Source organism: Homarus americanus, unplaced genomic scaffold, assembly GCF_018991925.1.
Source record: "Homarus americanus isolate GMGI-L3 unplaced genomic scaffold, GMGI_Hamer_2.0 scaffold25013, whole genome shotgun sequence".
Taxonomy (NCBI): domain Eukaryota; kingdom Metazoa; phylum Arthropoda; class Malacostraca; order Decapoda; family Nephropidae; genus Homarus; species Homarus americanus.
The window spans coordinates 9523049-9595137 of record NW_024722158.1 but is presented as its reverse complement, the minus strand read 5'-3'; the positions used below and the strand labels follow the sequence as shown (position 1 = coordinate 9595137).

Genomic DNA, 72089 nt, shown 5'->3' with positions numbered 1-72089 from the left:
AGTCAGTGATACACCAGGTCAGTGATACACCAGGTCAGTGATACACCAGGTCAGTGATACACCAGGTCAGTGATACACCAGGTCAGTGATACACCAAGTCAGTGATACACCAGGTCAATGATACACCAGGTCAGTGATACACCAGGTTAGTGATACACCAAGTTATTGACCCCAAGTCAGTGATACACCAAGTGATACACCAGGTTAGTGATACACCAGGTCAGTGATACACCAGGTCAGTGATACCAGGTCAGTGACCCAAGTCAGTGATACACCAAGTCGGTGATACACCAGGTCATTGATACCAGGTCGATACACCAGGTCAGTGATGCACCAAGTCAGTGATACACCAGGTCAGTGATACACCAGGTCGATCAGTGATACACCAAGTCAGTGATACACCGTCGTGATGCTCAAACACCAGTCAGTGATACACCAGAGTCAGTGATGCCCAATTCGGTGATACCAGGTCAGTGATACACCAGGTCAGTGATACACCAGGTCAGTGATACACCAGGTCAGTGATACACCAGGTCAGTGATACACCAGGTCAGTGATACACCAAGTCAGTGGTACACCAGGTCAGTGATGCACCAAGTCGGTGATACACCAGGTCAGTGATACACCAGGTCAGTGATACACCAGGTCAGTGATACACCAGGTCGGTGATACACCAGAGTCAGTGATACAGTCAGTGATACACCAGGTCAGTGATACACCAGGTCAGTGATACCAGGTCAGTGATACACCAGGTCAGTGATACACCAGGTCAGTGATACACCAGGTCGGTGATACACCAGGTCAGTGATACACCAAGTCAGTGATACACCAGGTCAGTGATACACCAGGTCAGTGATACACCAGGTCAGTGATACACCAAGTCAGTGATACACCAGAGTCAGTGATACACCAGGTCAGTGATACACCAGGTCAGTGATACACCAGTCAGTGATACACCAGGTCAGTGATACACCAGGTCAGTGATACACCAGGTCAGTGATACACCAGGTCAGTGATACACCAGGTCAGTGATACACAAGTCAGTGATACCAACGTGAACCAGGTCAGTGATACACCAGGTCAGTGATACACCAGAGTCAGTGATACACCAGGTCAGTGATACACCAGGTCAGTGATACACCAGGTCAGTGATACACCAGGTCAGTGATACACCAAGTCAGTGATACACCAAGTCAGTGATACACCAGGTCAGTGATACACCAGGTCAGTGATACACCAGGTCAGTGATACACCAGGTCAGTGATACACCAGGTCGATACACCAGGTCGGTGATACACCAAGTCAGTGATACACCAAGTCAGTGATACACCAGGTCAGTGATACACCAGGTCAGTGATACACCAGGTCAGTGATACAAGTCAGTGATACCAAGTCAGTGATACACCAGGTCAGTGATACACCAGGTCAGTGATACACCAAGTCAGTGATACCAGTCAGTGATGCACCAATTCAGTGATACACCAGGTCAGTGATACACCAAGTCAGTGATGCACAAGTGAAGTGATACACCAGGTCGGTGATACACCAGGTCGGTGATACACCAGGTCAGTGATACACCAGGTCAGTGATACCCAGGTCAGTGATACACCAGGTCAGTGATACTCCAGGTCAGTGATACTGTAATGGCCCTTGTTTCATAAACAGAAGAATTATATAAATGGGTTAATTACATTTGATATATACTGATTCATCCCTGTAACTTTCCACTAGCTTCAGTGATGTTCAGTGCACGTGATAAGTGTGCCACAAGCTCCGTCATACTATGCTGAGTTAAGGCATTATAGAGACGCTCTCTGGCCACCCAAAGCGGGCAGTAGTTTGATATCCTTGACTAGAGGAAGACGTTATTTGAGAGCTGCTGATGGTTCGTCTTCCTCGAGGGAGGACGATGTGCCTATTCCGTTCTCCTCGATAGGTCACTACTCTAAAGTCTCACTCATAATCTCACATCGAAGGACGTGAATAAACGGACTATTTACATACCGCCGTCCTCTCTTCCACTCATAAATATGGAATACGGCTGATCGACACTCGAATTATATAAACGATAGTTTTCAATAAAGAAAAACAGACAATTGGTTTGCTACTAAAACCCAATATAATATAAATGTACCAGCACTGGCTAACTATGAATTAACCAGCTAGTTCAATACACCAAGTCAGTGATACACCAGGTCAGTGATACACCAAGTTAGTGATACGCCAAGTTAGTGATATACCAGGTTAGTGATACACCAAGTTAGTGATACACAGGTCAGTAATACACCAAGTCAGTGATACACCAGGTCAATGATACACCAAGTCAGTGATACACCAAGTTAGTGATACAAGGTCAGTGATACACCAAGTCAGTGATACACCAGGTCAGTGATACACCAGGTCAGTGATACACCAGGTCAGTGATACACCAGGTCAGTGATACACCAGGTCAGTGATACACCAGGTCAATGATACACCAAGTCAGTGATACACCAGGTCAGTGATACACCAGGTCAGTGATACACCAAGTTAGTGATACACAAGGTCAGTGATACACCAGTCAGTGATACCAGGTCAGTGATACACCAGGTCAGTGATACACCAAGTCAGTGATACAGGTCAGTGATACACCAGGTCAGTGATACACCGGTCAGTGATACCAAGTCAGTGATACCAGGTCAGTGATACACCAGGTCAGTGCCAGGTCGATACAAGTCAGTGATACACCAGGTCAGTGATACACCAAGTCAGTGATACACCAGGTCAATGATACCAAGTCAGTGATACACCAGGTCAGTGATACCAGGTCAGTGATACACCAGGTCAGTGATACACCAGGTCAGTGATACACCAAGCTAGTGAATGAGAAAATGAAGTGAAAATTTTAAGATTATAATCAACTGAGTAAAAGATGATGTTTTCTTAAAATTTTCTGGCATTTGTATGTGAAAATATAGAGGTGTGTGTGTGTGTGTGTGTGTGTGTGTGTGTGTGTGTGTGTGTGTAACCATTTATCTGTGCGGTATGTGAGGTCAGAGCCGGTATATACCAATATACAGGTGAACTTTAACACTGAGTACCGGCCGGTGGGAGGCACAGGCTGAATATTACTCACTCTGGCCCTCACTGAGACACACTGTCACCTCAAGCCTCACCATGAATTAATGGCGATGCAGATTACATAAGACTGGATGGTATTGGAGGAGAGGCGGTACATTACGGGATCAGGAGGAGGGAGACTGAGGTGTCATGTCATACTTACCTAAGATTTGGACAGACTATTGTATTGTACATTACCTGTGTTGAGATATAGAGAGACAGATACGAGTATATGTGTTTGTTGTTAGTTTGTTTGTTTGTTTCGTTATATCAGTCCATTAAGGGCGTCATATTAGGCCACTAGGATGTCATCTTAACTGTAATATACCGCTTGTGGTGCAACACAGAGACACTTTAGGTACACAGGCGCCGTGATTATTGTTGAGGAAACCCATCCAGGGCACTCCTGAGGCTGAGAAGGACCTCATGAACACTTCTGCCCCAGTTTGAGGTGTATCAGTTGTGAAACCTTTGAATTTTCGAACAATTCGCAACTGGAATTCACATATTAATGCTTGTGTACGGGGTTCCATCTGTTGTGATTAAAAGTGGTGTCCAGTAGTGAAGTGGTTAAGAGTAACAAGAATTAAGTTTCAAGGTCTTTCATATTACAGTGGTGAAAATCGAGTGTGGGGGTCCAGACTGTGACAGCTTAACGTACTAATGCAACTGTCGTGGAAGAAATGTTGTTCGACTTATTTTTATCATAGAGCTGTTTGGATTTTTCTCGCAATTTTGCTGATTATCGTAAAAATCATCGTCTAATACAGTTAAAATAAACCAACCAAATTTAAGATAACCTAACCTAACCTAACCTAAGCTAACCTAACTTAACTATCTTAGGAATATGTTGGAGCTAAGTTAGGTTGAGTTTGTGGGATTGGTTAGTTTTGTAATAAATGGACACCGTTATTGATACTTCCCTGTATGAACAACGACCGTAACCAGACAAATACGATCTATACAGCATTAGGTCTCCCCAGGGACACGTTTTACGCAGGCAACAACTCGACAATTTTGCGCCTGGCCTCCACTGGGATGGTGAGTGAGGTTATCATCCGGACAACCTTGGAATGGATCCTTTGAATATTGTGTATTTATTTGCTCATAATATTTGTAAAGAATAATAGAACATTCGCTGTGTTCATAAACCGTGTGTGCTTTTATTATGTAATACAATTGTTTAGTTTGAACTCCAAGAGGGTTTTAACCACGTTATTCCACAAACGACGACAAGGTGCCAACCACGACAGTAGTTGACAGTGACGCAGACTTTAGATCATGGATTATTTCCCTCGCCGACAGAATGATACCGTTCCTGTTCGTCATATCTCAGTAGTATTTACCCGAGTTCCGCCTTACATCCCAGTGACATTTACGAAATTTCCGGATTACATGATTAGACTCCTAGTTTATTTCACTTGATTATTTACATAACCTTCATATTTTCCAGAGACACTACAACAGAGGGCGAGCAAGATTATTCTCCATCCTTCCAACACCTCATATCAGATCATACTCAGTACATTTAATCTCTCATCATCATCCTCGCCACCGCCATTTGGGAGACAGAATGGGCTCCTATATGTATTTTTCACCCGAGGTCCTCTGGTATATACGTGGGTGTAAAACTAAATACGCTATCCTTGGTGATATGGTTAATGTTGCTGTACTTAATGATGGAGTCTAGATTATTTTCTTGGGTCAGCAGTGATAGGGTCAAATTCGTTTGTTCTTGTTATTGTTGGTAATACTGTCGCTTGCCATCACAGTAGTGAAGGTTTGACTCAAACTCGGTTACTAGTGTTGGCTGTCCATTACACTAGTGTCATTGTGGTTTTCTGTGTACACTCAAGACTGATGGTCCCTCTGCCTTACTGTACTAAAAGTCATCAATTGTGTCCAGTTATCAACCTATCAAGTAAGTAGCTGTGTCTGGTGGCTTCTTTGTTACTTCAGGAAATTTATCGAGTCTCTTGATTTGTGGGTCATAATTTTTGTACGTGATCGTTTTCTTGTTTACTTATTTTACCGTATATATGTTTAGTCTCTTCTTTGCAGCTCTAATTCCCGTATCCCTCCAGGATAATCCCAGGAATTTACATCATTTGATCTAATTCTGTCAAGGTGTTTGTATAGAGAATTAGTCTTGGAGCAAATAAAGGCATTTAGCTGCTACCCTATCTAACAGTTGGGCAGAAGTTAGGACGATTGAATCCCTTATAAACTTGAAGCAACTTTAGTAATGTTGTGGAGATGTGTGGCTTCCATGACATGTTAGAGGAAATGGTGAGACTTAAATATTGTAAAACGTTTCTTGTACTTCATAAAAATCATTCTTAGACCAAAGTCACAGGCTGTTAAGTAATTCAGGTGGTATTAAGTAGTTGCCTTCATAGTTCGGCTTAATGTGAAGAATCATTAGACGATTTAAATGATATTCGTGAAATGTAGTATTAGAAACGCTTTAATTATCTGTATTCTGTCAACAATTACCTCGTAAGTATTCACATTAAACGATTTATGGAGGATCAATATATATAATAAGTAAGTTTTTCTTCTTTTTGTCAATACTTCACAAAGCTTCTCGCCACAAGGTTTCTGACATACGAGGCTCCATGTTGTAAATGTTGAGCCATCTATCCCCGACTCCTCCTCTGTAGCAGCCAAGAAGTCTTCACAGTCCCTCTTGTTATATCCTTTATTGAATTCCTTTCTTAGTTTCGTACCCCAGAGACATATCTTCACTGTGCTATCAAGGAGGTGATATATTAGGTCTGTGTGTGTGTGTGTGTGTGTGTGTGTGTGTGTGTGTGTGTGTGTGTGTGTGTGTGTGTGTGTGTGTGTGTGTGTGTGTGTGTGTGTGTGTGTGTGTGTGTGTGTGTGTGTGTGTGTGTGTGTGTGTGTGTGTGTGTGTGTGTGTGTGTGTGTGTGTGTGTGTGTGTCGTAAGGAAGTGTATATTATAGTATAGTCCACTGAAATTATGTGTTTATACTCTACAGTTCCTTGCTGGGAGATTTGTATCGTCTTATTATACTTCCGTGTACAGTACATGCTATTTATTACTGTACTGTATACACTGTAATCAGAAAGCTATGTAATATGTGGCATTACAGTTAAATGTGTGTGTGTGTGTGTGTGTGTGTGTGTGTGTGTGTGTGTGTGTGTGTGTGTGTGTGTGTGTGTGTGTGTGTGTGTGTGTGTGTGTGTGTGTGTGTCTCTTTAGCCCTTCTACAACTTGGCCACAATATATTATGTTTTATTCCTAGGGCTTCACATAACCTAACTTCACCCATCTAATGAAGATGATGATGATGATGATATGTTGATGATGATGATGATGATGATGATGATGATGATGATGATGATGATGATGCATCCTTCTAGAGTCACTGACAAGACAAATAATGTCAGTTTATTACATCAGCCTTACAACTATGCCTCATTAGGAGTCAATGCGCTAAAGTTCTGATAATGGCGACGATTTCAGTAATGTGGCCATTTTTCTGGATATCGACAATGTTCACATGTTAGGTGATTATCGTGCTAGAACCTGTGTCGTGGAAACTCTGTATTTATTAGTGAAATAAACATATCGTAGTGTTATTAAGTCTGTGGTTAATGTCTTTTTGTTTATTGACTGTTTCTTAATGAGCGGTGGCCGAGTAGATACATTGCTCCCTTCAATGTCCTAAGCGTCAATAGTTTGCTCAAGGGGGCATTCCTAAGTCCACCCAGCTGTTAATGAGGAAATGAAAGCGGTCGGGTGCAGTGCTGGCCACATTACTTTTGGGAACCACTTTCTTTCTTTTTTTTAATCTCTGAAGCTATTTGGTCGGCAGCATCCAAGACAGTGGTCCTATGTACATGACTAATTGCTCAGTGTTACGTGACTGACTGTAGCTTCAGTGTCCTATTCACTTAGATACTTTTCATGTCTATTTTCCTTATTGTATATCATGACAGATCAGTTAGTTGTTGTAATGGGCTGGGTTTTAGGTGGTGGTGGTTGGAAAAGTGATAGGTTTGGTGGTGATAGATGTAGTGATGGTGAGAGGAAGGAAGGGGAGGTAACAAGCCTGTTGGTAGTGGTGTTGGGGTTGGGATGGGATGTGGCGGGCCTGTTGTGATGATAGTCGCGGTGGTGATTGTTGTCGTGGTTAGGGATGGTGGTAATGGTGGCGGCAGAGGCGTAAAGGTGGCGATGATGATGATGGTGGCGGCAGGAAATGGTGGTGATAATGGTAGTGGCAGTAGGAAATTGTGGTAGTAATGGTAGTGGCAGTAAGGAATGGTGGTGGTTGCTGTAGTGGCGTTAGTGGTATAAGCAGGGAGGACTTTTAACTCAGGTTCTCAGCTCATCCTGAAGGAGGAATTTTAAATGTCAGGAAAAAAATATTCCTTACTATATATTATGCAGGTCTTTTGGTGATTTTTTTTTCAAGATAAATATATTAGAGAACTGAAGTGGGTTTTTTTTGTGTGTGTACTATGTGTTCTCTCCCTCACCCAGCCTCCGGTCGTCGTCTGAAATCTGAAATAAAATTAAGTTTAGGCAATATAAAATCACTTACCAGAGTTTTGACTTATGTGAAAGAAGAAATAAAAGTTAACTTTTCCCATCCTCAACATTACGTTAGAAATATGTTTATTAAATCATTCACAATCGCCTTTCGTATTTCATGGTGGTTAGAGCAGACATATCTGACGTACAGTAATTTATATATTTTGGATCACCTGAAGCTCAGACACTTCAGCTTATTTTACCTGAAGATTAATCACCCTAATGCTAACCTAAACCTAATCTAACCAAATTTGACGTAATGTACCTGAACCTAACCTAACTTATCCTTATAAAAGCTGGGAATGTTGTATAGATTCCGTAGCTACGTCACACCTGAGCAGTTGTTTCATGTTTATAAGGGATTAATTCGTCCTAACTTAGAGTACTGCTCTCTTATCTGGGGTGGTTCACTCACTCTCTTTTACAGGTACTTTAACGGGCAATGATCGGTGGCCTTGGCATCCTCTGTACCGCCGGCAAGGCAATGGGCTCGTAACACTCGTTTTGCCCGTTGTGCCCACTGTTTAAGTGTGCATGTCTGTCACACTAGAATAACCTGTTATAGCAGTTCTTTCTTTCCTCACACAGTTTAACTGTGGAATGCTTTGCCTTCGTCTGTGTTTCCATACTCTCACAATCTGTCTCGCTTTAAAAAGCTGTAGGTCGATGAACTGTGCCCGGGTGGACTTCCCCCCCCCCAAAAAAATCCTTAATTACATCCTATCGTAACTTAACGTAATCAAACTAACCCACCCTCCCCAGTCGCGTTCGGTGATTAATCTTCATGTGAAATAAGCTCGGTTGCCTAAACTCCAGGTGATCTGCCAAACATTTTTTTAACAAACGGTAAGCTAATGACAAATGACTGTTAAAAGCTTGTTGTGTCCTGCCCCTCATATACGGTACCAGACATGTCGCATCGTTCACACTCAATTTCCATTTTTCTCCAGTTGCTTGTTTGCGTCATTAAAACCCCACAATCCTGCATTCCCTCTACTGCAACATTCACCATTGCTCCTTAAATACAGTAGAGTAAGAAACAACTCATAAGATAGTAAGTTATAATGACCAATTTGTATCTTAACAAGTAACAGTTCATCTTAATTTAGTGAAGTAAGAAACAACAATGTTAATAATAAACTATACTCTGGAGGGTTAGTAGTTGATGTTGTGTTATCTATGAAGTGAACAATTCCCTTGGAGGACGATAGTGTCAAGGGATAGACATAGTTTCTCTCACGTGTCTTTGTGGAGGTAACATAATGACAGTCTTTTAAAAACACAATGGTTGGCTAGTTTGTTTTTTCGGCTTCTGTTTTATATGTTTGTCAGAACGATGGATCAAGATCAAGTTGGAGAAGAATTTTTTTTTTTTAATCTGATTTTCCTTCAATAATCACAAGTTAAAGTCAAGTCATAAACATAAAAAATCTTCAAAGTTCTTTTAACATCCTGTTATAACCCAGGTAGTGACGGAAACTTTCACGGATTGAATTTTGTGTCGTTACATTCGTCAAGTTGTGACTGATCGCTCTACTGGTCTCTTGTTTCAACTCCGAGGCAGATTTTGGCAGGATGGATGTTGTTGTAACTTATGATGCTCTTGTTGTTGTTGTTGTTGTTGTTGTTGTTGTCGTTATTGTTATCCATGTTTTTGTTTGTGTTCTTGTCATTGTTGTTGTCGTTGTTGTTGTCATTGTTGTCCTTTGTAAATTTTTTTTACGGGGATTAGCCCACCCGGGCACAGGTCATTGACCCACATCAGGGCCTGGGAGGCGAAAATGTAATAATAATAATAATAATAATAATAATAATAATAATAATTCATAAATTTAAAAAAAATACAAAATTAAAAACAAAAATAATAATATACTACTACTACTACTAATAATAATAATAATAATAATAACTAATAATAATAATAATAATAATAATTATTATTATTATTATTGTTATTATTAATGTTAATATTTGTTATATATTATTTATTATTTATTATTATTATTAAAGGACCATAAAGAAATACAAAAATGAAAAAAAAGATCAATAGTGAGAAACTTATGTAAGTTGTGTTGTCAATAGTAAGAGCAACAATTGAGACCCTGCAATTGTGTGTAGATGAGGCAGAAAGTCAGATCAGCAACCTGGGACTTGGTCACAATTTTCGTGATGCCATATGGCAGCAGGGTCTACCATTAGACAATACATTGTCCAATATCTTCCCAGGCGGGAGTACCTCCCTGTTTGGCAGCTGCCTACTACCTACAACGTGTTGTTGTTAGTGTTCTTGTCACCTGTTCTTGCTATTGTTGTTGTCGTTGTTGTCCATGTTAGTGGTAGTGTTCTTGCTATTGTTGTTGTCGTTGTTGTCCATGTTATTGGTAGTGTTCTTGCCATTGTTGTTGTTGTCGTCGTCATTGTTGTTAATGTTATTAGTAGTGTTCTTGCTATTATTGTTGTTGCTGTCATTGTTGTGCATGTTATTGGTAGTGTTCTTGCTATTGTTGTTGTTGTTGTCCATGTTATTGGTAGTGTTGTTGTTGTTGTCCATGTTATTGGTAGTGTTCTTGTTATTGTTGTTGCTCGTGTCGTTGTTTTCGTTATTGTTTGATCTGATGTAATGTTAAGTTGTCATCATCGAAGACCGTGTTGTAGCATACAGTAAATACCTTGGCCGGAAGGGAGCCACAGTGATACTGGTGAAGGTCACTCTGGTCTGCTGGTAGAGGCGGGATTTTTTCCTTCGCCTCGTTCATAGTTTATTTTCATATTATCCAACTCCTCTGTAATGTCCATCCCATTACCTGCTCATTGACGTTTATAATTGGTAACTAAGCCTCATGTCTGAAGCGGTAGACGGACAATTCGTCGTGGGTCTATTGAATACTGTGTTATATTAAATTTAAATCATAATGTCTTAATTTTGGAGGCGATGAAGCCATGGTTAGGTTAGGTTTATACTGCACCTGTGAACAGGTATCCTAGAACCGTCTAAAGCGTCTTAAGTAGTATAGTGATTCCTCTGTGGTTTCATTGTCAAGATGTTTCCTTTGTTCTGGAAGACAGTCGCCAAAGCTGCTCCGTTCTCTGTCAATGTGGTGTATGTATTCGTGTATTCATTTGTCTTAATACTAACGTTCTTCCTTTTTAATTCATGGGAAGGATGCTGTGCCTAAAAGCTCTTCTGGATATTTTCGTAAAAGCTTTATCGTTGAGCCTTAAATACAAATAAGAAATTCTAGCCTGGGTTCTTCACCACCCACAGGCAGACGTACAGCGGCAGATCATTTGAAAATTGAAGAATGAAAAGAACGCATGGAGGAAGGAGCCCCGAGGGGAGGGTTACAGGAAGAGTTCTGAACAAAAAGCAAAAATGATGAGGACTTCCCCTGTTACCCGCTTATAACACACTGGGAATATTATTGAGCCGTGAACCAAATTACTCTACCTCCTGGGCCACACGGAGGTACCCGTCGTCATCTGCATAATTTACACCAATCTGCGTTGTTGAAGGCAGCTTCTCGCCTCCCTCCCTTACTGAATGATAGACCAGACAGAGTTATATAGGAACGCCAGCGACAATCATTTCTTGAATTACGCACCGCACATGTCTCTATAAATGGATTATTGAAAATCTGGCTTCGTATTCAATAACATCACCATGTACGGTAGATCACAAGGGATATATACGGCACTGTACTCTACCTTTGACAACAGTAGTATAAGTCAATATGATCTTCCTCGGTGTGTGGTGTGAGAAGGATGTAAATGTACCGGGAGATATATGACACCTTTCTCTTGTTCTTCAAGGAGTAGAGGAATATTGTGAGGAATGTTCAGTGCAGTCTCGTGTCAGTTCTGTACGTGACACACAGTACCCGACCTTAAGAATACGGTAGACAGAGGTTAAATTAGAAGCAGAGTGTAACCTAAATTATCTTAAGAAATTTTATCTTTTATTACCATGTTTTTTCGTAATCAGCTTTTTATTTTCACTTATTTATTAGTTGTTTTTTTTTATTGATTTTTTTGTGTTTTTCTCCTTCATGCAGTGTCAGTATGTCATGCAGCAGTGTCAGTATGTCATGCAGCAGTTTCAGTGTGTCATGCAGCAGTGTCAGTGTCTAGAAAAATTCCCTAAATTTGTTTTAATCTAACTATATCCACAAATTTTAATAAAAGACAAATTTATGAGCATTCTACTTTTGTTTTTGTTTTTTGTTGTTGTTACCTTCATGAGCTTCCAATGCTCATACACACGCTTAACGTTGTATAGAGATGAGTAAACACAGAATATTGATCAAACGTTCCTCACTGTTTACACACTTGTTCAGCCTCCCGCCAGTAATAGGAACTGTGATTTAATTTACACATAAAATATTTACTATTTCATAAACATAATTACTGGGTTAATATAAATCTCCAAACGCCTGTTAGTAAAGCGTTAATTCATGATGAAAAGCCTCTCTCTCTCTCTGTAGCCATTCTGATTACTGTAATATATGTGTGTGTGTGTGTGTGTGTGTGTGTGTGTGTGTGTGTGTGTGTGTGTAGTGTGTTTGTTTGTGTTTTTGTTTGTGTTGTGTGTATGTGTTAAAGTTCGTGCAGTATGTATTAGCTCTTAGCCCTCCGGTTACGTAAGCCAAAAATCGAGCAGCACTCAGACTCTTTGAAAACAAAAATCATTAAAAATTCCCTCAATAGCTGTGTAGTGATATCTGAAGAGCTTAAATATGTCATACATGTCATTAACAAGGTATAAACAGCATCACATTACAATACATAAACTTGTCTTCTTTTATATCATTGAAAATTTATTATTACTCTCCCTTACTGACACAACATTCTATCCTTAACACCTGAAAATACTTACGCTCTCATGATAATTGAAATAATACATTACAGAATTATTTTCATATATCCGGATTATTTTTTTTTTAATTTCCGGTATCTTGTGTGATTTTTTTTTCAGATATCCGATATTTTCGTAATTAATCGACACATATCAGATATTTGACACCAATAGTTATGTGTGATGAGTGTTGATATGACATCAGCACAATGTATACTGGACACTATACTTACTGCATGCATGATTATGGGTTGGTTTATGCACTGTAAGTGTGATTCAGCTGAGTAAACTGCCACATTATAACACAACTCACTATAACTGACACAACTCTCTCTATGACACAATTCACTATAACTGACACAACTCATTATAACTATGACAACTCATTATAACTATGACAACTCACTATAACTATGACACAACTCATTCTAACTATGACAACTAACTATAACTATGACACAACTCATTCTACCTATGACAACTCACTATAACTATGACACAGCTCATTCTAACTATGACAACTCACTATAACTATGACACAACTCATTCTAACGATGACAACTCACTATAACTATGAAACAGCTGACTATGACACAACTTACTCTAACCATGACGCTATGAAATATTTCAACTTTAATACAATTCATTTCAATTGTGACAAAATTCACTATACTTTACTGACTTTTGAAGGAACTTTTACTAGTGGGCCATATTTTCATTGGGCATACAGTATATTTACAGAGCATACAGCATATTTCCATTGGGCATACAGTTTATTTACAGGGCATACAGTATATTTACAGGACATACAGTATATTCACAGGGTATACAGTATATTTACAGGGCATACAGTATATTTACAGGGCATACAGTATATTTACATGGGGCATACATAATATTTACATGGGGCATACAGTATATTTAAAATGATCTACCAGTAAAAAACTTGACACAGCATACTTAACATTATCTTCATACAGCAATACAATATATCGTATGACAAATCACACTATACTTATGACACAATGCACAGTCGGGGACAACAGTTTGCTCCTCGTGGTGAAACCGAGTCACGGGAATGAGTCTACGAACTAACTTACCCTAACTGTTGTATCTCGATTGGGGTCGATACTGCTTCATTTTTGGGCGAGTTCGAACTTTTGACCCGGCTATATAGTTCCCCCCAAAAAATATCATTAGATTTCCGTCGCTAAAATTTGAAACGCTGGACGAAATGCTTTGATATGATCCCCAGTGCATCATCATAAGATGTGGTACGACCGCTCTCCATATCAGCAACAGCTATAGATGGAGGGAAGGAGTCGTCCTTGTAAGGCGTACTAGATACTTCAATATAAACAAGGAATCCATTAAGCTGTGTCTCGTGCTGGGTAGAAGCAATGCATATATAAACAAACCACTGACTGGTGTCTACAATAACACTGAAATGTACATTAAATGAAGTGTTTCGGAACATCATAACTGAGACTGAGACAGACCTCAGAACGGACATTTCATCATTTCGTCGTTATACTAACGGAGTTTCATTCATACTGTTCCACAATATTCCTGCTCACGATATGTTTGATTTATGAAGAGTAGCTAAGTAAATATTACTTGATATTAGTGTGAACAGCTACAGCAATATACATTATATCGGTCTACATGGGATCTGCCATGTTAATGATATGTAAATTGCATTGGTTTAACACCGAAATAAGGTTTCAAATCAAGGGATTTGCAACCAACCTAGAGTAAGACATTTGTGGTTGTAAGTTTCAGTGTGGCTGAAGTTGTTTCATGACGCCTGACCCATCGTGATACTGTGGGTTCACGTCGTGCTATCTCAGTGTTACGTATACCCCCGTTGTGAAGGGCAATAACAGCACCTCTCACAACTTGCGATGTCTCCCTGATAATTCCTCGCTTCATTAGATGTAAAATCCCGTTGATGACTGGCATGGTGTTGGTGTCCATTTACGACATCCACTCCGAGTCCTGTAATATATGATCTGAAGCCGTTCAGAAACAGGTCGAGAAACATTGCTCGGAAGCCTCAAATCACATTACGCTTCCCTACGTGTTCCTCTTGTCTGGTAAAATGATGCATGGACACCTCAGACTCGCCTCCACGTATAAACTTGACAATAAAATGATACATGGAGACATCACTCGTGACCTGGTCTGACGAGGCGGCTTCAGCTGAGGAAGTGAACCCTGGGGAAATCAACACATGACACACTGTTGGCCCTTGACGTTCACCCCAAGAGTCGCTCCTCCACACTCTTACCTCTTTGGGTCAGATTTATCGGTCCGGGCCCCTCTGTCGATGTAATGCCTACTGGGATGTGCCGGTAAAAGTGTTTGCCACTGGGAAAGGAGTATATTTAAATGTCCCATGCTCAAAATTACTAGGACTGGGGTAAGATAGAGTATATGTTAGTGCCTTGAGTGCAGGGTTACCAGTAAAAGCCTTAGAGAGGAGTTGGGGAAGGAATGTGCCACCGGGTATGTAAGTCACCTGTTGGGGGTAAGAGCCTGTTTTGTTGGCCATCATCCTCACCACTCTTAAATTTCATCCCACTATTGATAATATTTAGTGCCAAAGTAAAAATTTTGCCCACCATGCTGCAATATTCATAAAAATTAGTGATATTTGAGGCCTTTATTACACTGTAAATCCCCTATGTTAAGAGGTTGAAGAAAACGAACGATAATATATTATAACGTAGGTATGGTTACGGAGTGGTTATCGTATTGGACTATCACTCCATTAGCCACGGGTTTGAATCCCCAATGAGGATGCAGTGTGTGATTGATGTCCAGCTTGTTCACTAGATCTACACAGACCATAGGAGGATATACACCTCTTATATCTTACTCTATACCCGAGGGCCAGAGCTTCCTTGGGTATAATGAAGGCTGGGATGGTCGTTGAATACCAGCTGATACAGGAGTTATTGCAAGGTATTGTCTATATTGGTGGTGCTCAATACTTGACACTTCATGCAGGAGAGTGGGAGCGGGGCGGGGATAAGCACTGCCACTATAGTGAATAGGTGTTTCCGTATGGCATTTTGTCTGAAGGATAATAACCATATGACAACACTGATTAATTGCTCGATGATTTAGCTATGAACCTGGACACAGTTTCTGAATAAGTGGTTTGAAAATCTCTTGACCTGAGACTTGAGACTGAAGGAAGGTGGTGCTGGGGTAAAATAGGAAAGATATTTAATTCGATTTTAGTCGAGTATAAACCCATCAGAACTTTAATCCAAAATACATAACCTAACTCAACCAAGCCTTCTTAATCATATCAGACCTAATCTTGGCTACTTAGTCCAGCTAATCTAACCTAACCTTACCTAATCTAAGCTACCTAACTTAACCCACTTAATCTAATCAAACCTTTCTAACCTAACTTAACCTTTATATTAATGGGGTTCTGTGGTCTCAAGGTCATGTGTTCTTGGGATCCATATTCTGGGGTACCATGTTCCACGGTTCCATGCTCTGAGGGTTCTATAATCTGATGGTTCTGTGTTCTGGGGGTTCCTTTTTTGGGGGGTTCTGTGAGCTGAGGGTTTCATGTTACGTCAATCTCTGGAGCCTAAGGATTATAGCATGTAACCCACCAGAAACCACTCATAATAACATCATAAGATAAACTTCATTATTAAATTAATAGGCAACATAAACGTTCTGTCTCAGCTAAAGATAAAATCATATTTCTATTTGTTATCTTGAAATCAGTAACCTAATTTAATGAGGTATTTTTAATAGATATTTTCCACAACTACCAGACACAGCTACCACCAGTCTTTGTTTAACTTTCTCATAACATAATGCGTGTAAAACATCTCGAGTAGAAGTTGTAAGTGATGGAACCAACAGTGACTTAAGGACAGTCAGGCGGTTGCATTTATGAAAAAAAAACCCCACCTTACCCTAAAAAAATTCCTACAAAAGGTTTCTCAACTGTTTATTGTAGTATCAGGTGTGCTTAATAACATATCACACGTCTACCACAGTCTGACCACGAGAAAGGTCTAATTTTTAAGATGGCGTCGAATAGCCACCAAATCCTAAAAATGCCTGGTTCACAGCCCTGATAGTGGACATTTATGTATCGTTGAGCAGTCAATGGGCCCTGGATTTCAGTCTCACTTCGATGTTTGGACAGACTTGGTGTGGTGTTATTTTAGTATGTCTTTATTTTCGACTGGGAAGCATCATCAATTGGTCTCTCTAGCAATGAGAGTTGATGAGGAATAATGTTGAGAGGTGAGGTTCGTGGCCTGGCACTATAAACCTTGTTGTTATAGCTAGTTTACACAGTCTTAATGGTACATATATGTTTATTTACTGATATTATGTTAAACTTGTATTTTACTCTAATTATCAAGTCTTGCTTAATAACTGACAACCTACCAAACTGTTTGACTGAACTGACTTTTGCACCATCACAAGTTATACCTGGCATTATATCTTTAATAATACGATTATAGAAAATATATTAACCAAACTGTAGTTAATCTTAAGCCCAGTTTTGTCATTTTCATCACTCGCTGTAGTTTCACTTTTTCATAAATAACTTAATGTAATTAGCATCAAACCCTTTGACCTGCACCCTCTTTGTGTCCTCCTCCTGAATATTTTGTGAGCACCTTACATACACAGGCAGTTCGCAACGCTGAACTTGTGGAGGATTGAAAAGGGACTGTGTAAAAATTAAACGAGAAGGAAAGGGTCCAAGGGGTAAGAATAGAGGGAATGAGAGAGTATAAAAGGGGGTGCAAGTTATAATGAGAAGGTAAGGTGTACGGTCCCTGGTGCATGGGTTCACCTTCTGTCCAGTAAGAGACGGCGGACAGGGGAGGAACAACGTGGATTATTATCGCGTTGGGTATAAAGATATTTTTTGTGGGGGTTAATATTGTATTCATTACTTATGCTTCCGTTAGCACCCTCACTTATATGATGATTAAATTACTTCAACAATGGTATTAGTATTCATGTTTCATATTTAAACTCAAGTATAAGTGTATTTTGAACCTTAATGCGTCAGTCTTGTTAACTCCTTCGCTACGGGGACGCTACTTTTATTTAGCAACGGCAGACGATTTTATTCAGTAGAGAGAGAGAGGACCCCGTACACAAGGGGTTAGTAGATTATCTCCCCTCTTAGTTTATAAATGGTTGATGGTCACTCCTTCTACCTCTCTGTCGTATACATGTCACCAAATGGTAGTTCTGGAAGTCTTACAACTCCTGTCAAAAGGAATGTCTATATTGCATTTCCCTGTCTATGTATAGGAGAGTGTAACATTTAACTCATTGTAGCTGAAGTTCACCTACCCTAACCTAACCTACCCCAACCTAACCTAACCTAACCTAACATAACATAAACCCACGGAAGATGTTTTTGGCTCAGTGGGAACCATTTAGCTGTTTCGCTTTTCATTTCACCAAACTGTAAATCATCCAAGTGACGTTTATCCTGCGCCGAGATTTCTCCTGAGAATGTTGCAAATTTGTACAGTATTTTCCCCATTCAGGAGCTTACACGGTGCAACATCTTCTGATATAACTTAGGTACTTGGCTTAGGTAGACTTGTTGCCTTGTGTTTCAAAGGTGTTATGTGCTGAACAGATTATCTAATTATAATACAATTTTGTTTACACCTGATCGCGGAGGACTGGAGATTCACCATCATTATTCCATACCTGAACATTAAAGCTGTTAGACTCGTAACCTCCTGACCTTAACCTCTCGACCTTGACCTCCTGACCGTCACAGAGAATAAGTCTTACTACAAGAAACCAAGTTACATACCTCTACCTTGCTATTAGAATTAATGAAAAACGATAAGACATACATAATAATAATAGTGGTTGTTCCCTCGTGTAACGAGGATGGCCGGCCCAAGGGCCACCTAGGCGTGAATTTGTTTAAGAAGTAGAAGCTGTCGCCTACACAACAACCACACACTGAGTTAACGAGTTGCATGACCCGGTGTCAAGGAATAGTAAGACCGGACAACTTGCCAACTGCACTGGCTAACCATTACCCTGGAATACGATCCGCAAATCGATTAACATCCGGGTTCCCAATTTCTGCTGGGTAGATAGAGGCAAATGGCGTAAAGAAACTTGCCCATAGTTTCACACTGCCCGGACATCGAACCTGGGTCCGCTCGCTTGCGAGGCGAACCTGCTGACCATTACTCCACATTACATACATACATACATAAATACATACATACATACAAACATAGAGAGATGAACTGTTTAGTGTCTGAGTCAAAGGTATCAAAAACCTTACATTTTACACATTAACGATATTACTCATGACACACACACAGGACACACTCCGAGGGGCACCATCTTAACATTTTCCGGTACATAATACAATATAAAGGCACCTGGAGACGGACTGAGGCAGGAGAGTTGTATACAAAAAAAAAAAACTATATTGATTACCGTTTACTATAATATGAAATAAACTTTTGAAATTGAATTGAACTATATTACCACTACACTTGATCACCATTGTATTCATATTTTAGCTTCATGGTTTAAAAAGGGGTCTAAAGATCACCCGGTCAAGCAACCAATGTGGTAAACAAACGGAGTAATCACTGAGTACCTCTTGGGGGCTTCTCGTGGCACCTGGAGACGGGGTGAAGGAGAGTAGAGGGAAAGATGGATTGAGCAGCAAACATGATAGATAGCAAATGGGATCACCTGAAAAATCATCGCCCCAGCTTATTTCACCTGAAGATTAACTACCTTAATGCTAACTTAATCTAATCTAAACCTATTCTATTCTAACCTAAATCTAACCTAATATATCCTAACCTAACCTCATCCTCCCAAAATAGTTTTAGGATGGTTTAATCTTTAGGTGAAATAAGCTGGGGCGATGATTCTTCAGGTGATCCGTAAACCATGTACATTGTACAGTCCCCTTCACTAGTGCGTTTACAGGGGGTCGTCAGGTTATGTGTAGTGTGGCAGCGCTGTGTTTGTTTACAACCGGCAGAAGGAAACTCAAAATAGTAAACATACATTGGAATCTAAGTAAAACACTATTAAATCAAATATCTCAAAGATAATGATTTGTGGAAATTTTATATGACGAGTCCCTGTAAACGCTCTAGTGAAGGGGACTGAACCTACACTCACGATATAAACATTTTTTTTTTCGGTCATATCAAAATATATTAATATGAAGGCTCTAATATTCATCTACCCTAACAAGTAGAGGTTTTATGTTCTTGGGATTAAATAGTCTTTCAGTGTATAGACAAAGTGGTTCGAATAAAATAAATATATACTCGAACGCTGTAAGTAAAGAGCTACCTAGGTTGTTGTAGCAGACTAAATAGGCTATGGGGAGTAAATGTCCTTGACTGTACTTAATAAGATGCCTAACCTAACCTAACCTAAACACGTAGTTGTATATGTGAAAACTAGTTCGACCCTTTGAAGGTACTGTACAGGTGATATAGACTGCCCTGACATGCCTTCCGTCTCTCTACTGTGGCCAGCACTTTGTACACTATACTGTACATAATACGCTACTGTCCAAAGATGTCCTTCACGGTGCCTATTGTACACCTCCTGTAGACCTATCAATCACTAATATAGGTTCCAGGTGCATTTTATATTATGTAGCTCACTGCCCTACACCACCCCTCCCCCGACAGTGAGTATAAAGGGTGCGCAATAAACTAGCGTCCCCGTGGCATAACCTAAAACTACAGTAGAATCTATTTTGGGATATTCGTGTAATTTCTCCTGTATGAAGGAAAAGGTACCAACAAAAAGAAAAATAACGAGATGAAACTTTCTCTTTGCTGGAAAAGTTTTTTTTTCTTTAAGTTCCTATATCAGTGGAAGATGCTGTCAAGTGTCACGAAGAGTTGTCTTGGTTAAGTCTTTGGTTGAGGCATGTTATTTGGTCTGGTTAGGTGGCGGTACACGGACAAAAATTCATTGGACTAAAACTCACTGGACAAAACTCACTTGACAAAACTCACCGGACAAAAATTCACCACCAATATGCAAAAGGGGATAAATAGCTACCAGATCATCAAATCGGTTCTTGAGACGTTTATGAAGGTCCTGATAAGTCCTTTTGACTCTTCGTGGAAGGTTGGCCCCCCTGCTGCCTCATGTGTTCACCAGTGCTTCACCCTTCAGGCTACTTTTAACCAGCTGCGTGGATGAAGAATTCCAGCTCTCATTTGTTGTTTGTGTGAGCCTCGTTATTTAGGGTGACGGTGTACACATTGCAGGTGGGAAAGCAGATGGTAGTCGAATCTGACGGAAGGTACCAGCCAGTAACATAATGTTCTCTCATAATAAAACAGGACGTCTTCCAATCTTTTAGCTTGCCTTCCTTCGAGAACACCATACCCTCCTCTACCTTCTCTAGTGGGATAAGTACTCGCCCACACGTGCCACAAAACAATTTACAATAATCATTCTCACGGTAGTGGTTTACAAGGCCAAATTATTACACTTTGTGGCAGGTAGTTTTTGTTAGGTGAAAAACAAAAACTCCCCTGGGTTGTGACGTATGGACCAAGAGTGCTTGTCGCAGTCTAAATGTCATCTGTATCTTATGGTACAACCTTCATAGGGTCTGGCACAAAGCCGAGCCTCTTACAAACATCCAAAATACTCTGGAACTTCACCATATAAAGAAGCGTCCTTCCTGGTAAGAATACAAACACAGGAAGTTATTATTCACCCTAATGGGAATAATCACATAGACCTAAAACTGTTGAAAAATATACTCGCTGTGTCTAGTTGTCTCGGGCATATACACATTTGTGGTATAAACACGCTTCCAGTTAATCAATGTTGTCTCTCACTTCTGCACTTGATTGTGTGGTCGACGTTTTGTTTGTCTTGCCTGCTGCTGAACGGCTGCTCTCGATTTGGTGACGGAAGTTGTGTTTATTTTATTTTTTTATTTATTTAACAGTCGATTGAATGGGGATCACAGACAAGGTTCTAGCCTGATCACATGATAACTGGTTTAACGAACAATTTTAGAAAACTATCGTATCTGAAAAACCTTCCCCAGGACAGTTACAGTAAATTATCATACAGTAGATAGTTTAAGACATTTGATTAATTGAACATTTAAGGTTTTATTACTTAGAGCATTACCATCTAATCCAATCTTTGTTTCATATTGTTATCACATTTTATCACATATATGTACCCATTATAACAATTCCTGGCCACCTTTGCTATTTGTGATGAACTCCATGTCTGTTGATGAATGAAATAAAGAAACCACACAACATAATGTAGCTTCGGTTTTTCACAAGACCTTCTCAGTTGGCAATGGCAGTAGAAACAGAACCAAGGATAAAATCTTGTATATTCTTGAGACTCACCTCACCCAGTCCTCCTCCGGGGGGTACTGACCTGATAATGTCCTAACCTTTCATGCATTACATAACTCACATTAACTCGGCAGCAAATTCTGACAAAAGTTAACAAAGATTCTATGAAGAGTCAATGTGGAGTATGTTGTATTTAATCAGTTAACATGAAAACTGACAGGGGTGTGTTTGTCCTGCCCTCGAGGATGACAACAGTGTAAAGACTCACACAAGCCTCGTCCACTGAGCTTCACGATCCTTGTGTTGTCTTCCACTTGGCGCCAAGGTTGTGGTTTTGTCTTCCATTATATGTCGTTGTATGCTATTCACTGTCAAGATACTTACACCTTTACTCGATAAGTACGAAAAGGCGTAATTTGACATTTTATTACAATAACAAAATTATTTCTCCTCTATGATATCTATGAGAATTTTGCTCATTGTTAGTATGTTGTATACGAGTCGTTATTATTACCGGCGTTAGCACTCGTATAAGAGATGTATGTATCTAACATTACTGTTTGAGAACTTGGTGTTATGGCTCATCCTTCATGGTATTGTATGGCTGATGGTATTATGGCCAGATGATAGAACACAACACTCACAGTCGGTCTCGTACGTCTGATAACTGATGACTCCAACTTCCCGTGAGAATCTCTAGAGGCGGCATCGGTCACTGTGCATTGTTCAGCCCTTCATCATAGAGCAATTTAGAACAAAGGTTATTTGATTTATACAGCGATGATAATTCTCACTGTGCACCTCCACTTTGTTTTGCCTCTCCTCTCCTCCAGTCGCTGTATACCTCCCAGGCAATATATCCCCTTTCCATTTCCTCCCTGAAGTCTCCTGCACTCGGGAAAATGTATGACTTTGGCCACTGTTCATATTGTTTGTAATTCATCTACTTGTATAGCGATAATGTATACGTTTGTGTGTATTTGTGTATCTGTTTACATATGTGCATTTATATCTAGATGTATATATTTATGCACGGTAAGTATGTACTGTATATATAATTACACGTATTCTCATGATTAACATTCGTAATTCAACATTTTACTGACCTAGGTATGTATTCATGTAGTATGGTGTAGCCTTTCATATTACACTAAAACCTCTGAGACGCCAAGTATTTACGATGGTGGAAGGTTAAAACATGTCTAGATTAACAGTTAAGATGTGTAACGTGGTTAATAATGTGGAGCTGTGGAAGTCAGTATTAGATGTGATGCTTATGCTGCTCATGATATGTTTACATAGAGTACAGATGGATGCATAATGTGGAGATGTACACTTTATTGCATGATGGGAATATAGACAGGTTAGTACATGATGTGAAGCTCTATATGCTATTGCATGACATGAATGTGTGTAGTTAACACAAGGGACAACCACCATAATATATATATATATATATATATATATATATATATATATATATATATATATATATATATATATATATATATATGTGTGTGTGTGTGTATGTGTGTGTTTGTGTGTGTGTGTATGTGTGTGTGTGTGTGTGTGTGTGTGTGTATGTGTGTGTGTGTGTGTGTGTGTGTGTGTGTGAGAGAGAGAGATAAGAGTTACCCCTGTGTTTGAGTATGGCTGGCCCTAGGGCCACCTGGGCGTAAAATTGTGTAAATTGTAAACTGTAGAAGCTGTCGCCAACACAGTAACCACCCCGTAAGTTAACGAATTGTATAAATGTATGACCCAGTGTCAAGGTATAATCGAGAAGACCGGACAACTTGCCAACTGCACCCCGGAACACGACTCACAAATTAATTAACATCCAGGTCCCCAGTTATTGTACAGCTGAGTAGACAGAAACAAATGTGTTATCCAAGTTGGGTGTGAGTAAGGCGCATGGACCGAACGGAATACCCCCTCGTGTTCTGAGGGAGTGTGCTGAAGTTCTGGCCCCTGTGCTTGCTCGCCTCTTTAGCCTTTGCCTCATAACCCAAACTTTCCTTCTTCTTGGAAGCATGCCTCGGTTCAGCCCATCGAAGAAGGGTGACCATTCCAATCCCTCTAACTATCGTCCCATTGCCCTAACTTCATCCCTCTCTAAGATTTTAGAAACTAACCTAAACTCTCACTTTCTCCGTCACCTTGAACGCCATTCTTTTTTGTCGGATCACCAGTCGGGATTTACTGGTGATCTGCTCACCTACTACACCCATCTTTGGTCATCCTCTCCTTGGGATTATGGGGAAACTTTCATCGTGGCCCTCATCTCCAAAGCATTTGACAGAGCATGGCACAAGTCTTTGCTTTCTAAACTTACCTTTTATGGTTTCTCTCCACTTTTTTCCTAATTTCTAGCTTCCTTGAGAACCGATCCATGGCAGTTGTTGTCGAGAGATCGATCTCTCGCCCTTTCTCTACCAAAAGTGGTGTACCACAGGGTTCTGTTCTTTCACCTACTCTCTTCCTTCTATTTATCATTGATTTACTTCACACTACAACTAATTCTATCCGTTCTTACGCTGGTGATTCTACTCTTCACCCTTCTTCACATTTTACCATTCCCCTTAATTCTCAAAAAAGATCTGTTTCTAGAGCTGATATCATTACTTCTATCAATGCGGATCAGTGCTGCATCTCCGATGGGGAGGTAGAAACTTGGTTAAATTCAACAGTAATAAAACTCAGTATTTACCAATTACACTTTCCAAATTATATAATCTCCCACCAATCACATTTCAGGACGCAATCATTCTGCCAAATTCTAAAACAGATATACTAGGCCTCACCATTTCCTCTAATATGTCATGGAAGCCACACATCTACAACATTGCTAAAGCTGCCTCCCGAAAGCTGGGAATGCTGTACAGATGCCGTAGCTACATCACTACTGTTCAGTTGCTTCAAGTATGTAAGGGATTCATTCGTACTAACTTGGAGTACTGCTCTCGTATCTAGGGTGGTTCTTCTTCTGTCCAACTGTTAAATAGGGTGGAATCAATTAATTTTTTTTTCAATTTCAATTGTTTATTCCTTGATAGAGGAAGCGGGATCCTAGTGCTGTCACTAGGTACCCCTGTACAATAACACCAGAAGCATCTGGCAAGTGTGACAAGTATATACAGTATAAATAGTATAAAGGGGCTTACTAAAGCCTAAGGAAGGAAGGATATTCCTTTAACACATAATCAATGTTATTTACATAATATCTGGCCAGTATGGGGAGGATCATCGTGTCTCCGTCAGGGGGTCGTGGAGTGGTGGTCCAGCAGGCGTCACGGAAGCGTTGTGTGTGGGGACATCTTAGGAGGTAGTGGATAAGGGTGCGGCTGTCGGGTCTTCTGCATAATGTACAAGAGCGTTGCTCAGGGGATGCGAGGATACCAATCTCCCAAGCAAAGTCATACCCAGAAGCAGCCAGTCTTGGCAAGGCCATCTGTTGCATCATTCCCCAAGATACCGACATGACTGGAAGGGTGGAATCAAAGGCATTTCGTCTTATTAAATCTCCTCCTTTAGTTGATAATCTTTCTTCCCTTTCTCTTCGCTGCAATGTTGCTACACTCTCTTCTCTCTTACAGGTAATTTACGGGCAATGTTCGGTGGATTTGGCATTCTGTGTACCGCCGGCAAGGCCGTGGGCTCGTAACACTCGTCTTGCCCGCGGTACCCACCGTTTCTCCGTGGCTGTCGGTCACACTAGAATAACCCGTTATAGTACATCCTTCTTTCCTCACACGGCCAAATTGTGGAATGCTCTGCCTTCTTCTGTGTGTCCGTACTCAAAGATAGATAGATAGATAGATATAGATAGATAGATATAGATAGATAGATAGATAGATAGATAGATAGATATTTTATTGACCATAAATTATGAATACAGAGTTTACACTAAAATTGTACATAAAATGGTCCAAATGCAAATGCTTTAAAACACCAAACATTAATAAAAGTTCACTGATTCAACCAGTAACGCAAAAAACAGAGGAAAACCAGGAGTTAATAAAGTAAAAAATAAATAACTACAAGTAAAATAAACTAAAACATACAAAATAGTTGTGGGTAATGGTGTGTCCCTGTGACTTGTATATACAGGAAGTATTTGATGAACTGCACGACAAACAGTTTCATAATCCGTTCTTTCAGATAGCAAATTGACAAAAGTTAAAATAATATATTGATGGCGCATATCTATTGTTCGGGGGCACTCTTCAACAACATGCCATTCAGACTGAATCACACTACATGAACACAATCTTTCTGGTTTTCCGGCATTTTTGTCGTGTAGATTCATATAATATTTTTCTTTCATATTTTTAATTTATTTTTACTCTTATTTTTTCGCCCCCCTAGGCCCAGTTGTGGGTTGATGACCTGTGCCCGGGTGGGTTATTCCCCGTAAAAAAAAAAATGGTAATACATATGTTAATATAATTGTTGGAGACATTATTAAGTAGGGAGCGAGATGGTGGGATGCTGGGGTCCACCGCCAGGTCCTGACGGTCACCAGGTCAACACCAGTCGCAGATTGTTCAGACATTCCCTTTACGTTTTACATAACAATACGGAAGGAATTTTATGTGTATTAATATAAAGACAATGTGTGCTACCAGTAGAAACTAAAAAGCTGATTGTATTTACCAGCAAAACAAATTTATTATTTGCTAAAACTAAAGAGAAAATACAGTTGGGCCGCGTGTCATTCTGTCCCAGTTTTCATTGTCGACTACACTATGCGCGGCTGGAAAAAAAATGATTGCACGTTGCGTCGCTTAGAGGGAACGTTGGTCGAGGCGATATTTCACTGTGAGTTGCAAGGAAGTAAACACTGTACCCCGAGACTCACTGATGTGTGTCTCCACATTTCAGTCCGGTGTTTCCGACTATACGCGTGTACTGTGTAGCATCATCCAACATGGTCTCGGAAGTCCATCTCAGGACGAAACTCATCATCATCATCTTAGTTTAGGAAGAAAATACGACAGACATTGATAACGCAGACTTTAAACACAAACCAACTATCGTATATATACACAAACATCACAAATGTTTCTATTTAAAAAGAAAAATATTCCGATTGAAGTGTACAACAGGACTCACTATTTGTGTGTGAGACTCAGTTAATGTTTGTTATCGGTATCAGTAGAAACAAGTTAATGTTATTTCTAGTCTTGAGATTTTGATGGATTCAGTCACAGCTCCAGGTAAGTGTTTCTCTGATCAAAGGTAATGCACTACGGATATCCTTGCAAAAAAATGAACAGCGAGATATTCACCAGTACGGAAGGCCTTTATCATTCATCGTCAAATATCCCTTACAATATTTCAATGTTACGCAAATTCATATTTTTATTCTTTGTTGCAGGTAAGTTTGTGCTACACTCCCGTTTACCTGCTGCCTTGATGAGTCTCCTGTGGATGGTGAGTGTCAGTTATAAAGTCTAACGTTTGAGTTGTGAAAATAAATGCAAGAAAGAGAATGTGAAGGTAACTCATAACCTTCGTTAGTTGAAAACTTGTGCAAATATGATCTTTATTGACGGAAGTCTTAAACCATGACCTCGTCAGCAGCGGATGTTTATTCTCCGGATAATCTTTCAAGCTAGCAGCGTAAGTTTACTGGGATAGCACGTCCGGTCACAGTCTGAAGTCTGTTGTTGCCGAGGTAAAGTGTAAAGTGTTGTATGGTGTTACTACCTATGTCTGATGCTGGGATACTGTGTTTCTGTTTTCCGGTACGGTACTATGATAAGCTCCTCGGTAGCTATCGTTTTTGTCATGTTACTGAGTTTGTTTTAGCTTTTTCTGTATACTTGAATGCACTTCGCCTGTAGGTACTGTAGGTACGCTAAAGCAGGGGTGAAAACTTTTCTCCTATGAAAAAGTATTGTAAATATACATAGTGAACAGTGGTTAGGGGATACTTCGTTAATTTCGTTTTTCATCTCATCACACTATTCCAAGGTTTTCTGAAGACAATTAAAGGAAGTAATTTTGAATGAGCCAAAACTTTCTTCTGTCTGTGGTCGACCGTAAGAGGTGAGATAGTCCCAAGTCCCCCTTTTGAATTTATGAAAAATCGAAATGAAACAAATACATTAATGTTTAAACATGATGCAGGAGTTATTACAGCAATATTAGCACAACAGTAAGATCCGCCTCGACCTGGTAGTCATCAAGTCACCTGCCTCCCTTGTTTCACTAATTTCCACAGTAGTATATCGCTTTCTTTGGCTAGGTAATTAGGATCACCTGAAGAATAGGCATCTTAGCTTACTTAATCTGAAGAGTAATCGGTCTAACGCTAAACTCAGAGTACTATTTATTTGGACAAATGGTGTATGGTGGCAAAGGAAACAGCATTAGGGAGACAACTTTATTTATGATGTAAATATATATATGTACGAGATATTGCACAGTTGGGACAAGACATGCATGAGTTTGTATAGGGAGAGAGGAGAGTTAGGAGCAGGCCAAGAATGACATGGGGAGAGGTTGTGCGGAATGACCTCAGATTGGAGAGGTTGCAAGGAGATTCTGCAGCCTGTACACCCACACCACCTACACAACCACACCATCTGTACACCCACACCACCTACACACCCACACCACCTGCACACCCACCACACCCACACCACATTGCACACCGACACCACCTGCACACCCACACCACCTGCACACCCACACCACCTACACACCCACACCACCTACACACCCACACCACCCACACACCCTCCACACCCACACCACCGGCACACCCACACCCACACACCCACACCACCTGCACACCACCCACACACCACACACCACCCACCACACACACACCACCCACACACCCACACCACCCACAAACCCACACCACCACACACACCCACACCACACACAGTACACACACCCACACCACCTGCACACCCACCACACACACACACACACCACCCACCACCACACACCACCCACACACACACACCCCACACCCACACACACCCACACACCCACAACACACACACACCCACACCACCCACACACCACACCACCCACACCACACCCACACCACACACCCACCACACCCACACCACATTGCACACCGACACCACCTGCACACCCACCACACCCACACCACCCACACACCCACACCACCTGCACACCCACCACACCCACACCACCCACACACCCACACACCACACACCCACACACCCACACCACCCACACCACCCACACCACCTACACCACCCACCACCCACACTCCACACCACCCACACACCCACACCACCACACACCCCACACACCACCAGCACACCCACACCACACACACACCACCACACACACCCACACACCACACACCCACACACCCACCACACCCACACACCCACACCACCCACACACCCACACACCCACACACACACACACCCACACACCCACACACAACCCACACACCCACACCACCCACACCACCCACCACCCACACACCACACCACCCACACACACCACCCACACACCCACACCACCCACACCACCCACACACACCCACACACCCACACACCCACACCACCCACACCCACACCACCCACAGACCCACACACCACCCACACACACACCCACACACCCACACACCCACACACCCATACCACCCACACAACCACACCACCCACACACCACACCACACACACCACCCACACCCACACACACACCACACCACCCACACACCCACACCACCCACACCACCCACACACCCACCACCACACACACCACACCACCCACACACCCACACACACCCACACACCACACCCCCACACCCACACCACCACACACCACACCACCCACACACCCACACCACCCACACACCCACACCCCCACACCCACACCATACACACCCACCTACACACCCACACCCACCTATTAACCCACACCACCACCACACACCCACACACACCCACACACACACCCACACACCACACCACCACACACTACACACCCACACCACCAGCACACCCACCACCCACACACACCACCCACACACCCACACCACCCACTTACCCACACACCACTAACCCACACCACCACACACCCACACACCCACCCCACCCACACACCCACCACCACACGTTCACACCACCCACACACCCACACACCCACACACTCACACCACACCACACCTCCACACCACCCACACACCCACACAACCACACACACCCACACCACCCACACACCCACACACCCCACACTACCCACACACCACACAACCCACACACACACCCACACACCCACACCCACCCCACACCCACACCACTTACACACCCACACCACCTACACACCTACACCACCTACACACCCACACCACCTACACCTCCCACCACCTACACACCTACACAACCTACACACCCACACCACCTGCTGTGAGAACTTTCTGGCAGTCAGAATTCAACATATATTCTGCTGGTTGACTTTGGATATAAAAGTTCTTATTAATAAAGATTTTGCTCTTATTTTTAGGTAATACATGAAAGAACGAATAACAACATTAACAAGTTATCATTTTAAGAAAAGTGAGAAATAAAATCTACATTGTTTCATATCGTCATAGACTGGTGAGAATTGTCATCGCGTTGTTGAAGGGAAGTTAGTGAAGGTGAGACAAGTGACGGCGTTAGCGTGTGGTGGTGGTGGTGGTGTTCCTCAACTTGCGACAAAGTTCTTCTCGCCACTAAGTCATAACAACAACAATTGCCTCAGCCTGTGCGGTTATTGCTTCAAGTAATGCTACAGTCAGTATGAACATCTTCTCCCCTTACCAACTGGTGGCGAGAGTCAATTCTGCGTTGTAAGAGTGTGGATGGTGAAGATTGAAGGAAAGTTGAAAGTACGACAGATGTTACAGACCAAGGTAGTAAGAGTTTGTGTACTGTCACATATGGTGTCTTGTGTCACCGTTAAGACAGAGTGTTTCAGGCGGGAGTGGCGGTGATGACCTCAAATAAAACTTAAGCTCAGTTTTGTTCTGTCACAAATTCTCAAAAGTGTAGAAAAATCCACTGCTACTGACCTACGCTCGTGAGAATATTGTGAGGGTTTTATATAGTCAGTTTTATTGTTCGTAAAGGACCGTCCATTTTCATTTTGTTTTTGATTCATTTGTATCTCCCGTAATTGTCTGTGTTCAGAATAATTCATTAGTTTTCCATCTGAGAAAGGGCTGGATCCCGTGGTTTAAAAGTGTATACTGAACAATTTTGCTTCCATTTCTAGACTCGTAAATGGAACCGTCTGTCCATGGGGAGGACGGTGACACTCGTCTCTTTTGTAAAGTGAATGTATTTTATAAACCGCGTTATATTTGTTTGACAATTTTCCCATTCAAATCAAAGTCTTTTATAGTCATGATTTAACACCCATGTGACCCCTTTGAAACAAGCTTCCATTGTCGTCTGTTGGTACGAAAATACGGCTCGTGTACAATAGAAGGTCGAGTCCCAATGTTTAGACTGTACAGTGCACTACAGCCCCCATGATCTCCCAGAAGAAAAGGTATGTTTTACCTGTACGTGTAGATATAAAGAAATTAAATATATATTTTTTGGGTAGAGACTTTAGGGACACCCTGACTGTGTGTTTCAGGATTTTAGCTTCATGTGTTACTGGTGAGTTAGTACCAAGTTAAGTGTAGCGTCATTTAGGAGTTAGGGCACCCCGTGAGAGAACTACGGTACTACTAGTGATGCAAACTCGAATCAGTTGAAAGTTTTAGCGCTCATTGGCAGATTTACTGACTCTCACGTCGTGGGTAGATGGTTCGATACCCGCTTGTGGTTTTGTATATGTTATATGGATGATATATTTGTTACGCCCCATTTGTGAAACTACCCAGTTCGTGAAGTATGCTCCTAACCTGACTTAAACCAACGTAACCTAACCTAACCTAACCTAACCTAACATTCCTACCATGACCTAACCTAACCTAACGTAACCTAACCTAATAAACCAAAGTCAAAGGAAATTACGTAATGTTAGTTTATGTTAAGTTAATTTATTTTATTAGCTTAGGGTAGGTTAGGATAAGCTAAGTAAGGTTAGGTTATGCTAGGGTAAATCAAACCATCAAAATGTGAAATGATTTAAAGTGGATTACACACACACACACACACACACACACACACACACACACACACACACACCTGCTTGAATTACACTAAGTGAAGTCAAGCTATATCAAGGTCATGATGTCTAAATGACTAATAAGTTAAAATCTTCCTCCATAGACAAATTTTAACCTTCGTAGTTTTAGTCTAGATATAAAACCACAGGAATCTTGTCGTAGTTATGAAGGGCCTCGTTAACTAATGAGATAATGGTTAACTTTATTTCAACAATTTATCATTATCTTTCCACTAAGCATAAACATAAAATTTAGTGAAATAAACGCTAAAATATATCCCGGACATGAGAGCGAGCTGGTGCAGAGTATTAACGATGATTGCGATAATCGGGTTGGAGGGAGGATGGTAATTATTTTGTTGGTCTCAGCTAAATTCGGATTTCATAACAAAAGCACCGACTGCATATTCAGATCCACTATATTCGATAAGCGATAGAATAGTTTCAATGGTATGTGGAGGTAGGAATGTGTGTGTGTGTGTGTGTGTGATGCAATTAAAATATCGCATGTTTTTATTGAGAAGAACAGGTTAGCGAAATTAACTAACATACAGGTAGTTTTAATTATTATAATTTTGCAATGAAAGCTTAGAGAAATTGTGCTAAAGAACTGAAAATGACCCAGATAAAATAAATTTGTAGCTGATTTAGATTAGGTTAGTTTAGTTTAGTTTAGTCTAGGCTAGGCCAGGCTAGGCTAGTTTAGGTTAGGTCATAGAGGTAGTATAAGAGCATAACATATTAGTGTGGAATGATAAGTGATTGAATGAAAATCAGTGAATGAAGTCGATGAAAAGATAAGTAAAATGATTGACAAAATGAATAAGAGTGAATCAGTGAATGAGGTCAGTGATAATCTATGAGTGTCTGAGAGGGATGTCAATAATTATGAATGTGAAATCCCCTTACTGAATATCAAATAATAATGTATTTAATTTAATGAAATGGAATGTGGATAGACTTTGTGAAACACGTATAATCGTAAATATGTGTTCAGATTATGTGAACACGTATAATCGTACTTATATAATGACCTTGTGTTCCAGTGTTCAGACTATGTGAACACGTATAATCGTACTTATATAATGACCTTGTGTTCCAGTGTTCAGACTATGTGAACACGTATAATCGTACTTATATAATGACCTTGTGTTCCAGTGTTCAGACTATGTGAACACGTATAATCGTACTTATATAATGACCTTGTGTTCCAGTGTTCAGATTATGTGAACACGTATAATCGTACTTAAATAATGACCTTGTGTTCCAGTGTTCAGACTATGTGAACACGTATAATCGTACTTATATAATGACCTTGTGTTCCAGTGTTCAGATTGTGAAACCCTCTTGTGTGGTAACTCTAATTTTCATAAAAAGAAAGAACTGCCAAAGCGAGTCGTGATTGTGTCTATGTGTGCTCGAGACATTGTTTAAGATATCGACTCTCCGGTAGTGGCCTGTCTTCTACTTTTCAGCCACGGGGAAAAAATTTCAACATTTCCAGTTCTGATATTTGGCGACCCATCAAGGGCGACACACGGAGCTAAGGAAACACTTTTGTTCAGGGAATCTTTATTCTTCCTATACAGTTAGTGGTGGTGGTAGTAGTAGTGGTAGTAGAGTTAGTAGTGGTAGTAGTAGTAGTAGTAGTATTAGTGGTAGTAGTAGTAGTAGTGGTATTAGTGGTAGTAGCATGAGCGATAGTTGTAGGAGTGGTAATAGTGATACGAGTGGTAATGGTAAAGATAATAGTATTAGATATAGTTTTAACGGTAGTAGTAATAATAATAGTGACACTTTATAGAAGCAGTAGTCCTAGAAAAGGTTGAAGTAGTAGCAGTGGAGGTGGTAGTAGTAGTAGGGGAACGAGAGCTTCTGCCCCAATGCCGACAACTGCTGCAGATATTGACTATGAAGCTACAGTCACTGAATGCCGCATAGATCTGCGTCTCAACTAATTCAACACAGATAGGATAGCTAGTTATGTATTAGGATATTTAATATTTAGGTAATAAAATGGCAGCGAAGGTGTGGCTATTGCAAGAGGCTGGAGGCCACTTAAAAAAAAAGTAGTAGTAGTAATGGATAATTGTGACTAACAATACCAAACAGTGGTACCTTATCGCATTTACATTAGGTACATAATTATATAATAGCTAACGATGCTGTAAATGAAATAAATGAGTCTTTTGGGGAATTTTACGAGTCCACCAATTTGTTATAAATAAAAGTATATCACGGCAGCAGCCCAGAGCCGTCAGCTACAGTTTTAGTGGCTCATTTCTTTTATAGCTCCTAAATCTTCAGTCTTACTTAATACCTCCACCTGAGCCATAAAATAGAGACCAGCTGGAGTTGATGCTCGTGTCAGGCTTATTCTCTCCCAGGTAATTTTTAGGGTTTTTCCATTTTTGGATTTCCTGAAGATTAGGCCACTCCAGATTATTTCAGTCGTTGTAGGAAAGTGCTCATTATAGTAAGGTGGTCACTATAGTAAGATGGGCGGTGTAGTATTGACCAATATACCAGGTCAAACACAGTAATTTAACTTAGCCAGGTAATAGTGTCAACCAATCAGAATACAGCAACTTCTTAACACGTGTGTACTGTGGGATCATCATCAACCTCAGGCTACAGTCACTCTTAAAAAAAAAACACGTGGCCCCCCCCCCTCCCCGGTAGAGGACTTGGTTAAAGTCATGGCAATTCAGTACTGGATAAGGTAAAACAACACACATGTAATATACTAATTGCAATTTACTATATATTTTACTATATATTCAAAGCCGCGGTATCCAGCCCTACCCTCCTCTCCGCCCTGTTATTGGTGGGAACTCCTCGGAGATTTCACCTTCATATCTTATCAAACAAATTAGAATGTATAATCGGGTATGTGACTTAAGGATTATACTTGATTGTGAACCATAATCTCATCTTCCATATCTGGGGAGAACACACACAATTCCACCGTGTGTGAGAGAGTGAGAAGTGTGATAATCTGTGTATCAATCTGAGGGTTGGCGACCACAGTCCTCCCCTCTAAACGTTCTCAGGCTGTTTTTACCAATCATATTAGGATTTTTATCTCTGGTGACCCATTTGTTTTCCTGTCACTGTAACTTATTCTTAACATTCGCCTATAACACCACTTTTCAAAGGCCTCCAACCTCTTTCTGGTGTCTGCTGAAAGTGTCCACGCTTCTGACAGTGTGTGTGTAAATGAAGATATAAATTATTTGAGTAAAAGGTAAGCCACACTCTGTTATATTCACCTCGTATTAGTTGTGCATGAAGCGAAACATGAACTGAGGCAGTGGTTTGTGCAGATGACAGTGATGTAACACCCCCCCCCTCCACCCACACCACCTCTCTTCCCCACTCTCTACGTCAGGTAGAAATACCCCGAGTGACAAGACCTCTCTCCCGGGCCACACACTCCAACACTACGTCTTATATTGAAAACAATAGAACCTTATAGTGATAGATCCAAGCACACTGCATGCAATGGCACAGCACTTTATCTCTGATGACAAGATAGATGATATACTAAGGCTGTATCCACACTTCGCATCTAGTACCTTATCAAAATTCTATGTACCGACTCAAACAAATAATGTCCTGGAAATACTCTGTAACATTCATTGCCTTAATATTAAAATCACTGGGGCCTGATACACACCCTTTGTGGCCTACACTCTGTAATCAATTTTGAGCTACCGCTCACAGGATGAGTATGGGGTGCACAATAAACTAGCTGCTGTCTGCGACAAATTTCGAAAATTAAATTCTCTCCCGGGGTGCCACTTCCTTCTTGAGTAACTGTACGTCTCCATACAAACAGTCGCCACGTAAAATATGATCAAAATTTGACCAGAATTATTAAATTTATCTGAGACCAAACTTCAACCAATCATAATACGGATTGACGAAGAGGGTATTACAGGAAATCATAGGTTTAATTTATAGATATATATTAGCATAAAAATTGATACCCTAAATTCAATATGGCCGCCAGACCGTCAAAGAATCGTTGAAGATGATCTTATTAGGAATTTACACTAAATTCCACAACTTAATAATGCCTTCACTGAGGTCAGAAATTTAGCCAAGCAGAAATAATGCAAAATTAGTAACCAGAGATATCGGTAACTAAGGTGAGGTGATGATCAGAGCATCTTAACTAAGTGTCGCAAAAAACTAACATGTTGAAATCCTGAGCTAATTAAGACTTCTAGAATAATGAAGTCTGAGCCGATCATCAGCAAGGTTATAATGATCAAAATTACCAAAAATCACAAAATATTAGGTTATTTATGACACCAGGTATACAAACTACAGTACATTAAGATCAAAAATCATCTATAAGACAAAAAGGTTTGGAATTTCTGTCAATCTTCAGACCTAATCAGTGACCAAGAATATTTCCCAAGATGTAAGAAACTGCTTAAGGTATTTTAAATTAGTGTAATTTGAGTTACAGTAAAATTCATTGGTACGTGTCCGAGATCCAGTGTCGAAATGAAACTTCAGCCAAAAACTTCAGCTTGAACACTCAAAATACAATCCAAGATGGCTGCTTATTCAAAAGTCAAGTCAACTTCTCTGTTAAGTGTCACGAAAATGTACTCGGGGATATCTGAGGAAATGTTGTACACACACACACACACACACGCACTCTCACACACACACACACACACACACACGCACACACGCACACGCACACACGCACACGCACACACACACACACACACACACAGTCTCTCACACACACACACACACGAACTGATCGCTATAAGAACAGCCCAGTCCCAACCATTGTAAAAATTATCAATAACTTGTAATAAACCAGTGTATTCACTCCCAGTAAACACTAGTCCTTGCACTGTCACTATGTTGAAATGAACTGTAGTTTGAGCTTTTCCCCATCTAGTTATTATATATCTTATTTGTATCACTTATGTTACTTGTATATTATTTGTAATTCGAAACCCATTCCCCAAATATGTAACTGTATATTTTCAGCCTTCTGGCTGCCAAGCTCTTTCAATAAACCGTTAATTATTATTATTATTATTATTATTATTACACACACACACACACTACCGTAACTCTCATACGTCCTGAACCAGCTGTACCAACAGTAATAATAACAGAGTACAACACCATAACCCCGTCACAGTGTAGCAATAAATCTTTACTTAATAACGAAGCTCAATTTATGTTAGGAAAGTCAGGCATATAATATTGGCAAGACTCCAGCTATAGTACGATGAACGGATGACCTGGACACACACACACACACACACACACACATGCACATTTCTTGCTTGCGTCGTACGACTTTTTGCATCATCTTTTCGTGTCATACAACTGCTAACACTGTCTCGCCGTGTCATATACCTGCTTCCATCATTACCTTCTGTCATATACCTTCTTGCATCACCTCGTGTCATATACCTTCTTGCATCACCTCGTGTCATATACCTGCTTGCATCACCTCGTGTCATATACCTGCTTGCATCACCTCGTGTCATATACCTGCTTGCATCACCTCGTGTCATATACCTGCTTGCATCACCTCACGTCATATCTGCTTGCATCACCCGTGTCATATACCTGCTTGCATCACCTCACGTCATATACCTGCTTGCATCACCGTGTCATATACCTGCTTGCATCACCCCGTGTCATATACCTGCTTGCATCACCTCATGTCATATACCTTGCATCACCGTGTCATATACCTGCTTGCATCACCCCGTGTCATATACCTGCTTGCATCACCCCGTGTCATATACCTGCTTGCATCACCTCATGTCATATACCTGCTTGCATCACCTCGTGTCATACCTGCTTGCATCACCCCGTGTCATACCTGCTTGCATCACCTCATGTCATATACCTGCTTGCATCACCCGTGTCATACTGCTTGCATCACCCCGTGTCATATACCTGCTTGCATCACCCGTGTCATATACCTGCTTGCATCACCCCGTGTCATATACCTGCTTGCATCACCTCATGTCATATACCTGCTTGCATCACCCGTGTCATATACCTGCTTGCATCACCGTGTCATATACCTGCTTGCATCACCTCACGTCATATACCTGCTTGCATCACCCCGTGTCATATACCTGCTTGCATCACCTCATGTCATATACCTGCTTGCATCACCCGTGTCATATACCTGCTTGCATCACCTCATGTCATATACCTATGCATCACCTCGTGTCATATACCTTGCATCACCCGTGTCATATACCTGCTTGCATCACCCCGTGTCATATACCTGCTTGCATCACCCCGTGTCATATACCTGCTTACATCACCTCGTGTCATATACCTGCTTGCATCACCGTGTCTACCTCTCCCACATCACCCGTGTCATATACCTGCTTGCATCACCTCGTCATATACCTGCTTGCATCACCCGTGTCATATACCTGCTTGCATCACCTCACGTCCATACTCTGCTTGCATCACCCCGTGTATATACCTGCTTGCATCTCACGTCATATATGCGCATCACCCGTGTCATACCTGCTCACATCACCTCGTCATATACCTCTTGCATCACCGTGTCATATACCTGCTTGCATCACCTCATGTCATATACCTGCTTGCCATCACCTCGTGTCATATACCTGCTTGCATCACCCCGTGTCATATACCTGCTTGCATCACCTCACGTCATATACCTGCTTGCATCACCGTGTCATATACCTGCTTGCATCACCTCGTCATATACCTGCTTGCATCACCCGTGTCATATACCTGCTTGCATCACCTCACGTCATATACCTGCTTGCATCACCCGTGTCATATACCTGCTTGCATCACCTCATGTCATATACCTGCTTGCATCACCTCGTGTCATATAACTGCTTGCATCACCCCGTGTCATATACCTGCTTGCATCACCTCGTGTCATATACCAGCTTGACTTGTCTTCCACGGACCTCAAGTACTTCAACAAAATAAATCGTACATAGTCCATTTAGACTTTTAAATACAACGCTATTACTAGTTATTTTGTCTCGGCACCAGAAACTCATATGAATTATTCAGCCAAATTTTTACCAAGTTTGTAAAATTTTGAATATGCAAATTAATACCGCGCGGCTCAAAAATCCATGAAAACTTAACAGCAGGATTTAAATGATGGTATAGCTCGTCTGTTTTATACCAGCGTGAGGGTTGTGATGGTGGTTGTGGTAGTTGTTGTGAAGGTGGTGGTTGTTGTGATGGTGGTGGTTGTTGTGATGGTGGTGGTTGTTGTGATGGTGGTGGTTGTTGTGATGGTGGTGGTTGTTGTGCTGGTGTTGGTTGTTGTGATGGTGGTTGTTTTGGTGGTTATTGTTTTGGTAGTAGTTGTTGCTTTGTGGTTGTTATTGTTTTGGTTGTTGCTGTTGCGGTGGTGTGGTGGTTGTTAACATGTGATAATGATTGTTATGATGGTGGTAATTGTTGTTGTTGTGATACTGGTTGCTGTTGTTGAAATGGTTTTGGTAGTGATTGTTTTTGTACGGACAGTAGTGGTTGTGTTGGACCCTGGTTGTGTTGGACCCTGGTTGTGGTGGATCCTGGTTGTGGTGGATCCTGGTTGTGGTGGATCCTGGTTGTGGTGGATCCTGGTTGTGGTGGACCCTGGTTTGAGTGGTCCCTGGTTGTGGTGGTCCCTGGTTGTGGTGGCCCTGGTTGTGGTGGACCCAGGTTGTTCTGGACCTGGTTACTGGACCCTGGTTATGTGACCCTGGTTGTGGTGGACCCTGGTTGTGGTGGCCCTGGTTGTGGACCCTGGTTGTGGTGGCCCTGTTGTGGTGGCCCTGGTTATGCGAAACTGGTTGTACTGGACCCTGGCTGTAGTGGGCCTGGTTGTGGTGATCCTGGTTGTACTGGACCCTGGTTGTACTGGATCCTGGTTGTGCTGGACTGGTTGTACTGGACCCTGGTTGTACTGGACCCTGGTGTACTGGACTGGTTGTGCTGGACCCTGGTTGTAGTGAGCCCTGGTTGTGGTGGACCCTGGTTGTACTGGAACCTGGTTGTGGTGGGCCCTGGATTGTGGTGGACCCTGGTTGTGGTGGACCCTGGTTATACTGGAAACTGGTTGTACTGGACCCTGGCTGAAGTGGACCCTGGTTGTACTGGACCCTGGCTGTGAGTGGGCCCTGGTTGTACTGGACCTGGTTGTGCTGGACACTGGTTGCTGGACCCTGGTTGTAGTGGGCCCTGGTTGTGGTGGACACTGGTTGTGGTGGACCCTGGTGGACCCTGGTTATACTGGAACCTGGTTGTACTGGACCCTGGTTGTGGTGGACCCTGGTTGTACTGGACCCTGGTTGTACTGGACCCTGGTTGTACTGGACCCTGGATGTGGTGGACCTGGTTGTGGTGGACCCTGGTTGTACTGAACCCTGGATGTGGTGGACCATGGTTTACTGGACCCTGGTTGTACTGGACCCTGGTTGTACTGGACCCTGGTTGTGGTCGACCTGGTTGTACTGGACCCTGGTTGTACTGGACCCTGGATGTGGTGGACCCTGAATGTGGTGGACCCTGGTTGTACTGGACCCTGGTTGTACTGGACCCTGGTTGATGGATCCTGGTTGTACGGACCCTGGTTGTACCGGACCCTGGTTGTACCGGACCCTTGTTGTACTGGACCCTGGTTGTACTGGACCCTGGTTGTGGTCGACATTGGTTGTACCGGACCTGGTTGTACCGGACCCTGTTGTCGGACCCTGGTTGTACTGGATCCCGGTTGTGCTGGACCCTGGTTGTGGTCGACTGGTTGTACTGGACCCTGGTTGTACTGGACCCTGGTTGTGCTGCACCCTGGTTGTGGTGGGCCCTGGTTGTGTGGACCCTGGTTGTACTGGAACCCCTGGTTGTGGTGGGGCTCTGGTTGTGGTGGACCCTGGTTGTGGTGGACCCTGGTTGTGGTGGACCCTGGTGTGGTGGACCCTGGTTGTGGTGGACCCTGGTTGTACTGGAACCTGGTTGTGGTGGGCTCTGGTTGTGGTGGACCCTGGTTGTGGTGGACCCTGGTTATACTGGAAACTGGTTGTACTGGACCCTGGCTGTAGTGGACCCTGGTTGTGCTGGGACCCTGGTTGTGGTGGACCCTGGTTGTACTGGAACCTGGTTGTGGTGGAGCTCTGGTTGTGGTGGACCCTGGTTGTGGTGGACCCTGGTTGTGGTGGACCCTCGTTATACTGGAAACTGGTTGTACTGGACCTGGCTGTACTGGACCCTGGCTGTGCTGGACCCTGGCTGTAGTGGACCCTGGTTGTACTGGACCCTGGTTGTGGGATCCTGGTTGTACTGGACCCTGGTTGTGGTGGATCCTGGTTGTGCTGGATCCTGGTTGTGGTGGAACCTGGTTGTACTTGACCCTGGTTGTGGTGGACCCTGGTTGTGGTGGACCCTGTTGTGGTGGACCCTGGCTGTACTGGACCCTGGTTGTACGTGACCCTGGTTGTGGTGGACCCTGGTTGTGGTGGACCCTGGTTGTACTGGACCCTGGTTGTACTGGACCCTGGTTGTGGTGGACCCTGGTTGTGGTGGACCCTGGGTGTGGTGGAACCTGGTTGTGTGGACCCTGGTTGTGCTGGACCCTGGATGTGGTGGACCCTGGTTGTGGTGGACCCTGGTTGTGGTGGACCCTGGTTGTACTGGACCCTGGTTGTGGTGGACCCTGGTTATGGTGGACCTGGTGTGGTGGACTGGTTGTACTGGACCCTGGTTGTGCTGGACCTGGTTGTGGTGGACCCTGGTTGTGCTGGATCCCGGTCGTACTGGACCCTGGATGTGGTCGACCTTGGTTGTACTGGACCCTGGTTGTGCTGGACCCTGGTTGTACTGGACCCTGGTTGTGCTGGACCCTGGTTGTGGTGGACCCTGGTTGTACTGGAACCTGGTTGTGGTGGGCCCTGGTGGTGGGCCCTGGTTGTGGTGGACCTGGTTGTGGTGGACCCTGGTTATACTGGAAACTGGTTGTACTGGACCTGGCTGTGGTGGACCCTGGTTGTACTGGACCCTGGTTGTGGTGGACCCTGGTTGTGCTGGACCCTGGTCGTGGTGGACCCTGGTTGTGGTGGATCCTGGTTGTACTGGACCCTGGTTGTGCTGGACCTGGTTGTGGTGGACCCTGGTTGTGGTGGACCCTGGTTGTACTGGACCCTGGTTGTACGTGACCCTGGTTGTGGTGGACCCTGGTTGTGGTGGACCCTGGTTGTACTGGGGACTGGTTGTACTGGACCCTGGTTGTGGTGGACCCTGGTTATGCTGGACCCTGGTTGTGGTGGACCCTGGTTATGCTGGACCATGGTTGTGCTAGACCCTGGTTGTGTATGTATGTATGTATGTATGTATGTATATGTATGTATGTATGTATGTATGTATGTGTGTATGATCAAATTAAGGATAGGAAACATATATGAAAAAAATCTTTTGATTGACTGACTGACAAACACAAAACTACCAGAGAAAATGTATATTAAATGCTTTAGTGAATTAAAGAAACTGTCGATGAAGTCATCTTTACGGATTATTGCTGTTTTAGGGATGACTTTCGGCTATTTTAGGATGACTTTTTACTATTTTAGGGACGACTTTCGGCTATTTTAGGGACGACTTTCGGCTTTTTTAGGATGACTTTGCTATTTGGACGACTTCGCTATTTAGGGACGACTTTCGGCTTTTTTAGGGACGATTTTCGGCTAATTTGGGGATGACTTTCGGCTATTTTAGGGATGACTCGGCTGTTTTAGGGATGACTTTTTCCTATTTTGGGGATGAGTTTTTGCTATTTGGGATGACTTTCTGCTATTTTAGGGATGCCATTTTTTATTTTAGGGATGAGTTTCTGTTATTTTAGGGATGACTTTCTGTTGGGATCCATTATAACATCCTGACAGTCATGTTGTGTTTCCACTTTGTTCGAAAAAAAAATCCCCGGAAAAATACACAGATGAAGGGTACCGTTTAATATTGTGATATGATTGGTTACGTCAAAGGAATTAAAAATATTGTGAAAATTCTTTGTTTGTCAAATGGAGCGCCGCCAGGATTTTAAAAGTATAAACTAGTGAATATAAACGGAGAAACCTGAAAATTTATGATATTCTGGAATTTTGCTGAAGAACTTTACCATCAACTTCTGGTAAACACTGGTTACGACCCTTTGTTGTTTTCATTTTGGTTTAAAGAAAAACTATGCAAAATTGATTGTTTAGTATAATTCCTTTCCTGTGTAGTTGTAGACTCATTACTGTTTACATTATTACATAAGTGTGACGTGGCCCCTCGATAAACTGTAGTGAGAGCATCTGGTACAAGGAACTTTACCTCTTAACTCTAACCTAACCTAACCTATACACGGTACATAGGTTTGTGCCACAGACCATAAACCAAATATTGTAATAATAATAATAATAATCAGTGCTCTAGAATGCCTAATTGACTTCTGAATAATGAGTAATTGGCACAGATTTGATTATGATTATTAAACCTAGACATGTTACATAATCCATTGCTTCATCCTGTTGAGAACGTTCTTTTTTTCTTTTTTTTACGGGGATTAGCCCACCTGGTACAGGTCACTGACCCACATCGGGGCCTGAAAGGAAAATTTAATAATAATAATAAATAATAATAATAATAATAATAATAATAAATAATACACCATAAAGAAATACAAAAATGGAAAAAAGGGTCAGGAGTGAGAAGCGCAATATGTATGTTGTGTTGTCAAAGTAAGAGAAACAATTGAGACCCTGCAATTGTGTGTAAATGAGGCAGAAAGTCAGATCAGCAGCCTGGGACTTAGTCACAATTTTTGTGATGCCATATGGCAGCAGGGTCTACCATTAGACAACACATTATGCTTCCAATATCTTCCCAGGGGGTAGTACTCTCCTGTTTGGTAGCTGTCTACTACTAACTACCTTGGTGTAAACAGCTAGTTTCTCGTCAAACGTTATATCCTAGTATTTTTATGTTCAAGTTTTGTGGTGTTTTCCTTTTACTGGATTGGAGGAGAGTTATACAAACATGGCTGCCACACCGCTGTATTGTACCCGAGAAAACAATGAACTGCCTCATAGGTGTAGCATAGCGTAGAGTACGTAACTGTTGCAGCGGCTGTAGTATACGGTACAGTTGTGGTACAGAGGCACAAATTTTAAGGTTGATGATACACATCCTAAAAATATATGAAATAAAATTGTCTTACGTGTAAAAAATTTGGTTTATAACTTATTTTAGCAGGATACGTACTGTAGTTTGAATGGATACGTTCATTTTAGAAGTCAAAAGTCTTTAGAATTTAATTTACATTGAACTTGAAGATACGCTCCAAGGTTATGTGATAGCCGGTCGAAAAGTTTTTTCAGATTATTTTATTACAAAACTATAAATGAAATCACGCAGTCGAAAACTGCAAGGTGTGTTCTTTGAATATTTCGTTGATATTCAGTAACATAAGTTTCCATTAACAATAAGCTTACTTTTTCAGGTGAATATGACTGAATTGTAATGCAAATTTCAGGTCATGTTCGAATCTGCGTCTGGTAGTGTCCTCGTGTTGTGACCCGTTACTCAATAAGCAATATATACGTTACTTCTCATCACTTCCAATGATTTTAATTAATATTTCCTGTATATTAAATAAATGTTACTGACTACAAACACAATTATTGTTTTTATGATGATGTCATCAGCTGTAGTCCTCGTCGCTGCCAGACAATGTAACTAAGTGTGGCGGGAGGATCATGTGACGCTCCCTGGGTGGTGTTTTTAACAATGGTTATGTTTGTTATGGTAATGAAGTCTCCGGGGAGTGGCACGATTCTCTCCCCACAAAGATTTGAAAAATATTTATCAAGCATAATTGTTACTGTCGGTAAACTGAGATCACTTAACGCAAATTGTGAAATCTGTATGAGTGAATTACTGAAATGATCGTAGTGAGGTTCTTAAAGTTAAAGCCACTCTTTCACTATTTAAATCATGCTTCAGCTTTCTCATCTGGACCCATTTTACTACATAAGCATTCCACTGTAGTGAGGTTAAAAAAATATTACATGATATGTAGTGAGGATCTAAATAAAGTTCAACAACTTGTCTTTTAAAAAAAACAATGTCTCTCTCTCTGCTTTAAAACTGCTTTATTTCGGACTTTATATAAGAAGTGTTTGGTCTGTGGCGAGTGGATGGAAGTCACGCTGTTCCTATTCCAAAGGGGACGTCTCCTACTGCAGCTATTGCCTACAGCATCCTTAATATCCTCTTGTACTAAGGGTGATAATCGTCTCACTGAACACAATGAATATAAAGCAGAGCCGGCACGTGTGAACCTGTACTTGACCTTCCCTTTGCGTTACAAAAAACAGCGTAAAATATGTACTGTAGTCAGTCAAAAAAACTATCTGTACTTGGGGTGATCGATGAATTTCAGAATAGACACTGCGACTCCTGTTGTCTCGGTAGGGTTGTCAAAATCCTTCGTCCGTTGTGTCATATTGTCTTAACATAATTTTGTATAGATATTTTAATGAGTGACTGTATATAAATGTATCGATGGACGAGGATTTTTCAGTGTTGTGCTTAAACATATAGGAAATTTTAGAGTTGGGAGCTACTTTTTAAAATGTCTGTCATTATAGAATTAATAGTAAAGGAAACATGACTCTTCAGGAGGAATTCGTTATCGGTACACAGTGGAGGATATACTGTGGTTAGGTTAGGTTAGGTTAGTGTTAGTGTTAGAGTGTTTAATCATCAGGTGAAATAAGTTGGAGGTTAATCTAAAGATGATTCGTTTTCTAAGCCATTTATAAGGGACCGTCTTTAAGGGTGAGCTTCGTACCTGAGTCAGCACCAGGAGTCCCAAAGAGTCGATATGACCAATTAGAGTAGAATCGAAGGAGGAAGAAGATAGGAAGTACACTGAGTGGGTCGGAGGAGGAAGAGGAAGAATAGAGGAAAAAAGAAGAAAGGAAGAAAGAAAGAAGAAGAATGAGAAGACTGGGTGAGTGAGTAGGAGGAGAGAAATTTAGAACAAAATACCTGTACATGTGTGACATTATAAAGTCGAGTCTACAGTACATAGTGTGTGAGATCGTCGTGATTCCATAGGCTGAAACCCGTCTCCCACTGCCCTAGGAAGAGGCGGATCAACAAATGCGTGCCTACATCTGTCTCCGTGTGCATCCGTCTGTGCCTTCGGGAGTCCTGAAAGATCACCTTAAGATTACACACCTAAGCATATTTTTCCTGAAGATTCAACACCTAACCGTATTTAACCTATGCTAACTTAACCCAACCTAACCACCTAACCTAACCGTATTTAACCTAACGCACTTTTTATCTAACCTAACTCCCCCAGGTAGAGTTAGGGTGGCTAATCTACAGGTGACCCATCGTGAACATATGGCTCAAGCAAACAACATTGGATTTTAATATGGCCGCTGGGACTCTGGTGTAGTACATATAATAATGATTTAAAACATTCCTGAAAAAAACAACGAAAAGATTTATTTTCTCCGTCGGTGACTAAAGGACAGTAGCAGTGTAATGATAGGTGGAGTTAGTACAGTAGGTTATAGAGATGTATCACTGGAGAATAAACTCCCCCCGTTAGGGTGAATGAGGGTTTGTGGGAGTGAGGTGGCTTTTTGGGAGAGGGTGAGGAGGCTTTTTGGGAGGGGGTGAGGAGACTTTAGGAGGTGAGAAGGCCTTCTGGGAGAGGAGGCTTTTTGGACGGGTGAGGAGGCTTTGTGGGGGTAAGGAAGCTTTGTAGGGGGTTAAGGAGGCTTTTCGGGAGGGGGTGAGGAGGATATGTGGAGGGGTGAGGAAGCTTTGCAGAGGGTTAAGGAGGCTTTGTAGGGGTTAAGGAGGCTTTGTAGGGGTTAAGGAGGCTTTGTGGCGGGTGAAGGATCTGTAGAGGCAGTTTATTAAGACATTTAATTAACGGAGAAGGTAAATAAACAAGGATAAGAAGTGAAAGAATAAAACCAAGAGAATCAAGAAGCAGCGAGAGGAAGAAGGTTGTTCACAATTATCACACTTTCCTTGTAACACTGTAAATTATTATTCATATTATAGCAATTATTTCTCGTGCATTACAAATTATCATGTTAACTCAAAGCCGCTAATTCATTCCAAGAAATTTAATTATCAAGCGCGTTAGTCGATTTGGATTAGTAGCGTCATTAGTGAAAATCTCTCCTATCACAAATTTGTTCGATGAGATGTCAGAAAAAAATGTATATTGTCCACCTGCCCCCCAAAAATATATGTACAATAAATAAATATGGTAAACTAACGAATAAATCTGAAACAAATATCGCAAAACTGGGAATATATTGTTGTGAATGTTAAAATATATTTTACGCACACACACACACACACACACACACACACACACACACACACACACACACACACACACACACACACAGATTACGTCTTCTTCAGCGCGGCACTGTACTGTAAGGCTGGGGTGCACCTCACTCAAGCAAACATTACCATACTTCAACTGTGCTGGAGGAGTGAGCCGGGGAGCGCTGACTTAACACTATGCACAACGAGCCTAAAGATCTTGTGGAATCCTAAAATACTGTACTTGCTTCCCTGTCTAGCTATTGCATTAGTTTCGGTTTAATTATGAGGAAAACAAAAAAATATTGGATTAACAAAGATGACGACAAGAAAAAAAAAGAAACCTACGTTCATGCTATTCAATCTAGACACACTTCACGTCTACAATATTCTTCTTAAATCTCGTGTTTGTTGATTTTCGTTATCTGAAAAGACTAAGATATCCACCTTTTGATTTCTGGAAGTTCTGTAGCTCTCTTACTTTTTATTCACCTCATTTCACAAACTCGTAGTAGCTTCCATTAGTCAAAAAGTTTCCTTTACCAACGCCCCTTTGAATCTTTCTCAGCATAGTTCAAACATTTTCATTGATGTTTATTTTCCTACATTTGACTTTACTCTTAATTTGTATATTGTTGAGTACTCAGGGCTGTTGATTCTATGTTCTGTAGTGGTCTTTATCCTCACTAGTATTGTTTTGTTGAGGATATATGACACTCTTGAACGTCACTCTGATGTAGGCATAAACAAGTCACCTAGAGTAGTCGAGGAACACAAGTGAAACATTGTGTGAACCGAGTGAGTGAGGGTGAATGGTCTCCGTTGCTCCCCCTCAACCTCTCTACCCTTCCCTCCCTCTCTTTCTCCCCATCCATCCTTCTCTTTCTCCCCTCCTTCCGTCCATTCGACCTTCCTCACCTCTTTCCTTCTGTTCATCCGTCCGTTCGCCCCTCCTTCCCTCCCACCCTCTCTCCTCCTTCCTCTGACCGTTCGTCCCTCCTCCTTCTCTCCCACCCTTAATCCTCCTCCTCCCGTCCGTTCGTTCCTCCCTACTTCCCCTCCTCCTTCCCTTCCTCCTTCCGTTCCTCTCTTCCTTCCTCCTCCCTCCTCCCCCACCGCCGCTGTAAATTTTCCACCTTCCTTAACACTGGTAAAAATATAGCTAGGTTACGTCACTTCCAGAAAGGTGCCGCCCCCTGTGGTTTATTGTTCTAGTGGGTGGTGGGCGGCTGTGAGGCAGAGAATGGGAGGTAGGCGGCTTTGTAACGGAGAATGGGTGGTGGGTGGATCTAAGGTGAGATCTGGATGGTGGGTGGCTCAGAGACGAAAATTGGGTGGTGGGTGACTCAGGGGCGAGGATTGGGTGGTGGGTGACTCAGAGGCAAGGATTGGGTGGTGGGTGGCTCAAAGGTAATGATTGGGTGGTTGGTGACTCAGAGGCGAGGATTGGGTGGCTCAGAGGCGACCATTGGGAAGTGGGCGGCTCAGAGGCGAGGACTGGGTGGTGAGTGGCTTAAAGACGATGATTAGGTTGGAATATATTCAGAACTGAAGGTTGGTGTGTGTGTGTGTGTGTGTGTGTGTGTGTGTGTGTGTGTGTGTGTGTGTGTGTGTGTGTGTGTGTGTGTGTGTGTGTGTGTGTGTGTGTGTGTGTGTGTGTGTGTGTGTGTGTGTGTGTGTGTGTGTGTGTGTGTGTGTGTGTGTGTGTGTGTGTGTGTGTGTGTGTGTGTGTGTGTGTGTGTGTGTGTGTGTGTGTGTGTGTGTGTGTGTGTGTGTGTGTGTGTGTGTGTGTGTGTGTGTGTGTGTGTGTGTGTGTGTGTGTGTGTGTGTGTGTGTGTGTGTGTGTGTGTGTGTGTGTGTGTGTGTGTGTGTGTGTGTGTGTGTGTGTGTGTGTGTGTGTGTGTGTGTGTGTGTGTGTGTGTGTGTGTGTGTGTGTGTGTGTGTGTGTGTGTGTGTGTGTGTGTGTGTGTGTGTGTGTGTGTGTGTGTGTGTGTGTGTGTGTGTGTGTGTGTGTGTGTGTGTGTGTGTGTGTGTGTGTGTGTGTGTGTGTGTGTCCTCGCCCTGTGTCACGTGTTATTGTAAATCTCTCTCCTCCTTTGTTCAGTAGCACGTATTACTGTATGCTTCCTCTCCCTTTTGTAGGTGGTGACCGACTAACTCGCGTCTCCCTTGTAGAACTCCACATATATCCACTACTCTCCCTCTCTTCTCTCTATGTAGTACAGCCCACGTTATGAGGTATGCTGTCTCTCCCTGTAGATCCCCCCCCCCACATTAATGCTACGTAGTGTGTAGAACTGTAGGAGTGTGTGTGTGTCTGTGTCGCACACAGGGTGGTGAAATGCGTCTAGTGTGGCAGCATTAGGTTAGTGTTAAGTCGCAACTACTGCTTGATCCCCCTCGCTTTCAGCTGCCGCTGCTGACTCGCCCTCGTGGCGAACAGGGAAGCAACTTGCATAAGTCTTCCCTTGCCAGTACACAGCCTCCTCACCATCAAGACTACTGATGTGCCTCCTCGTGGCAACACACGGTAACTGGGTGCCTCATGGGCCCAGGCTAGATCAGCAGGGGATATCGGAGTAGCAGTGGGCCCCAGAGGGACGGCGTATAGGTCCACTGGCATGTGGACACGTTCTGGCGCCTACCAGCCATTGCCTGGTTGCCTTGCGGATTAACCTTAGTAGGTAAAAAGGCTAAAGGAGTAAACCTCGAACGAGAAATCTGCGATGGAGCCCCGCATCAGGCAGACATGCTTGCAGAGCTCCAACAAGACCCCAACGGCGGTATAGGCGGAAGAGGAAATCAAACGACTACATCGGCGGACAAAGGCAATGCCTGATGGACATGCTACTAAGGCGAAACCCAACAAACTGGGCTATCGGCAGTTCATTACAACACCCTCTCTTCCCATTAGTTGCAACACTTGCACCACTGGATCAGGAAAAGGGAGACCCAAGATGTGTGGTTGCAGCCTGCACTCATGTCTCACCACATAAATCAATTCACGCACAGCCATCAACCAGCTCATCATACCTCTCATCATCATCAAAACCCCTATACCCCCAAAAGTCCTATGGCGACAGACGAGTGCCGACGGGAACAGGCAGAGATGACTGCCGGGAGTCTCTAGTCACAACTCTGCACATGGGCGGCACAGATAAGATGGTCGTTTATGCACTGGGATCTAGGCAGCAGTGTAATCTGGACCTGTCTGTGCAACTGAGCAGACCTTCAAGGCAGCCACTTCGCTCATCCCACATTGGGAGGGGGCTAGAAAAGGTGCCCTAAACATAGCCTGCCTAAAAACCCAACCTGACTGGGCAATCCCACCCAGCAAGGTCATCCTAATGCGGTCGAAAACATAATCAAAATCACAGATCCAAGCAAAAATAAACCATACAACCTCTTATGGTCGCTGCATGGAATGTCGGGGCACAAATGGATACTGGCACAAATGAGCGTCCTGAAAGAAGAACTGCCCTTGTAGCAAAAGAGCCGGTTGGCCTGTGCATGGCAGCTCCTGTCTAGAGTTACTACCACTCTCTATCATCCATGAATCTATCTAGCCTCCTTTTAAAACTTTCCAGCGTTCCAGCACTTCCTGCAAAGTTGCTAAGCTTGTTCCACTCGTCTACCACCCTATTTGTGAACCACTTCCTTCCTATCTCCCTCCTAAACCTAAACTTATCCAACTTAAATCCGTTGCTTCGAGTCCTATCCTGCTCGGATATTATTAGAACTTTATCTATATCTCCTTTAAAGATTCCTTTCACCCATTTAAATACTTCTATCATATCTCCCCGCATTCTTCGTCTTTCTAGGGAATGCAAGTTTAGTTTCTTTAATCTATCTTGATATGGAAGGTTTTAAGTCCCGGAATCATTTTCGGCATTCTTCGCTGCACCGACTCCAGTGAATTGATATCCATTCTATAATAAGGGGCACCAGAACTGAACAGCATAATCGAGGTGCGGCCTGACTAGCGCAAGATATAGTTTCAATATGACCGCCGCACTCTTATTACTTACACTTCTAGATATAAAACCAAATACTCTGTTTGCCTAAATTTCGAACATTAACGCACTGTTTTCTAGGCCGTAGGTCCGGGCTTACAAATACCCCTAAGCCTCTTTCACAAGTCGACTTCTCTAAGTTGATGTTGTTAAGGCTGTATACATTGACAGTATTTGTTCTTCCAATATTAAGTACGCTGCACTTGCTGGTGTTGAATTTTATTTGCCATTTTTCTGACCACTCCTGCAGTTTATTTAAAACCTCCTGTAGTGCATTTGCATCCTGCCCTGAATTAATCTGCCGCCCTATTTTGGTGTCATCCGCAAACTTGCTTATGTCAATGCTGATCCCAGTATCTAGATCGTTTGTAGATTATGAACAAGAGTGGGCCCAGTACTGACCCCTGGGGAACCCCACTGGTTACACAGCCCCACTCAGATTTAGCATCATCTACGCTGACCCTCTGTTTTCTATCGGTCAGCCATGATTTTATCCAATTTAAAACTTTCCCCTCGATACCATGAGCCTTAACTTTTCTCAGAAGCCTCTGATGCGGTACTCTGTCAAACGCTTTGCTAGATTCTAAGTAAAGAACATCGTAATTTTCGTCATTATCTGCTACCTCGAAGACTTTCCTAAAAAAACGTCAGCAGATTTGTTAGACAAGATTTTCCCTTTGTAAACCCATGTTGAGAGTCGTAGATAAATTTCTTTTTCTCTAAATGCGATCGGAAGCTATTTCCTATAATTGATTCAAGAAATTTCCCCACTACTGACGTCAAACTAATCGGCAGGTAATTTGACGCTGTTGCCCTGTCTCCCTTTTTGAATATGGGTACTACCTAAATTAACTTAACCTAAGGTACATTAACTTAACCTAACTTAATATAATATAATATAATTTAACCTAAGCCAACTTAACTTAACCTAACCTAACTTAACCTAACTTATAAAGAGTCTAATAAATAGTTTTTTTTTAGTAATAGACAAAGTTGGCACACCAAGAAAGTGAATTAGTACTTGAAATGGAAATTACGTCTGAAGTTCTGAATAATGACGCGGGTCTCGTAATTTCACACGTGAGTACTTTTTTATGTCTTTGAATTGCTATGAATGAAGTCAGTTGTGTTCCTCAGGTGTTGGAGTCTGAGTGGCTGGCGGCAGTGATAGACAGTTGTTCACGATGACCCGAAAATGACATCTTTCTCTCTCTCACACACACACACACACACACACACACACACACACACACAGTCTCGTTTCACCTGATCGCTGGATTAAGGAGATTCAGTTTTGCTAAGTGTTATGACCACTACCCAGCCGCCAAGGACCGAAGTGTGAGGGGCGAGGCTCCACCACACTCGATAAACACACTAACTTCCATATGGTGCCAGAATCATAAGTCATACCTTAACCTCAATAAGAGTTACAGTTATAAAAAATTATCACGTGGCGCTAAATCTTGCATTACAAACAGCTATAGTGAAGTTACAGTGAAAAATCAGTACGTCTGCTTGTAATCTGGTACAGTCATTGAAATAGAAATTTGTTACAGGGTGGTTAAGATAAGAAAAAGTAGACAGCATTTGAGGTGTATTATGTATTATGAAGTGAATTGGGATAGGAAGGTACTTAAACGAACCCAGTCACTAGTTGGAGTATTTTGTAAACATGTGAGTCCTGTTGTGATCAGTCCTGAGTCTTGGAGGGCAGGAGGTGTGGGTGTTAGGGAATAGCTTGTACAACCCTATATCAAACTTAAAGCTATTTATTATTAGTTCATTAATCGGTAAAATATTGTTAAGGTTTTGTTAATTGAATAGTGAGAATCTCTAGTAAAAATTCAAGTGTTGAGCATCAGGTTACGATATGTTTGCTAACCAGTAGTGTTATGAGGTCATGATAAATGTGTTTCCTTTCAATCTAAGGGAGGATGGTAGGCGAGGTAAGGAATAGTAATAACTGTTATGGCGTTACTCTGGTTGTCAATGTAAGTACGATCTATATATGACACACTCAAGGTTGATTTTTCTCACCAAAGATGAAAAGAATACAAAAGTTCGCTCCCCGTGGTGAAATCTCATTTGGGGTCGACATTCCATTTTGAGAGGGAACGAACTTTTGACCCCGACTGTACATTGTCGACTTTGTAATCCTAATGTGACTCGCCTGTCCATTGTTCTCAGCCTGTGAATCATGTGCTGGACAAATATCATCTACTGAATCGTCAACCATCCATTGGTCGAAGTGTTGTTACTGACGTGTTCAAATTTGGTGGAACTTGTCCCGAGTACGGTGGCATGGTGAGAAGGATTATCACCGCTAGGTTCATAAGGACACGTTCACAGGGTGTTACACCTATATGGTCAGTACACAGCCATTCCACCATAGACGTCCTTGCATCGCTGAAGTATCGGGTTAATCCTCGAGCCATCATGTGTTGGCTGGTTAACGACGTATGTTGGGCCAGACAGCTACACATTTCGGTCGTAGTTGAAGTCATTAAAGTCTCCTGAAACGATGGTTGTGAAGTCGTTGTCGTGGCTATATAGGGCATCAACTGTTGACATTAAATGGTCAGTCAGTTCTTCTTAGTGTGGTTAGGTTAGGTTTCACCGTGGATAGTTCGCTGTAGAGGTATATATTTGTTTTCCAGGTTGCAATTTTTCAATGTTATTTCTTACCCATAAACATTATAAACCCTCAGTTCCTCAATATATAGGTGTGTGTGTGTGTGTGTGTGTGTGTGTGTGTGTGTGTGTAAAAAAGCTGTTTGTGGCCCGGGCTATTGCGAGGAAAAACTTGAAACAGAAGAGCGAGAGTGACGGTGAGTGGTGAAGAACGTGTAGCGTGTCGAAATGTTATTGTTTTATTAGTGAAGCAAACGGAACGACAAATAATACGTTCCTTACACACACACACACACACACACACACACACACAGCTGACTAGGGAAACAGTCCACCCGGAACATAAGCTCCTCGACCGGTCAGATAAAAAACATAAAAGATAGACTAACGCCAACAGGAAGAGCCGTCGTAGGTTATGCGGACATCCTCCACGATCATTTACTCTCTTCTCTTCCTCGTCATTTCCTCTCCCTAATGCTACTGGCTGTCGCTCCCTGGGCACACGACACTTATTTTGTTAGGTCCCCAGATGCTCATCCCTTCACGCTCTACCCCGCTATAGTACCTCCTCGTGTGTGTGTGTGTGTGTGTGACTCTGTGCGTGCGTATATGTCATTTTCCGTTGTGTGTGTGTGTGGGGGGGTGGGTAGAAGTAAGCGCCATTATCCGGGTCATTTACTTCACTCTCCCGGAGTGGGTGAGTCATTAGGTCACACTTATTCTTCTCCTCCTCCTTAATTACACTTAACGACGCTAAAGTTTTTACTTGATACTCGACCCTTGTTTGTTCTCGCTCTTTGACGTTTAGCTTTCCCAACACCGTGAATGACTCCCTGGCCTACACCCCCGTGGCTAGTGAGTAACATCTTCCTTCCCGTATTAACATTGCAGGACGTCACTGATGGTCTCCTGACAAGCTGCCGCCACGCTTAACATTCCATCTTTCTCAGTAGCGTCCCTCACCTAGTACGCAGTTCTGTTCATTCTCGTCATGTGTATATATATGGTGAATAGACGATTGAAACTCCCCAGTTGTAGTTGGCATTAGGTTAGCGAGTCCCCTCCCTTGTGGCCAGATTTTTTTTTTTTTTTTTTTAGGTTAAGGTGGGGAAAGGATGGAAGGCATGCTGGGGCTCAAGGCACAGCCAGACATGAGGGATGGAGAAGTCACAACATATAGTCGTGGGGGGAAAGGTTGGAAAAGAAGTTTAATGAGTTAAACAGAGGGGGACGACACCCCTTGTTTTACACATTACAGAGTTTGTTGGCTAACTAAGCTCAGGACATGGTAGGTTGAATTAGAATGTGGTGGCCGAGTGTATACAGCGCCTGTCTCCATTCTTAAGTCTCGCAGGTTCTCCCCGAGGCACCCCCAGTCCACCCAGCTGTAAAGGGATACCAAACTTTACAAGCTTGGGAAGTGAAAACGTGATTGAGTGCGGTGCCGGCCACGCTGCCTCCTTGTGTATCGAAGGCTTAGTGTACGGTGTGTTGTCTCTACACTGTCATGCCTATGGAACCTACTCTCACTTCCAGGTTAGGTTAGGTTAGGTTAGGTTCTTATGATTAATGATGACATGCTGAGTTGACCTACAATCTCCTCTACGACCTAAGCCCACATTAAACACCCCCCATACGCACCCTCCACCATCACTCCTCATACAGTTACCCTACAGCCGCACAACTGGGGATGTCAACTCAACTTGTGTTCACTCAGGTACCAGTCCTTTTTTTCATTGAGCCAGAGTCCCAGTCCTAGTAGACCCCAAACCAGTCATTAGAATTGGGTCCCGGTAGAAATGGGGCCCACTAAGACTGGCCTCCAATCTCAGTGGTAAGGTTAAGTAGGGGTCTATTAGAACTAGAGCTCACTTTACCCGTTACCACCACACATCCATATGCCACGTGTCACACAGCTTATCATCCCAAGTAGGTCACGATTTTCCTTCACATATTCTATTAAATCTGTGGCTGTAGTTCATCATCACTGTAGGCGGTGTGACCTGTGTGTCCATAACATCTTGGTCTTCTTTTCATCCTTCCACATTTCACGTCTAATCCCTCTTTCTTATACATAACCTAGGAATATAGGTCATATATAAAAAAAATATACAATCATATAATGTACTGCAATCATCAAATTTCAGGTAGATGGTCAATTAGTAACACCGAATGACCCCCCTGTATTGTAATGTAGGTGGTGAGACGAATGAACCTGCAAGTAGACCTCGTTGACTCCAGGCAACTTAGTGCTTGTTCATAAGTTTTGTTGAACCATAACCTCACCTCTGCTACTCTCACATTACATGGAAACATATCAGTTTAATCTGTTATGTTCCTTCAGTATTTTACTTAACATTTGATCAGTTTTAATATAGTAAACCTTGTGTTCTTGGTAGACTCCCTCAGTGTCTTCCTTACTTACTTACGTACTTACTTACTTACTTACTTACTTACTTACTTACTTACTTACTTACTTACTTACTTACTTACTTACTTACTTACTTACTTACTTACTTACTTACTTACTTACTTACTTGCTTGCTGGATTTTCTGGGCGATATCTCAAGCACTTATTACACTAACAAGCTTAAATTTGAACGCAACAATGTTCTATTATATTACTCATATTTTGTTCATAGCATTATCTGGTAACACTGACACCATAAAGTTACTCAGAACATTACATTTAACTTATTTTAATCTTTCATTATATCTTTATTTACATACTAATTCGTACATATTAAATTCCCCTTGTAAAATATTTCTTGATTTTTTATGAGCTGTGTTCTCTCGGCTTCTATACTTATATCCTTAATCCCTCAAAGGCTCAGTATATTGCTTTTAATATATTTTGCTTTTTATTTTCCATATTTATCCCTTGTCTGTCTGTCTGTCTGTCTGTCTGTCTCTGTCTGTCTGTCTGTCTGTCAACTCCCCCACGTGGCTTCATCATTTTATATACATCATTCTTTACCTTAATGGTTTGTGTGCACCTCCTCATTAGGTATGCTCTTGCCTTGCTTTTTTCACTCGTCTCCTCCTCAGCCTACACACTATATCACCACCTGCTGATGCCCCCATCACACACACACACACACACACACACACACACTGCACACACATACATAGATCTACATTACCCTCGCTTCTCTTCCCCTCCTTCCCCCATTCCCCTTCCCCTCGTTTTCCCCTTCCTCTCCCCCTCCTCCTTCCCCCTCCCCGTCCCTCCTTCCCGCTGCTCTCGAAGGACAAAGGTAATAAAATGACCCGAAACTTTCCCTTCTTACCATTCTCGTTATCAACATCATCTTAAAACAGTATTAAATTAATCATCTTATTCCCCCCCACAGAAAACTTCCATCTTTAAGTTTTACAAATATCATCTTCACTACTCGGCACAAGACGCTAATGACTACAATATCCACCTGCATTCCTCACCTGTGTTTCCTTAACTTTTGTCATTTCAGTCTTGTGTTTACTTTTAAAAGACGTCATTTTGTTTCTCACTGTCTCGCTCGCTATCTGTATTACTTTGTTTAAAAATCTACAAGACATTCTGTGGACTTTATTAAATTCATGTCTGACACAAATTCTTTCCATTGCGTCTTATATATTTTCTCGTTTATAATGATGGGATTTTTTTGTTTTCTGCATCTTCCTTTACACGCTCCTCACTCACCCACACGCTCCTCACTCACCCACACGCTCCTCACTCACCCACACGCTCCTCACCCACCCACACGCTCCTCACTCACCCACACGCCTCACACGCCCCACCCACCCACACGCCCTCACCCACCCACACGCCTCACCCACCCACACGCTCACCCCACTCACACCCACCTCACCCACCCACACCCACCCACACCCTCCACCCACCCACACACCTCCTCACCCACCCACACCCTCCTCACCCACCCACACCCTCCACCCACCCACACCCTCACCCACCCACACCGTCCCTCACCCACCCACACCCACCTCACACCCTCACCCACCCACACCCTCCTCACCCACCCACACCCTCCTCACCCACCCACACCCTCCTCACCAACCGAAGTTTCGAAGGCCTCCATCACTCACACCGCCGTCACAGCTATCTTCACGTGTGACGCTCACCGGGAGATGCCACATATTTCTGAATAAAATTGAACTGAATTGGGCGCCAGTCAATAGCACCTAATGTAGCAATAATATATTTTTGTCTGATTTTTTGCTGTGTAAGCCTTTGATTTTGTCTCTTCACACACACACACACACACACACACACACACACACACACACACACACACACACACACACACAGACAATGACAAACGGTATTTCCTAATATACAAGCTATTATCCCTCCCTGCTTGACTCTGGTCTGGTGAGGACATTGTCATCATCTCAATAGAAAGATATATACCATATACTTTTATTTCCTTGTTTTCGGGCAGTTCAGACTTGGATGATTCGTTTATTTGATCTCCTCTCACTAATCCTCTTACCGAATTTGTTGTGGCTCCATTCTTCGGTCAACCAGAAATGTCCTTCGATTTTTCTTTAGGCAGCATGTTGACAAGATCTGTGACGGTGGCGGCGGCAGTTTGAAACTCCTCAAGCCCAATCTAACTCGCTTCTGTAATTGACTGTTTATTTCAGTAATTACCTTCTCCGTAGAGGCAGTTTACTAAGTGTTGTTCCCACTGACTCTTCAATTAATATATTTATAAGATATTGTGACTTTCCTAAGCTAAAATTTACTTAACATCTTGGATCTTACCAGCTCCTCTCAGCTCATCTCCCATATGGTACGTAAGGTAGATGAACTCTTCTTTCCCTCTCTCATAATCCTCTCACAATTACTGCTAAAATGTCTTCCATCTATCAAACTATATAACAAACTACTCTACTCTTGTCACCATTCTTCATCACTCTTTGCTATCCTCAAACACTTCTTCTCCTCCTCATCATTTGATCGTTCCATTTGTCTTGTTATTTATGTTTTACTTTTGTAACTTAATAAATGGTTGAAGACTGGGGAGGAGTGGGGAGGGGGGGGCAGAGGAATGTGAAGCGTTGTACTGTGGATGATGACTAGATATACAGACATACATCACTAATATGTCTGTCTATCGATTCGTGGTGTCTGTTTATCTGTCTGTCTGTCCATCGATCCCTGGTGTCTGTTTGTCTAGATGTCTGTCTCCCTATCCGTGTGTCTGACTCTTTACGAAATCTTCTCCTCTTGTCTCGGCGTTTCGTATTCTTTCTTAAGCTCTGGGTTGAGACATCTTGCCTCTACCACATTAAACCTGATGATCGAGAACTAGTCTACTATATTTCCTGGATCTCTTAATGACATTAGCCGTCTCTATGCCTCTCTAATTACATGGAAATTAACTCTCCATTCTCACTTCCCTCCCAGAATTACTTGAAACGTGCGAGGTGAAGTTAGAGCTGTACACGGAATTTAAACAAAATGGAGTATAGCCACTGTCAGCCTCGAGTGGTTGTGTGTGTGTCTGTGTGTCTGTGTCTGTCTGTCTGTCTGAAGGAGGCGATTTCCTGCCTTTTACCATTATTATTTGTAGATTATACGAAGGTTTGGCCATAAGGGACACACCCGACATACCACATCACTCACCGTCACCTGATGTATCAACAGAGACCACGTGAACGTCGCTGGTATTTTCATTAAAGAAAACATTTTTTGGTAGCAGCTGTGGCCTGACTATTGGAGATGGATGGTGACAGCCAGGAATGTGTACTGAGGTTACCGAGGCCGTGAGTGGCTGGTCCTTAGTGGGGTCACAGAGGATATGTATACGGTGTCCCAAACCCTGCCCCTCCTGCTCCTGCCTGCTCCTCCTCCTTCCCCTCCCTTGCTCTGTCTTCCCTCCCCCAACTCACAGTGTCTCAGGGAACAGGAAAGGAGGAAGGCAGGGAGTAGGGAGGGAGGCAGGGAGTAGGGAGGGAGGGAGGCAGGCAGGTAGGCAGGCAGGCAGGCAGGCAGGCAGGGAGTAGGGGAGGGAGGCAGGCAGGCAGGCAGGCAGGCAGGCAGGCAGGCAGGGGAAGGAGGGCAGGGAGCAGGCAGGGGGGAGGCAGGGAGTAGGCGGGGATGGAGGTAAGGAACAGGCAGGGAGGGGGGGAAGGCAGGGACATTTTTCTGTGACACACTATATATCCGTTGTTCCTTGTGAAATAATTAATCATGACGTAATATCTATGAAATATATACCGTTGCATCAGTTGGTTAATAAAAGGAGAATATTCGTATTTTACTTCTGTTTATCAAATTGACCTTTTAATTCAACTAATTTTTTTTCAGTCAGGTGTCAGGCTTATAAAAATCTTCGCCCGAAATTGGTAATAATTTATTTTAAACCGATAATATGAACTCTTAAGAAAAAATATCATTCATTTATTCTGATTTATTATTTATTAGAGTTAAATTCTTTCCACCTTTTTTATCCCTTTTGGTTAGGTTAGGTTAGGTTAGGTTAGGTTAGGTTAGGTTAGGTTAGGTTAGGTTAGGTTAGGTTAGGTTAGGTTAGGTTAGGTTCTGGTATGTTAAGAAACTCGACACAATAAAATAACAACAACATATGCATCAGTTAAAACAATAAACCATTGATTTCCTCGAAGGTTTATGTTGATGAAGAACAAGCACACAGGCGACATGAAACCCGTAGAAAATAAAACTCAATAATATAATTTACAGGAACATGATTAACAGAGATTCAAGAGAGTCACTTGTTGAATACTTAACTAGATCACGTTAATTACTTCTCTCGTGAAAAATCAGGAAGGCAGGAAGGGAAAGTGCCATTGCGAGAGAAAATTAAAATATTGACTAAAAAAAACAGAAATTGAAGTAGAGGTTAATAATGTTTGTGTCTAGGTGAATGAAGGTAATAAACCCGAATAATATCGTAGGAAATACAACCTTAAATAATGGGATGGCATGATTAATGGATCACCTGAAAATTAGACACCCTAATATATTTCAGGTGAAGATAAGCCACCCTAGTGCAAACGTAAATTAACTTAAACCTAACGTAACCTAAACTAAACCTATCCCTAACCAAAGCTAACTTAAACTTAACCTAAATTTAACCTAACCTAACCAAAATATAAGCTAGGGTGTCTAATCTTCAGGTGATTCTAACTCAGGTATCTAGGTGAGGAAGCATTCATAATTTGCGAGACTTCAGTAGAATGGACAGCTATTAATGTAGACGCGGGGAATTCCTTAGAAATAGTCCAAGAATGTTTTATATGGGATAATTTACTCCAGTTAATCTCGCCAAGTAGAGATGATCTGAGGTAAGGAAATGAGTTAGGTTAGGTTAGGTTAGGTTAGGTTAGGTTAGGATGCTTGTTAATCTCTCGGTGAAATAAGCTGGGTGGAGAGTCGGGTGGTGATCCGAAAATTTTAATAAATTCCCAGTTTTTTTAATCGGTTTATTATAGATACAGAAGACACGGGAGCTTGGGTTAACTTGACCTTGCCAAGAGCTCTGTTGTAACGTTATAGATATATTATACAGTGTTTAATGTTGTCATGTGTTACTCTCTGCTTCAACAGCCAAATGCTTTTAGCGCGTATCTTAGGTTAGTACATAAACCAGCCATCAACAGTTAAGAATTATGGTAGTTTTAAGTTTAGCTGCACAGATTATACAAAAAAAAAAAAAATATAATGCATCCATTTCATTGTTTCTGTTGAGTTGTGTGTTATGGATCTTGTGGTTTTCTGAAAATTAGGGGTATAGTAACATTCTCAGATTGGTTGACAACACTAGACTTGAAGGTCCAGCACGAAGCTAATATATTTTAATTATCCTCTTTACCTGTACTGTGGTGTGGTGTGGTGTGGTATGGCGTGGTGTGGTATGCAGACGACCTCACCCTCGTTGCTTACACTGAGCACGACCTACAAGAGATCCTGAACACCTACGCAGATGTGTATGCACACTTCGGTCTTGAGGTGAATGTATGTAAGACTCAGATTCTCTTTCAACCTGCTCCAGGTTCAGACACACCTCCACCATCCATCCATCTTAACGGCACTACCCTCACTAATATTACCCACTTTCGGTATTTCGGCTCCCACCTGTCCACCACAGGATCAGATGTGCATCTCAAGCCTTTGGCTAACTCCAAAACCGTGTCTTCAGCTGTAGGGAGCTGAAATTATCTACAACGTTACACGTATATCGAGCAGTGGTCTTCCCCACCCTGCTATATGGCAGCGAGACATGAATAACATATAGGAGGCATCTCAAGGCACTTGAAAACTTTCACCAACGTAGTTCGCTTTAAGGACAAGAGAACAAATGCCAGCATCCTTTCTGACACCAACTGTAAGAGTATCGAAGCTACCATTATCCATGAACAAATACGCTGGACTGGCCATGTTACCCACATGGACGACAGTAGATTGCCAATGCAGCTACTTTACAGTCACCTAACGAATAGTAAACGTAACGCTGGCGGGCATTGAAAAGGTATAAGGATAGTCTTAAGACAAACCTGAAAAAGTGCCAAATCGACCCCCTCACCTGGGAGTCGATTACTCTACATCGTAACGCTTGGAGGAGCACCACACGGGAAGGTGTCAATACTTTCGAGTTAGCCCGATTGCAAACCGAGACAGACAAGCGCCAACGCCGGAAGGACGCTGCCGCCGCCCCACCCGCACACTCGATGTAGCCCTCCACATGTGCAGTATCTGTGAACAACTCTGCCGGTCCCGTATCGGCCTCTACAGTCACCTCAAAACTCACCAATGAAGGTGACATCCCTAATAACTCCTAATATTGTATCTTAGCTGGATGATCGTCATACTTGATTCCGAGTGACAGCAAAGTAGTAGTAGTAGGTGTGATGTGGTGTGGTGTGAGGTCGCCATGGTGATGGCGCCTGGCAACAGCTCTTTTTTCCCGTACTGGCCAAGGATAGCGTCTCTTAGGTGAGGCCTGTGTCCCACGTCTGATGTTACAGATTTATCATATTTTTTTATAGAAATTTACACCTATAGTTCTGCTTTATATTGAAAGATCATAAACAAAGTTGCAGGATATTTTAATATTTTTCCCATCCCACATGAAGGATTAGGTTAGTTTTGGTTAAATTGTCAATCGTCTGAGATTCGTCTTAGAGGCTTGTAATCGTTTCGGCGGCCGAGTGGATGCACCGCTCACCCTCTGTCTTAAGAGTAACTGGCTCAATCCCAGGCAATCCGAGTCCACCCAGCTGTAAATAGGTACCTTATTTTGCAATTGGGGAAGTGAAAACAGTCAAGCATAGGTGCTGACACACTGTACCGAAGGTTTAGTATACTGTGTGTTGTACTGTCTGTATAGCAGTCTCTTGTGATTATTAAACCCACTTTTTCCACTTATTTTATGGTACAAGAAAAGACTATGTGGACTAGGGAATTATGATATGAATTTGTTCGTCTATATATTGTGAAATCTTAAACTCCAATGGTGACTGTGAAGATTGAGGGCTTACAACACAGGGTACAGACTTACGCCCGTATTATTAAACAACATCTTCCCTTGAAGAGGGTCGTCGTGATTCAACCCGAGTTTAAAACTAAATGAGTCCTGAGGGACACCGTAGTACAGTACTAAACGGGGTGGTGTTTAAAACTCGGGTTGAAACACGACGACCCTCTTCAAGGGAAGATGTTGCTTCATAATACGGGCGTAAAGCCCCCCAGACAACCCCCCCCCCCCACCCCCAGTTAAAGTGCAAGGTAGGACAAAAGCCCCTCAGTTAAAGTACAAACTAGGTTGTTAGGTTAGGTTAGGTTAGGTTTGGTATTCTAGTCTTCTGATATAATAAATGTGATATTTTACATGTCAGATAAGTGATCATAAATTGTAAATAATAAATAATAAACATAAGTACATGTAGTCACATTTATTAGCATCATATTCTCTGGAGAATGTGTGTAGTTTGTGTTCCCCAACCCAACCCAACCTTCCCTAGGCAGCGTTTAAGTTTTGTAGCGTGAGACTGCAACTGGATGATAAACACACAGAGACGCAAAAAGTCTTGTGCTAAGTAAAAATTGTTGCAATATTTTGTTTACAGAGCTACACAAAACATCCATTGAGCGTCGAGCAGTGGAGGAGGAGGACACTTTGACTTTTTATGCTGTTGGAGATTTCAGGGCCAAAGGAGGAAGAGTTGTGAGGGGGGGGGGACTCTTGAGATTCTTAGAGATTTAAACAAGGGTAGGAGAGATATAGTGAGAGATGGTGCTTGTGAGGAAGATGGTGCTAGTTAGAGTTGGTGATGGAGACGGGGGTATTAAAAACGAGTATAAGTAAGAACCTTCAATTCGTTTGGGGTCTTTTGAGTACCATTGAGGTTCGTTTGGGTATCAGTTGGGTTCATTTAGCTATCGCTGGGGTTCACTGTAAAAAATGAACTAGATGTACTTTGAATTAAACTGTGCAGACTATTTTTTCTATACAGGTTACTCAGCTTGAGGCGATGGCGTTCAGATGCGTCAAAATTTCCTCTGTGCTAGCCTGGCTGGGCAGGCTGAGAGGATCATTATATTGGCCTCCCTCTCAGGGAGGTTATGAGGTTATGAGATCAATGATCCACGAAATTCTGTCTGATCCATAGATGACCCGAGGGTGGATTGGTGGGTGGATGATGGAGAATCGGGGAGAGGGCTATGTCCTCTCCCTGCCAACTATGCTTCTTCCTGTCCGGTGTTGTCATTTCTTTCGTGGATGTGCCATGACGACGGACTCTCTCGAGTCCCTCAGATGAGGAACGAAAGTCCAGTAAGCATGCAGCAAGCATTCACTCACCAGATCGCTCTGTTGAGGCGCTGGAACAAGTAAGTCACTAGTGGAAACCAATTCATTCTGTAATTCCAGGTCACGATGCCTCAGGCTCCCATTGTCTCTGTCCCTGTTGACACAAAGCAATATTCATAGCTCCGGGTCCTAAACTTTGCCTCCATTTGATTTTCCCTAGAGATAAGTAGTCGCCAAGATGGAAGCACATGTGTCGTCCCACAACAGCGGTTTACCATCCGTTTAGGGCAGTAGCGTGTTCCATCTGCTCGCTTGTTGGATCTGTAGATCTGTTGTTTCTGTGCGTTGGGAAGTTACGGTGGTCAGACACTTTGATGATAATATCGGTTTCATTTTGCCTCGCATGCCAACCCTTGGAAGCCACACATACAAGGCGTGGCTCCCGTGCTGGTTTGCCCACTCGTGCTACAGCTTGTATAGTAATGGTGTGGATAAAAATAAACTGTTGTTTCGACGCATTATTTACATACATCCAAGCCCTCTATCTTCTTGACCTTAGTCAGTGACATACCAACATGATGCACCATTTAGTAGCCTAACAACGCTACACAGTTATGATAATGTTTAGAAAGTGTAAATATTAGTGCGAGAAGACTATTTTTTAACCATAATTTTGAAAGGAATTTAAGTCGTCAATAGATGTGATATATCTGGTAAAATATATTAATGAGATGCTGGTGAAATTCCTCTTTTTTATTTCACACTTTATATGGAAACTATCCTATGAATTCCATGAGCTGTGACAAACAAGCCATGGCCGCTGCCTCGTTATGAAACTTGTTCTTTTTACGTTCGTTGTATTAAAACTTCGCTAATTGAATTATTCCTGGTCTTTGTGTAATCTTTCTGCCCACCATGATCACGAGGCCTCAGCATATTTACAAAGCCCGAGTAATGTGTCAGACTATACCAGATAATTATCATCATACAAAAATAACCGTAAGATAATAGTTATTACTAAATATAACAATAGTCTTTACAACATTACCTTAAGTATCATAATGCAATGTAACTTTTATTTGTTGTCATGAGAAAAAAAACCCCGCTACTTTGCCTAATATCTCGTGGTCCATAAACACTTGTATTCTTCATTGACATATTTGAACCGAGTGTTAACAAACAGTCGTCAAAATTTTAATCTTATCAACATTATTAACGAATTCAGTTTGTTGGGTGAAATGAAAAAGAATATTTTAGTAATGAAATATATCTTGACTGGTCTCATTTCTTATTGATTTGATACTTATTTATCGTTGGTGATTTAACTCATTGTGTGTTAAATGAATGATGCAAAATAAACATTCGATTCCACTAAACTTGAATATTAACAAACGCCCCCACACAACCCAAACTGTACTTCAGGGACAGACTCTTATTTCTAGAGTGGATGAACAATTGACTTATGATGGGAAATGATCGCTGCTGGAAACTAGAAAACAGTGGATGATATGGTGGACAGTGGAAAAGTAAATAATAATAATAGTAATAATAATAATAATAATAATAATAATAATAATAATAATAATAATAATATTAATACACAAAACACAGAAAATTACTTAATATTGTAATAGGTAGAATGTTCTCATAATTTCTTTCATTTATAAGGAATAATCTACCAAAATACGACTCCATAAGATATAACACTTAACGAGAGGAAACTACTTCAATTATCTTTGTTAAGTGTGAAGTAAAGTACGACCTGTCTCTTCTGTAGTGTTATAATGTATCACTGCTCTTATGTAACTAAGGTCGTTAAGCGTATACAGTAAAACCTCTATTTAACGAGGTTAATCCATTATATCGAGGGTCCTTTAGATGTGAAACCTCCATCTAACGGATTATTTGGAGAGAGAAGTTCGTTATATGAAGGTTTCACTGTATCTAGATTAGTAAATACTCAAGTCATCAATAATTAGAACATACTTCAAACTGTTTCATATATCATCAGCTCCGTCACCTGATGATCACCAGTTTGATCTGAGTGTTATCTTTATACTAATAACACCGACAATACTATGGATAAGAATAGGATGAAATGGGTCGTTCCTTCACAGACTGATGTTAAAGGTCTCCGTGTAACTACTAACCTTCCTCGTACGTGAATTAGAAAACCATGACAATACTGCTCATGACTTTCTGCTTATATTGCCCCCGGAACAATGGAAGGGTTAATATTTTGGTTAATATTTGAAAAATTGAATATTCGTGTCTGATATTAAATTCGAAATATTTAGTTTAAATTAGAAGAAAAGTAACATTTCCATGTGTCTTAATTTGTGGCCATTGGTGAAACTACTGTATTCTGAACCTCCTCATTTATCTATCACAAAGTGGATAGCATTATCAGTTGGAAAGTTGGTGATTCATTCTGCTGTGGTGTGTGAACTGAGATATTTCAGAGTGTCTTAATTTATGAACTGGTGATGTAGGTCCAAGTAATACCATCGTGAACTAAGCATCAGGTTATAGAGTAAATTCAATGGTGATGGTGAAGTTTCCAAGTTGGTCTCTCAGTAATTGTTGAGATTGAATCTCTAATATAATTACTGTGATGGAGCGGTAGCGTTGAGGGAATTATCTCAAGAGTCCTCGGTAAGTTAGGTGAGTCTCAGATAACTGGAAACGTTCCCATAACTTAGAACTCTGTCCAACCTATTGCTCTCTCTCTCTCTCTCTCAACCTCAGGCGAGTGATTAACCAGGGAGTCAACCATTGTCCTTGTGAGTCACATGTTCATTACTCTTACCACAAAGTTATTATTGTTGTATCTTACATTATTGTTGAAACTTTTCCTCTTATTTTATTTGTATTTTTCTGTATTTTTGTTCTCTTACGTAATGTAGCCTCGTGTGATGTGTGTGTGTGGGGAGTAGGTCATGCGCCAGTCCTCCTTGAATATTACCATTGACTTGTTCCTTTGTTTACATACCTTTATACAGCTCCAGTCTTGTTCGGAGTCATGTCGATGGACTGTGTCTTGGGTGACTCCTGATCTGTATCTTGGTGGTTCGTCTGACGTTCAACTTAATCATGTTTTCGTGTGGACGCTTTGACACATGTTAGCTGTTCATATCTCTGCTGACACATGTTAGCTGTTCATATCTCTGCTGACACATGTTAGCTGTTCATATCTCTGCTACTTGTCTGTTTATTCAGTTTGGTGTTTATTACTGAGTGTGTTGTTCCGGGTTGTGTCTTCCAAGAGAATTGATTAGTTATCCCTTATGATACTCTGTCAGTTCAACGGATGCTTTCGTATAAACTCTCTTCATTTATAATACTGTATGTAAAGATGATTATTCATGTTGTTTTAATGTTATCAATATTTTAGTAAATCATGGCGCGTGAATTTAGTCGACGGCATTAACAAATTTATACGGAAGTAGAGTGTTAGAGAAATGGTAGTTGGCGCTAGTAGTCCCTGAGTTTATACAACTGTATGATCGCAGTGTCAGGATCCATTTGTGTATTGTTATGGTGGAGTTGTGTGTGAGGTTAGGTAAGGTTATAAAAATTGAGAGGATAGATATTTGAGAGAAATTAGAGTTGCATTGCGCTGGGTGGCTACGGCTATTTCAACTTGTAACTTGAGTTGTCAGTGTATTTATTTTTCTTTTATATACTTTGTTTATTGGTGCCAGAGAATGTTTATACAACCTCACAGCACCGTAGGGGTATATTCAAAGTTACGCCAACTTTCAGGTGATGGTCCGTCTATACCATAGCTAGGACCATCACCTGAAAGTTGTTGTCTGCCTTTATATATTGTTTTTTTAAGTGTACACGTTGTCCTTGTGAAGCAACATTTGACAAACAACAGACTTCGCCTACCGAAATGTTCCAAAGGCCAAAAGGAAAAATGAGGAATTTCAACTGAGAATTTATTGGCAACTTGGGAAACTTATCTTTGCCTTCCTCTGTTTTTCATTCCTTCTGACCTGACAGCTGGTTATAAATTAATCACGCTCGCCATCTGCTTTTTTGTTTGTCTGTCTGTTTGGAATTTTCAGTGTCTCATGTGTGTGTGTGTGTGTGTGTGTGTGTGTGTGTGTGTGTGTGTGTGTGTGTGTGTGTGTGTTGTGTGTGTTTCAGTGTGTGTGAGTAATCCTGTTTCTTCAACACTACCCTGAGTATAACCTCTGTTTCTCCAACACTGCCCCGAGTATCAACTCCGTCTCTCAACACTACCAACCTGTCTCAGAGTATAACCTCCGTCTCAACAACACTACTCGTACATAACCTCCGTCTCTCTAACACTACCCCATTATAACCTCCGTCTCTCCGACACTACCCCAGTATAACTCCGTCTCTCAACACTACCCCGAGTATAACCTCCGTCTCTCCAACACTACTCCTGAACCGTATAACCTCCGTCTCTCCAACACTACCCCGAGTATAACCTCCGTCTCCCAACACTACCCTGAGTATAACCTCCGTCTCTCAACACTACCCCGAGTATAACCTCCGTCTCCCAACACTACCCCGAGTATAACCTCCGTCTCTCCAACACTACCCTGAGTATAACCTCCGTCTCTCCAACACTACCCCGAGTATAACCTCCGTCTCAACAACACTACCCCGAGTATAACCTCCGTCTCAACAACACTACCCCGAGTATAACCTCCGTCTCAACAACACTACCCCGAGTATAACCTCCGTCTCTCTAACACTACGCTGAGTATATCCTCCGTCTCTCCAACACTGCCCTTAGCACAGCCTCCCAGACACATCTCTTCAGTAAACATCTCTGCACATCTTTCCTCTAAGTTAACGTCTGTCCTCTCATCTCTTAAGCTCTACTTACACATAAATTTCCATTGCATCTTATTGTTCCTTGTGACCAATACTTCCCTCTCTGAAATGAAACCTACAGCGTCTACCTCATACACTGGTTCTAATCCCACGTTCCATTGGTTACTCTCTGTTGTTGTTGTTTTTTTTTAGGGGGGGTACATTTATTTTATCAATATATTCTTGTCATAACTGCCAGTATGGTACAATTGGCTGCCAGGCTTAGCCGCCACAAGGATTATTTTATATTTTTTTCCGAAATCAGAATGTTTTGATTGGACAGTCGTGCCAATTAAAGCGACTAATCCTATAAAATAACATATCAAAGGGTGTTAAAACAAGGCTCGTGACCATCATCCATACTAACTTTCAGAGCGAACCTGTGTGTGTGTATGTGCGCGCGTGTGGTGTGTGTGTGTGCGTGTGTGTGTGTGCGTGTGTGTGTGTGTGTGTGTGTGTGTGTGTGTGTGTGTGTGTGCGCGCGCACTCGGTGGTCTTGGGTATGCGTGTGGTATACTCGTATACTAATCAGATATACCATATTACTTTTGAAAATCCAATCCATTCACGAGCTAGTGTTATCCTTGTGTCATTTCCGTGATATCTCTCGCTGTAGACTGGCGGCCTCACAGTTACCAGATGAATAAGAGTCACGTAAAAGTTGGTGCAGTGCGAATTAAGCAAAATTCTCTCAACGCACCGGAGGAAGCGGACCACGGAACAGGATGATGCAGTGGACAGATTATTCGTTATATGTCGTAGGATGGAAGTCATTAAGACGAAATACAATCATCTACGTCACCGTTACTGTTGTGTGGCTGTTATCATCTGTGTATAAACTGACAACAAGAATTCCAGATTCCGTAAAATATTCCCTGATGGTCTGGCACATAGGTTGGACATTATCCCACACACACGTCATTGTATCTGTTACAATTTCATGTGATTCAATTCTTATTCCCTCAATATAATTTTCTTACAGTCACGGATCATTTTCCGTATGAGTGTATTTGATCATTCTTGTCACTAGCCTAAGATTGATATGTTTATTGTAAGAAAAAGAAAATCATTAGTTGGTGAAGGGGTTGTTATTATTGTTGTTGTTGGTCGGTGGTTGTTATTATTATTATCATTATCATCCTCTCTCTCTCTCTCTCTCTTCCTTCTTCATTTATTATTTATATGATTTACTCAGTATCGTATCACCTGTTTTTTCTGTCTATACCTGTGATGTATTTTGTCTATATATGATGCAGACTACTAGATGATGTCTGCAGTATTTGCTCCCCACTGTTATGACCATTGCAGCTCACTCACACGTGTACCCTTACTATCTCTGTCTCTCACACCCACTGGAGGAGGAGGGGGGGGGGCATGATGAGAACGTTTGGGTATTAAGGGAGGGGGAACGTGAGAAGTGGCGCAGATAGGAGGAGGGGGAACGTGAGGGAAGTGTACAGATAGTGAGGGAGGGGAACGTGAGGGGAAGTGTACAGATAGTGAGGAGGGCGGTGGGAAGGGCAGACGTGACGGAGGGGTGTACAGATGGTGAGGAGGGAACGTGAAGTGTACAGATAGTGAGGGAGGGACGAAGAGTGTACAGATGGTGAGGGGGGCGGAGGAAGTGTGAAGATAGTGACGGAGGAACATGAGAAGAAAAACACACAGGTATTGGAGATATTGACATAAGGTGAGATAATAACCTAAGAGATGAAAGAGAACATAGGGAGAAAGGGAGAGATAAAGAGATAACAGCTGACTAAAATACGAAAACAAATATAACAGGACAGATAAAAGTAGAATGTTAGTTTGATAAGTTCGTGGGTTATAAAGGTAGAATGTTAGTTTGTTAGATTGTTAGTTATAAAAGTAGAATGTTAGTTTGTTAGATTTTTAATTGTAAAAGTAGAATGTTACCTTGTTAGTTTGTAGGTTAATGGGGATAGAATTCTCAAAGTATTATAAATAGATTGCCACACACCGAAGCTATGGGAACGTGTCTAACTTATTGACCTAACGCCACGACAGAGAGAGAACAGTATTTATTAATAATGTTTATGTTATATTTCCCAGGTATTAAATAACATATGTGGATAAACCTTGGTGAGATGGTGTTCCAGTGTGGCGGTGATGAATGTAGATAGATAACTATCACCTTCACTACGGGACACCATTTTATTCACCTCAGAGTGGGGTGGGTGTACACAAGGGGTTAAATACATATGTTGAGAGAGAGACACACACACATTCACTAGAGCCTCCATTAAAAGTGGAGTAAATACCTGGAGTAAATAAACTCTGGAGGCAAAAAATGAAAGATAAGCCGTAAATAAGTTTATTTTGTGAAGAAAGTTGCGGTGGACATTTTCCTC

The 72089-nt window shown here is 42.0% G+C and overlaps 1 protein-coding gene across 1 annotated transcript; it reads right to left on the bottom strand.

Moving 5' to 3' along the window:
* Positions 1-13726: 13726 nt before the first annotated feature.
* LOC121862047 (basic proline-rich protein-like) lies at positions 13727-53889 on the bottom strand. Its single transcript, XM_042359979.1, has 6 exons — positions 53717-53889; positions 40576-42319; positions 39788-40471; positions 15947-16096; positions 14807-14886; positions 13727-13958 (listed from the first exon to the last, which is right to left on the bottom strand). Exons 1-6 carry the CDS (start codon positions 53887-53889, stop codon positions 13727-13729), a joined length of 3063 nt encoding a protein of 1020 aa, XP_042215913.1.
* Positions 53890-72089: the final 18200 nt, after the last annotated feature.

Bases quoted from the DNA above. Each gene is read 5' to 3' on its own strand.
- LOC121862047 (XM_042359979.1), bottom strand. From the start codon at position 53,889: ATGGCTCGAGGATTAACCCGATACTTCAGCGATGCAAGGACGTCTATG. The intron at 42,320-53,716 runs GTCAGTAACAAC...CACCACAACCAG, and splicing joins GTTCCACCAAATTTGAACAC to GGTCCAGTACAACCAGTCCC. The intron at 40,472-40,575 runs GTACAACCAGGG...CACCACATCCAG, and splicing joins TCCACCACATCCAGGGTCCA to GGTTCAGTACAACCAGGGTC.